Raw genomic sequence first — 72,089 nt, 5'->3', positions numbered from 1 at the left:
AAAGCTGTCAACTTTTGCCTTCTGCCTTTGGCCTAATATCCACAAGTTAGTATCTTTTGAAGAGACTGTCTTCCTTCTAATCTTCCTAGACCCCACCTGCTCTTCTATTGGCTACTAAGCAGAGCAGGCAGCTTCAGGGGTGGACTTCTGTGTTAAAATGCCTTCAAAGTAGCTTTTCCTTCACTTTTAGCTAAAACTTGTTGCTGCAAGCTGATCACATCCCCTGGCATTTTTCTCCATCACTTTAATTTTTAACATGTGTGCTCCAAGAGTTTGAGCCAATCATACCCAAAGTGTGTCTACCACCTTTTCTTGATAAATTATGATCTGAACCTGAGGATGCCCAGAAGTGTGTTATTTAACTGAATATGATCAGGAATGAGCCCCTGTCCACATGGATAGGTACAGGACCCAGATAAAGTCCCTATGCTTCCTCTGTTGCCTTAGATACAACTCCTTTGCTCTCTCTGCCTGCACAGCTATAAGTCTTTCATGTCTTGACTGTGCTTGTTTGGGCCCTGCACCTCCAAGGGGCAACCTGTTTTGTTTGGTTTCACTTCCAGTCCCAGATTTACCCTCTGCAACTTCTCCCATGTTGACTCCTAAAGGCATTCATCCCTATCAATTCCTTTTTTCTCTAAAGCGACAATATGTTAGCCAATCATTTCATCTTTCATTTCTTTTAGTTGTTTGCTATTATTAAACCGATATACATCTCTGCAGTCAGAGCACTGACTCCAGGAGGGCTAGGAGACGACTTCATCCCTTTTAGACATGACATGTTTGCGGGAATTGTTGACAGGATGCTATGCCTGCACTAACACAGGCTCTGAGGGGTAGAAAACAGGAGAAATGCCCACAGTGATGTTCTCTCACACCTGTCTAGGTCTCTGTCTAATGCACCAATCCAGTGCCAGCTCTGACTTCTTCTGCCCACACTTCCCTCCTTTCAATCCACCAGCCACATAATCCTTTAAGTTCTGCAAGGATGATTTAATTTTGTTTTCTTTCTTGCAAGGGCAGAAAGAACTGAGCCAGAAGAAGTCTGTTACAGGCATAATAGGATTTCTGATGTAATTTTATTTTTCTCATACCTCTGCATTATGTGTGTAGTGTTGCTGTATATGAATTGGTTCCAGGTCAATGGTTGGCAAACATGTACTCCAATTCTGGAAACACATTTCACTTGCAGACTGCACCGTCTATTGAGCAACTGCATTATTTGTGTCAGAACAGATGAATAAATAATTCAGCAGGCCTACCACCAGGGAGTCTGTGTTCCTCAAGCAAGTAAGACCATTATACTCACTCTATGTGTGGTGGCTGTGGATAGAGAAAGTCCATGTATCTAAAAAGCACAGAAATAAACCACAAAGGAGGTTTTCTTACTTAAACTGGTAACTGTACACCCATATTCACAGTATCATTTTGCTCAAACATCCACAGGTAAATACAACCTATGTCCCTTAATTATGAATGGATAAACAAAATGGAACATTATTCAAGAAAGAAATCTTTTTATAGTAATTTTTATTTAATTTTTTGCACATGTCTCTCCTCTTTCCCTCTCCCTTACCCTGCCACTCCCCAGGGAGGGTAAAGCCTTCCATGAGGGATTTTCAGAGTGTGTCATATCATCCCAGGCAGGGCCTAGGTCCTCCCCCATGTGTCCAGGCTGAGAGAGCATTCCTCCATGTGAAGTGGGCTCCCAGAGTTCATTTGTATGCCTGGAATAAATAGTGATCTACTCTCCAAGATCCCATATATTGCCGAGGTCTCCTCTCTGACACCCAGGTTCGGGGGTGGGGGAGGTCTGGATCAGTCCCATGATGGCCTCTCAGTCATCAGTCTGAGGTACATGTGTTCCCCCTTGTTTAGGTCAGCTGCCTCTGTGGGTTTCACCAGCTAGGTCTTGATTCCTTTGCTCATTACTCCTCTTTGCAACTGGGTTCCAGGAGTTCAGTTCAGTATTTAGCTATGGGTGTCTGCCTCTGCTTCTATCAGCCACTGGATGAGGGTTCTAGGATGGCATATAAGGCAGTCATTAATCAATCTCATTATCAGGGAAGGTCATTTAAGGCAGCCTTAGTGCCAGTTGATATCATTCTTGTAGATCTCTGAAAATCCCACTAGTGCCAGATCTCTCCTCAAACCTATAATGGCTCCCTCTATTATGGTATCTCTCATCCTGCTCTTCTCTATTCTTACCCTGATTCAACCTTCCTGCTCCCCTGTGTCCTCCTCTCCCCTCCTCTTCTCGACCTCTATTTCTCCCATCTCCCTCTCCTCTCCCCTCCCTGCTGCTCCCAATCCAGTTAGGAGATATCATCCCATTCCCCTTCTCCAGGTTACCATGCATATCTCTCTTAGGGTCCTCCCTGCTTCCCAGACTCTCTGGCAGTGGGATTGTAGGTTGGCAATCCCCTGCTCCATGTATAAAATCCACATATGAGTGAGTACATACCATGTTTATCTTTTTGTGACTGGGTTACCTCACTCAGGATAGTTTCTTCTAGTGCCATCCATTTGCTTGCAAATTTCAAGATTCAATTTTTTTTCTGCTGAGTAGTACTTCATTTTGTAGATGTACCACATTTTCTCTATACACTCTTCAGTTGAGGGGCATCTAGGTTGCTTCCAGATTCTGGCTATTACAAATAATGCTGCTAAGAACATAGTTGAGCAGATTCGCTATTATATGAGTGTACATCTTTTAGGTATATGCCTAAGAGTGGAATTGCTGGATCTTGAGGTAGACTGATTTCCATTTTCCTGAGGAATCTCCATACTGATCTCCAAAGTGGCTGCACAAATTGGCATTCCCACCAGCAGTGGAGGAATGTTCCCTTCTCCACATCCTCTCCAGCATAAACTGTCATTAGTGTTTTTGATTTTAGCCATTCTGATGGGAGTGAGATGGTATCTCAGAGTTGTTTTGATTTGCATTTTCCTGATGGCTAAGTATGTTAAGCATTTTCTCAAGTGTCTCTCAGCCTCTTCTATTTTAGACTCCTCTATTGAGAATTCTCTATTTACTTCTGTAGTCAACTTTTTTATTGGATCCTTTGGTGTTTTGGAGATTTGCCTCTTGAGTTCTTTGTAAATTTTGGAGATCAGCCCTCTGTCAAATGTGGAGTTGGTGAATATCTTTTCCCATTCTCTGGACTGCCTTTTTGTCTTGTTGACTGTGTTCTTTGCCTTGCAGAAGTTATCAGTTTCAGGAGATCCCATTTATTAATTGTCGATCTCAGTGTCTGTGCTACTGGTGTTATGTTCACACACTACAGCACATAGGAGACTTGAAGACATTTTACCAAGTAAAACAAGCCAGTCACAAAAGGATACACTATGATTTCATTTATGTACTGTACTTAGGGTAATCAAATTCAGAAAAACAGAAAAGAAAATAGTGGTACACAGTGTAGTCCAGAGACCACGGAAAGAAATGAATGGGGAATTACTGTTGAATGGGTCTAAAGTTTCCACTGAAAAGGATTTTTAAAAACACACTGGAGAAGGTAGTGATAATAGCTGCACAATGTAGTGCAATTAATGCTACAATTAATGCACACTTAATATGGGTAAGGTGGTTTATGTTATTTATATCTTACTGCAAGTAAAGGTTTAGGAGGGTCCTGATCAATAACAATAACATTTCTTTCCTCCTCAAAATATATCTAAAGATGGCACAAGAAGCATACAGAACACTATACATACATACAGAACATACAGAACACCAAACAGATTGGAGCAGAAAATAAAGTCCCCTCGCAACATAATAATCAAAACATATACAACAAGGAAAGAATATTTAAAAGCTTCAGGGCAAAAATACAAAGTAGCATATAAAGGCAGACCTATTAGAATCGCATGCAACTTCTCAATGAAGACTCTAAACGTCAGAAGGTCCTAGAGAGATGTGCTCCAGACCCTAAGACACCATGGATGCCAGCACAGAACTATACCAAGCAAAACTTTCAATCACCATAGATGGGGAAAAAACCAAGATATTCTACGATAAAGTCAAATTTAAACAATATTTCTCTACAAACTCAACCCTATAGAAGAAAAATTCCAACCGAAGGAGGTTAAGTACATCCATGAAAACACAGGAAATAATTACCTCACACCAGCAGTACCAAAAAAAGGGAAGCACACACACACACACACACACACACACACACACACACACACACACACACACAAATAAACAGCAACAAAGTAACCTAACCCAGGAATTAACAATCATTAGTCATTGATATCTCTCAACATCAGTGGTCTCTGTTCCCTAATAAAAAGACAAAGACTAACAGAATGGATAAGAAACAGGATTCATTATCTGCTACAATAAACAAGAAACACATCTCAACATCAAAGATAGTTATTACCTCAGAGAAAAGGGTTGAAAAAAGTTTTTCCAAGCAAATGGAACTAGGAAGCAATCTGGTGTAGTCATTCTAATGTCTAACAAAATAGATTTCAAACCAAAATTAATTAAAAGAAATGGGGAAGGACACTTCACACTCACAAAAGGAAAATTCCACCAAGATGATCTTTCAGTTCTTAACAAGTAAGTCCCAAATGCAAGGGCACCCACATTTGTTTAAAAAAAAGATATTACTGTTTAAATCACACATTGACCCTCACACATTGATAGTGAGAGACTTCAATACCCCTATCCCACTCTCACCAACAGATAGTCATCCAGACAAAAACTGAACAGACAAATACTGGAGCTAACAGGCATTATGAACCAAATTGAAATAACAGGTATCTACATAACATTTGACCCAAACAGAAAATAATATTTTCTTCTTCTTCTCAGTACCTCGAGGAAATTTTTCCAAAACTGACCACATATTTGGTCACAAAGCAAGTCTCAACAGATACAAGAAATTTTAAATAATCCCCTGCATCCTATCAGACTACCAGAGATTAAAGCTGGATTTTTTCTGTTTAATTGCATAATCTTTTTTAAGTTTTTTATTCACTTTACATGTCAACAACAGTTCCACTCCCCCCTTCTCCTGCTACCCCCACCTTGCCCCTACCACGTCCCCCATCCACTCCTCAGAAAGGGTAAGGCCTCTCATGGGGTATGGTAATATATTGTTTATGATCTAATATAGCTTGCCTGGAAATCAGAATGCAAAACTAGCCACAGCCATAGAGTTGGACAGTGGTGGTACACACCTTTAATCCCAGGACTCAGGAGACAGGGGCAGATGGATCTCTATGAGTTCAAGGCCATCCAGGGCTACATGAGAGTGAAATCAATCTAAAAGAGAAACAGAGATCATGCCTTTAATCCCAGCACTAGAGAGGTATGTAAGATAGGAACAGGGTCTCAATCCAGGCACTCGGTCTCCAGTCAAGCTGAGTGAATCTGAGGAGCAGTCTCAGTCTGAGCAGCAGTCGGTTAGGAGCAATTTGAGATTCCATGGATCACCCCTTCAGTCTGAGCACTGGTAGAGGTGAGAACTCTCTGTTGGCTTGGCTTCTTCACTTCTCTGATATCTCCAGCTTGAACCTCAATATCTGTTTCTGGGTTCATATTATCCATGCTACATATTGGTGCCCAACATAAAGGGGATCCTGAAAAGAAAAATTGTGGTTAATTGTCAAGTCCTGGGAGAACGAGAACAATGAAAGAGATATCTTGCTGGAGGGAGTTATTATGGAGTTAGAGAGAAACCTGGTGCTAGGGAAATTCCCTAGAATCCACAAAGACGACAGCAGATAAAGCTGGATTTTAATAATATAAACAGGAAGTTTACAGACTCATGGAAACTGAACAACTCTCTGCTGAATGAAAAGTGGGTCAAGACAGAAACAAAGGAAGAAATTAATGATTTCCTAGAATTAAATTAAAATGAATACACAGCACATCCAAATTTATGGGACACAATAAAAGCTGTGCTAAGAGCAAATTTCATAGCACTGAGTGCTTACATTAAAAAAATGAAGAGGAGATCTCATACTAGCAACTTAACAGCATACCTGAAAACTCTAGAACAAAAAGAAGCCAGCTCACAAAAGAGGAGTGCATGGCAGGAAATAATAAAGCTGAGGGCTGAAATCAATAAAATACAAAGAGAACAATGCAAAGAATCAGTGAAACAATGAGTTATTTGAAAAAATCAACACGATATGCGAATTCTTATCCAAACTAACTAAAAGGCAGAGAGAATGATCCAAATTAATAAAAGCAGAAATGAAAAGGGACATTACAACAGGCACCAAGGAAATCCAAAGAATCATAAGGACATCTTTAAAAACCTGTATTCCACCAAATTGGAAAATCTAAAAGAAATGGATAATTTTCTAAATAGATGCCACCTACCAAAGTTAAATCAAGACCAGATAAACAATTTAAATAGACCTATAACCTCCTAACACAAGCAGTCATTAAAAGACTCCCAACCATAAAAAGTCCAGGGCCAGATGGTTTTAGATTAGAATCCTACCAGACTTTCAAAGAAGAAAAAACACCAACCAATACTCCTCACGTTATTCCACAAAACAGAAACAGAAGGAACATTGCCAAATCCATTTTATGAGGCCACAGTCACTCTGATACCTAACCCGCACAAACATTCTACAAAGAGAATTACAGGACCCATGTGCTCCCACCAGAGGCAAGGGTGTCATATAATCCTGAGCTGTGGCTGGGGCCATGGATAGGTCCAAGGCTTCTATCACCATCAAAGGCATTGAGGATGCTTAGGATCTGGGTCCAGACCTGGGGTCACGTGGGGGCTCAAGGGTCATGTTGCTGTTGGGGATATGGTGTCATCCAGGTATGGGTTTCCTTTTTTTCTTCATATGCTGAATCTACAGAGATGAAATATACTGAGATAGAAGGGAATAAAGAGGTTGGGAGGACAGGTAATGCTTGTAAAGGTACAACATAAATAATATATATGTGTGTGTGAAAACATAAGCAAATCCATTATCTTGTGAGCTAACTAAAAAATTCATAAAGAAAATAAACAAAAAAGTTTAAATGGGAATGACCCAGATTACATTACAATCTATGAGCTAACAAAGTTCATGTGACCTGAAAATAAATAGCATTTCAAGTCAACTCTTGAAGAAACAAGAGTCTATGTCTCAGATTAACTGTACTGTGTTGAGGTGAGAAAAAATAATTCTCCTTACTTTATAGAAGGTCAAGACATAAACTTACAACCCCCACATATGAACTAAGTGACAAGGCACAGTTAGGGTCGTGCTTGTATATGTACTTTCCCTTAGTCACCTGGATATTTAGATGGGGAAAGTTTTAGCCAGGTAGGTTTTCAGATTACATTGACAGGAAGGATGGAGATTTTTGTTGCAGCTGTGTATTTGCTGAGAGTACAAAGTGAGGTATAAAAAGATCTTCATCATCATATCTCCTCTACAATGATAGAGAAGATCGTGTATTTTTAGCTGTCTACTGCAGTTCTTTTTTTTCATATTACTCTCAGTAATGTACCTACATATTAGATTTCAGAAAGCTTAGCTACACAAAGTTCATTAGCCTCACATAGGTTTGCAGGCTGATTGATGCTTTTTTCTCTGTAGAAATAAGAATAACCCTAAAATTATCCAGTAATTAGTCTGCAGTTCCACGCTTAGAAGAGTAAGCCAGATTGACAAACTAAGCCACACCAGGACAAAGACTCAGTTTTGAGACTGCTTCGTCTCCTCTCTCCTTGGTTACTACTAAATGGAAACTTGATTAATTCCAATTGTGATGTGTTTAGGGAAGAGTTGTCCACTTTGGCTCTTAAGTGCTCTCCTTCTTGGAAACTGGTATCCGTAGATAGTATATTTCTATACTATGTTAACAATCTGAGATGTGGCAGCATTTTCTTCTGATCATCTCCCATCTTCTTTAGGGTCTTCTCATCCTGCCTGAGATTGTGGTGAACTTTCTGCATGTCTTTATCTCTCATTGAGCTACTGTATGCCTTTTCTCATAGAAAAATTTAATGCTTTTTCACATACCTCTTTATACCACAAAATTCCTTGAGTTGTCTTTAGACACACAGGTGTAAAACCATGAATCCAGCATTCTCTGATCCACTGTTTTCAAGTCACTATAATGTAGTGAGCTTCAGGCAACCTCACCTTTCTCTTCCAGAGAAAAGGGGTAAGACAAAGAATGAGCCCACCAATGGACTAGGGAAGGTGGCACTCAACCCTATCCCCTTCCCTTTTCTTGGACTAAGATCCACTGCAAAGGAAAAACAAATATAACAAAACACTGAAACTCTCTCTCCTTGTTTCCATCTTCATTTGAACTAATTACTTTTTGTCACAACAGTAAAACAATTTAGATGAAAAGATTTACTTTGCCTTAATTTCAACTGTTTTAATCCACGGTCTTCTGGCTCCATTAATTCAGACCTAAACTGAGCAAAACATCAAGTCAGTAGAAAAAGATCAAAAAGGCAGCTATTCCTGTGGTGATCAGCCAGCAAGTGGGGTCAGAATTAGATACACCTTTCATGATGTCATCAACTAACCATTGATGAAGCTAGTTGTCACTGAAGCAATCACCTTTTACCAGTGCTACCATTTGGGGACCCAGCTTTCAATACATGGGCCTATTGGGGAGATACTTCAGTTCCATACAATAGTACTAGTCTGTCCTTAATCCCTATATATCATTTGTAATGTCTGCTATAAAAGTCCTTATCTGTTAATTCTATTATCTCATCTATTGTTTCTATGATTGGCTCTACTAGTGGAATTTTCATCTGCTATAGGTCACTTTATGCTTGATTTTCTTTTATGAATGTTGGGCATGGTAAAGTATACTGTGGAGTGTCTTTTATATGATCCTTTAAAAAGAGTTATGTCCTGGCAGGCAATTAATTTACTTGAAGACTAACTTGTTCAATCTGAAACTTTGAAGCTTTGTTAATAGGTTGTAGGAGACTACAGTGGTGTACTTATACCTTCTACTTAGGACTAAAACTAAGGAGGTGGACTTTGGAAGTTCACTAACAAATTGCCTGTATAGCAGTAAGATCTTTCTCCATTATGCAGACAAAATTCAAACACCCCAAAACCTATGAAACTTTGAGAGTCAACACCCCTATAATTGTTCTTTCCCTGGTCATTGATCTTTTCTGAGCTGTACATTCTCTTCCTAGATAATCACAGTTTGGTATTGAGTCAAATACCTAAAGGACACTTGTGTAAATTTCTGCAGCTACCTAATTGGCTATCTTCTTTTTGGTCTTCTGCCCTACAAGTTCTAGTTGGTAAAGTCTCTCACCTCATCAAAGTGCCATACTGTGATGGCTATTCTTCATGCTTACTTCACTACATCTAGAATTCACTAAAGCTCAAGCAGTGGATACCTCTTTGAGGGATTCTTCTTAATTAAGTCATTCGAAGTAGGAAAAACCGCCTTTAATCTGGATCTTTTGAGGTAGGAAGATCCACCTTTAATCTGGGCTATTCCTTCTGGTGGATCCTATATAAAGGACATGGAAGAAAGAGGCTCTTTGCTCTTCATCTACTTGCCCTCATTCTGACTGGCAAGTCCATTTCGTCACTGGCATTAGAACCTACTTCTTCAGGATTCCAACCTATACTAAAGATCAGTGGAGATGTCCAGCCTTGAAGACCAAACTGGATTCTTGGACCTTCTATTGATAGAAAGCCACTGTTGGACTGGCAGACCCACAGTCTGTAAGGCACACTACTAAATCCTAGATAGACGGGTAGATAGATGGATGGACGGATGGACAGACAGATATAAAGGACATAGGGAGATTCCTCCTATTATCTCTGTTCATCTAGATTACCTGACTAATATACATGCTGTCTGTGTTACGCCTTTCTATACCATGGTCTAAGAATTCCTAACACTAGGAATAGTGCCCAACAGCAGACCATTTGCCTAACATCAGTGACCAGGGTTTGTTTTGTCTTAATGTTTTCTTTTTGTCGTGTTGTGTATAGAACTGTTTGTTTTGCTGTGGGGCAAATGATGTGCTTGAGGGGGGAGGTGTGTACTGTGTCTTTGTTACTTTTCTAATGCTGTGATAAAACATCATGACCAAGACAACTTAAGAAAGAAAGCATTTAATTTGGACTCATAGTTCTAAAGGAGTAAGTCCATGACCATCATGGAAGGGAGCATGGCAGCAGGCAGGTAGGAACTGCACTGGAGAAGTAGCTGAGAGTTTACATCTGATCCACAAGCATAAGGCAAAGAGACAGCTACTAGGAATGAAATGGGCTATTGAAACTTCCAAGCATGCCCCCAGTAACACACCTCCTCCAGCTAGGCCACACCTCCTAATCAATGCAAAACAGTTCCACCAACTTGGGGGCAAACCTTCAAAGACATGTGCATATGGGTACCATTCTCACTCAAAGTATCACAGTCTACTCCCTGGCCCCCATAGGTTTAAGATCATATAATAATACAAAATGTGCTTAGTACAATTTCAAAAGTTCCCATAGTATTTCAGTCTCAAGTCTGTTTAAAAATACAAAGTCTCTTCTAAGACTCAAATCTCTTAACTATAAACCCCTGTAAAAGCAAAAAGCAAACTACATACTTCCAATATACAATGGCACAGAATATACCCTACAATCCCAAAAGGGAGGAATGGGGCACAATGAGGAGAAACTAGACCAAAGCAAGACTGAAGCCCAACAGGGCAAACTCCAAATCCTGTAGTTGTACATCTGATGTCAAAGGACTTAAATGACTCCACCCTTCCAGCTTTGCTGACTGCAAAACACTGATCTCTTTTGGGATGGTTCCACTTCCTGCCTTCAGCTCTCCTCAGCAGATATCGCACAGTGGGGCATCTCCACTTTATGCGGACTCCAACACAATCTAGGGTCCCTTTTACAGTTTCGTGCAATGGCCTTTCCAGGCCTCCAATGTGAGGATTTCCCTGCTCTATGTCTGTCCTCGGTGACTTTTCTTAACTTCAGAGGAATATTCCACAACCCCTTACTCTTATATCTGTCGTTACTATAAAGCCAAAATCATGTGGCTGATGTCTGTTTCCTTGGGGTAAAACCTGAACCTCCTTGAATTATATTTGCATAGGACTTATTTGTTGCTTTGCTTTGTTGTATTAATGCTCCTTTAATTCCTTAGGTATTTTCTTTGTACAGTTGGAAGGTTAGCTGAGTAGAGTCTTTCCCTAAGGGCATCATTCTCTCTATTCCATTCTGAATCAAGTCTCTCCTGATCTCTCTCAGCACAAGCCTTAACTCCAACATTAATATCCAGATGCTCCTTTTCTCTTTTAGCTGTACATTTCGCAATTCTTTTTGCACCACTTGCTCCTTTTCATTATAGAACTGCATGGAAGTGATTACTAAAAACCAAGTGACAGGCTCAATATTAGGCTCTTGAAATTTCCTTGCTAAGGAAATTATTCCAAAACTTTTCAATTTATCTTCAGGCAGATTCTTAGCACAAGGCAAGAAGCAGCCACAATCTTTACCAAAATATCACAAAAATAGTATCTAGCTCAGTTGCTAACATTGCTCCCATTTGAAACCTCTTGATCCAGGCCTCCCCAGTCCTCCTAGATCTCAGAATTATGATCGTCCATGCTCCTACTAGAATGGTCCACTAAGCCTCACTTGCAGTATTCAACTGCTTTCCTCTTGTCTAAAGTGCCAAAGCGTTTTTCAATTCTCCCTCAAACAGCATGATCAGGCCTGTCACAGTTGCAAACCCATTCCCTGTTCCAACTTCTGCCCTTTTTCTTTTCTATTTCTGTGACAAACATCATGAGCAAGATAATAAAAGAAAATATTTAATTTGGGGCTCATGGCTCCAGAGGGTTAGAGTCCATGACCATCATGGCAAGGAGCAGGGCAGCAGGCAGACAGGCATGGTTCTGGAGAAGTAGCTGAGAACTTACATCTGATCCACATGAATGAGGCATGGAGAGGGATGAGAAAGGGGGAGAGAAACAGAAAGAGGAGGAGGGAGGGAGAAGAGAGTGCTAACTGGGAATTCCATGGACTTTTGAAACCTCAAAGGCGGACCAGTGACACACCTCCTCCAACAAAGTCACACCTCCTAATCCTTCCCAAGCAGTTCCACCAACTGGGGAACACGTATTCAAATACATGAGACCGTGGGGGCCATTCTCAGTCAACCCACTACAGCCTGGTACTAGATGCTCAGTCCAGCTGAAAATGGAAGTCACAGCTTTTAATTTTCTTATTTACAGTATTTCTGTCAAATATCAAAACTAAGGATTACACTTCTATGTTGAGTTTCTGACTCAGGAAAGGATTGTAATAGAAACATTTGGACAGGAAAAGATCTATCAATAACTCATAAGTCATATGGCCACACCTTATGCATCCTTTCCACTGCTATATAAACTAGGTTGTAGGTCAAGTTACCACTGCAGTGACAACTCATAAGTCATATGGCCACACCTTATGCATCATTTCCACTGCTATATAAACTAGGTTGTAGGTCAAGTTACCACTGCAGTGACTACAATGCAAATATGTGATGTCAAAGGGCAAGGCCAAAAGACTGCTTTTACAAGACAGGGCAAATGAAAACTTACTAGAAAAGAGTAAGAAGATGGTTATATCAGTTACATTCTCTCTAGAATAGCATTATAAAAGCAGCTTAGAGAAGGAAACATTCTTTGGCTTATGATCCTAGAGGACAGCATTTATCATGACAGGGAAAGCATGGCAAGAGACAGTGGAAGGTTGACAGCAGGAGCAGGAAACCAGCTGATGACATTCTCATCCAGACACAGGGATCAGAGCGATAACAGGAAAGGGGGGCAATAAATATTCAAATCCCTCACCCAGCAGTGGCATATTTTTCCAGCAAGGTTCTACCTCTTTTATTCTGTGAAGTAGACCAAATTTTAAAAATCTACTGATTTATATACCCAGGATGAAAAAAAACATTAGGAATGACAATTTATACTATACTTTTTCAACAGAAATATTTCTATGATTTGTTCACCACTGAATGCTGAGTCTAGAGGTATATGGAATAAGTTTGTTGTGATAAGAATTAGAATAAATTAATTATGACCCTTGTATTCATGATAGTTAGCATGATAATAGTGAATCTGAATAATGTCTGGATCATCTAGTAGTAAAAAAATCACATGATAGATTTTTATTACTGTTTGAGAAAGCAGTTGAAATGTGGTCACATATGGAAAAGAAACAGTTAACAGTAAACTTCTAGGCTGCTCTAAATAGGAGTGATGTTGGCAAGTTCATCAAATGAAGTTTGGACTCAACATGCTATATAAAATGGGAATTGCTGAACATTGGTATTATTTTTCAGAAACCATCCTGAAAAATAAGGAATATTCTTAAATTTTAGATCTTGCAAGTAGCAAAATAAAACCAGTACAAACTGATAAAACCTTCAAATACACTTAATGCAATTTTAAAACAAAGACTAAAATCTACACAATATTATAATTCTGTTATAAGTAATAAGCAATGATTCAACCCAATGTGATATTGAGTATGGACAAGGGTGGCCCACAGTAAGTCAAATATAGCAGGATTCCCAGCCATTTCTTATCTCCTCAGACATTCTTCATATAGCATAGTGTTCATACATTCCAACATCATTGGGACACACTGCTCCAAGAAGCTCTGAAATAGAACACACATGGGATGACTCCCATGAAGTCTACACATGTGGTCATACATACTCTGGATACTTCTGGGGAGTCTGCAGATAAGATTAACATTAAACAGTGAGTTTTTAGAAAAGCAGATTGTCCTCCACATGTGCGCTGGCCTCATCTAGTCCGCTGGAGGCCTGAATAGAACACAAGGCCAACTTCCCAAACGAGAAGGGAATACTTCTCTGGAGTACAGCAGGCATCTTCATTGGTCTTTAGCCCGCCACCAACTTAACTATGTTGTCTTTGAAGTCTTTATAATCACACTGGCTAATTCCTACTTTTAAATGTGCCTGTATACATTCTCCATGTTCTGATGGACCTTAACACAACAGAGATGCAACTATCTTTCCTATAAGCTCACAGCACCAAAAAGAAACTATGTAGAGGCACAAATACAGTGACATCAACAATTGTTAATACAAAATATAAGACAAAAAGCAAATGTAAAATCAGAAACCTCTAATAGAATATGGTAGTAAAAGGGCTTTCCCTCTACTTAAAGTTGCTTTTTCTATACAGAATAACTGAGAATAGTTGAACAGAATAAAACTCTTTTTTCCCGAGACAGGGTTTCTCTGTGTAACTTTGGACCTAGTCTGGCACTCACTCTGTAGACCAGGCTGACCTTGAACTCACAGAGATCCGCCTGCCTCTGCCATCCAAGTGCTGGGATTAAAGGCATGCGCCACCACTTCCCAGCTAGAAAAAACCCTTTAAAGAAAAGCTTAAAAAAACAATTCATGCTACATGCTTCTGAAGCTTCTAGGTGCCGTACTCCTTGCACCTAATCAAAGAGCACTTTTAGTCCACCAACAATATAGACCAGTGTTATGCCTTTGTCTGTTGGTAAATTTCCAGATGGGACCCTTGGTTTGCCATAACTACTTCTGAAGCCAAGAGATGATACCACTGCCCAGAATAGTTTACTTTTCGGTCTCTGTGTTAACTGGGGCTTGCTCAGCCATATAAAGGGTAGATACCTCTATTTTGTTCTAAATAAATATAATATATACATGTGGATATTGTATATAGTCATCCATTCATTCAAACATTTATTTCACATGTGGCATGTACTATGTATGTGTACTGGGCTAATTATTGAGCACAAAATCATGAAAAGAACAGAGAAATGTCATTTGTGGTTCTTAAATTTTTAGTAGGAAGGACAGATAATCAAGAAAATAATTATCAAGGGTGTTATGGGGGAAATAGATGGAGTGTTAAAGAAGTGTATCAATTATGCTAAGGTACATAAACAAAAGAAAAGAAGGTTAAATGAAGGAAGAAAATTCCTGAAAATTTAGCAATGAAAGCTATGAGGAATGAAAAACACAGGATCATTTAAAATCAATAGAAAATCCAAGTGCTGCCTTGTAATGATGACTGATAGGAAAGGACCAAAAGTTAAGGCATATCGACAGAAGCCAGGACATGAAGCCCTTAACTTGGAAACAAGATTGCCTTCTAAGGAAGTGAAGCTAGAAATGATTAAAGAATAGTGAGCAAGAGTCACTATTGTGGGGGCGAGTGAACACAGAACAGCATTTGTGTGTGGCTAGAGGGTTTGGGAAATACACAATTCCAGAACAGGCAAAGAGAATGGTCAGCATGTGATCATAACTTACACTGAAACATCATTAATAACACAGAAGGAAGCCTGACTGAAAAAGTCATCTGTTAACAAGACTAAGGAGTTCCCTAAAGCTTATAAACCTCTCTAGGCATCACTCAATGCACAGAAGACCAGAGAGGGAAAATAATAACGAAGGGGCATTACTGAGTTGAATTCTTAATTATATTCCCATCACTGATTCAGTCAGGGCAGTTACGCTTACATCTGTTTTGTATTCTGGGCTTCCATTGTTGAGAAAACTACCTTGGAAAGCAGTTTTTAAATGTGCGCATCAGCAGTTATGTATATATGTTATGCACAATATGTGCATTATACATGGAAACAGAGGAAGCAGAGTATCTGGTCACCTTAGCAGGGATGCCCTCCCAGAAGAAATGGATGCATAAGTAACAGTAACTACTGGAGCTTTTCATTGCCATAGTATGGCAAATAGCATTTGCTTTTTTTCCTTTTGTATTTATTTCTTTGTCTTTGCTTTTATCCCAGGCTCACTGGCAAACTTTTTGTCTGTACATGAGAGAATATATTTAAACTAAAAATGCACTTCTGATCCACACAGCAATGATATCTTACCATGAATACATTGTTAGTGAGCTATCTAGATGGGTGTCCAGTCAGTTTGGTTAGTCTATACCAAGTAAGTATGAATTGTTGACCAAAACTTCAATTTTATGCTTAGGCTGGATGAAATTACATAAATTTAAAATTAAGGCTCTGTGCTCAGAATGTGCCTTATAGAATCCCACACTGAAGTTTCCAACAGTAACTAGCCAATCTCTCCCTATAATTTCTGTGGCTGGTACCTTTCCTGAAATATATCTAAAGGAACCAGAAAATCTCACTCACTTAAAGAAGCTAGTAACTGTGGGAACCCACTTACCAGCACTATAACACAACAGAAAAATAGCTTCATATGATTTCATAGGAAAAAGTGCAGCAGCTTCAATAGAGTATTATGTAAGACTTACACAGTTCACTTCTTCATAGAGTATATAATATTAAGGTGTAGATATCAAAGTTCATCATATACAACACCTTGGGTTTTGAGTGACGAGAGACATAGGTTATTACATGACTTGCCCAAAATATAGCTAAGACTCCTAGGCTAAAGTTATTCCCATTGCGATAAATGCCTACTTCATAGTATTAGTTTTTAAAACTCTTATTAATCTTTTGGGAAACACTTAAACTTCATATTTTTGTCTTATATGATGAAATATAAACTTTAAAGTTCTATTTCCTAATAAATAAGAAGATATATTTAGCCACTATGAAGTTTTCTCATCTCTTATGAACAACAAGTAGACGATTCTAGCCCATAACACAGTATCTTTTATAACAAAAGTCATTATGTCCATATATTCCAATCACTAACAGTGAAAGCCAAGTTCATACGATGATCTATCCCTGAATGGTCATACTGCTCCTATCACACCTTTATCCTTCCACTCTTCACATGTATCAAATGCTTCCTTCTTTAGAACCTCTGGTCTGGATATTTCTTTTACTTTTTCCTCTCAGATAAGTTAAATGACTAACTCCTCATCTCCTATGAGTCTTGACTTAAACATCTTCTCAGTGAGACCTTCCATAACTCTCCCATTGAAGATGAATACACCAGGGCCTCTTCCTACACTGTTGCCCTTGATTTAGTTAATTTTCAATAGGATGTAAGACCAATACACTGTGTAATTTACTTATGTTTATTGGTTACTATGTCCCCCTCCAGAATATAAGCTTCAAGAAGGCAGAAATGTTGGTGTGTCTCTCTTATTATTATGTCCTTAACATTTAAAATAGTACCTAATCCCACGCAAATATTTGTTGAATGAATAGACTGATGTAGTTCACAGTTTGAAACTCTGTGTCTAAGGACAATCAAAGGTCACATCTAAATGAGTGTTGAATCCTCTCCCTGAATATAGTGCATCTTCAAGTAAGTTCCACTGACAAGAGTGATATACTAAACAGTTAATATGCTTCTAATTACTGACATTTTATTTTGGTGCTGCCACCAATAAAATACAAAAATTACTATTTGGTAACTAAAAGATGATCAGTCATTCTGATCTTAGAACAATGTGTAATTTGAATTTAAAATGATCCCCAAAGCAATCAAGAATGTCCTGAAAACAAATTCTATTTATCGTTTACTTTCCATTTCTCTTACTTAATAGCATCACATGTTCATTGATAAAGTATTCTAAAACATTGTCACAAAATATGAACTTAAGAATCTATTATGAGATCTCTGTGAGTTCGAGGCAGCCTGGTCTACAGAGCGAGTTCCAGGACAGCCTCCAAAGCAATAAAGAAAAACCCTGTCACTAAAAACAAAAAACAACAACAGCAAAAAAAGAATATATTGTGAGTGTGTGTGTGTGTGTGTGTGTGTGTGTGTGTATTTATGAACAGTCACGTTCAAGTTCATTTTAAAACAGCACACTAACCTAAGGTGACCCATATCAGTAGTGAACATCTTTCAACTTTTCCCAATAATTATGATGGAGTTAGTCAGATGAACTTTCATCTTATTTTCTAGTCCTTTGTGTAAATAAATAAAAAACATGGAAGAAATACTGTCAGAGACGAGGTCTTCAGGTGGTCACTCCAAACAGTCAAGAATTGTACATCTCCAAGAGTACCACATATATCATAGAAGGATTATGTTATAAAAGGCTACTGACAGTTACATCATATGGCCAAGCATTGTACATCTCTGGAGTGCATACACTAGCCTCACCAGGAGTGATACATACATCACCTATTAAGTCGTAATATAAATATGGTAATATTCTGCTCCTTTACCTTGGAGCTACACATATTCTGGATCTGTTCAGAATGACTCAGCCTAGATTAAAACAAAAACCAGTGAATATTACTGTAGGAGGGAAAAACCAACAACTAAAACTTCAAAAGTACTAAGTAATGATGAACAGTAGAGTGTTAATTTATTTGCATTAAAACAATATCCTCACCAAAATGTTCACCAGTCACTAAAAGATGGAGGCAATGTTAAAGACAAGTGTCCTAAAATAAGTCATAGATCTCCATCCCTGAATCTGTATTTACTTGCTGTGCTTTTTTGGACAAGAACACACAGTTTGATACTATAGTGATCTTATAGCACCCTCCCGTGGATTAAACTGATAAAACTTCCTTTCTTGAAGAGGAGTATTGTCCTGGCATAGGAAAAAGTTTAGAATCCCTTCAAATAATGACTATTGGAATGAATGAAGATGTACCAGCTACTAGCTAATAATGGAAACAAGTGTTTGGGACAAATAAATATATATATATTCATATATACTATACAAAATGAAGAAGTCTCACATGATACGCAGCTATGGCAGATTAAAGTGGTTGAGAAACCTATCATATGGCATATGCAAGTTTTAGACCCAGCAAAGTTAGTCTGTGTCCACAGGACTGAGCAGTCAGTGACTCAAACTCTATGAGGGGAGGAGAAGATGAAACTAGATGTCCCAGTCCAAGCACTGAAGCAAGGGAAAGACACGGGTTCCTTTCCCCTCTGCCTCATTTCCTTTTCAAGCTCTCAGTGGATTGGATGACACCATCATAGCAGCCCCCAGAGCAGGTACACTGCCGTGAAAAAAATGGCTCCGTGGTGTCTGTTCTTCCCTTCCTCCCCAGAAGTCCTGATCACCAAAGAACTTCTAACTGTCTCCATGATTTTTCCTTTCTGAGGTTATCATTAGGTGGGATAATTCAGTATGTTGTCTTTTCAATTTGCTTCTTTCATTCATTAATATGTATATAAGTCTTCTTGACTGCTTTTCAGGGTTAGTGACTAATTTCTCCTTAATGCTGAATAGTAAATATCCTATTGTTTCATGATACAAGAGCTTACCCACCCACCAATGGATTTTTTTTACAAATATGATTAAAACTGCTATATATAACCATGTATAGAGTTTTGTGTGTTTAAGTTTTCAGGTGCCAAGGTAAGCTCAATGTAATCACTGGGTTTTTTATGGCAATGTTTTGTTTTTTTGGGAAAGCACTAGAATGTTCCTCAAGTGCCTGAACTATTTAGGATTCAAACCAACAAGTGAAGAATTCTGTTGCTTCAGAGTATCACACTGATATTGCCAATGTTCTGGAATATGTTCTAATAAGCTTGCAGTGGTACCTCTCTGTAGTTTTAATTTGCATTTCCCTGATACCATATGATATAGTTCATAATGTTATAGCACATACATGTTTTCATATTGAATTTGTCATCTGTTTATCTTCTTGATGGTAGACACATTGTTAATATCTGGCTTATTGCAAAAATCATTTTATTGGCTTTCTTATTATTTTAAGGATTCTTTGTATATTCTTTTTGTTAAAAATATTTTCTGTATGTATATGGATTATCTTTTATTCTTTGAATGCAATTTTTTGTAAGTCAGAAATTTTTAAATTTTTATGTGCATTAATGTTTGTGTTTATATGTGAGCACTGAATGTGTGCCTGATGACCTTGAAAATCAGGAAAGAGCATTGGGTTCCCCTGGAACTGAGTTGCAGGTGATTGTGAGTACTGAGAACAGAACCTGGGGTTCTCTGAGAGAGCAATAAGAGCTCTTAACTCCAGTCCCAGAAAAAAATCAATTTCAGTAAAGTCTAGTTTGTCACAATTGTCTCCATCGATCATGTCTTTAGTGTGATGTCTAAAACCAATAGGGTCTGTGTTTTTGCCTGTATTATCTTCTTGGACTTCCACAATGTTGTGATCCATGGTCCATTTTAACTTATTTGTAAAGGGTAAATCTAGATGTAGAATTATTTTTTAAATTGCATGTTCTCTTATTGCAGTACAATTTGTTGAAAAGATCATCTTTACCCACTGGTTATCTTCACTATTGTCAAAGATCAGATGTTGTTATTTATAGAATTGTATTTCTGGGCTCATTAGTCAGTGGCACTTAACTGTCTGTTCTGATACCTATGGAACACTGTCTTGCTAATTATACTTTTCTAGTAAATCTGAAGTTCTCCATCCGTGCTCCTCATTTTTTTCTTGAAAAAAATCTTACTATCAAAAATAAGTGAATTAGTGGTTTGTGACTAAAGAATTCTTTTTGTCTGTTTTGAGACAATGGCTCTCTGTGTAGTCTAGACTAGTCTTGAGCCAACATTCTTGCTGCCTTGGCCTCCATTTCTGGGAATTTAGGTGTGCACCAACCACCATGTCTGACTTGAAACTAAGAGTTGATTAGTTCCAGTTAGTAGTCTCTGTCAGTTCTTCTGCTCTTTGAAAAAGGAAGAAAGAGGTATGGGAAGGTTAATAAATGTTTGAGTCAAAATACTAACTTTAAAATTTGCATTGTCTAAGTATGTATGTGGTTGCCAGCATTTTACCATTGCATGCAATTCAGAGGGTTAGCTGAAACCATGTTCTTTCATGATATATGTTTCAAAACATATGAAAAAGCATGTTATATGACAGTTTGACTTCAATAAGGGATATCCAAATTGTTGACTCAGTAATCTTCTGGGTGAGCCTATGAAGATATTTTCAGATGAGAATGCTATTTAAGTGGACTCAAAACAGGAGATAGCTTCCCAGTTTAGGTTGGTGTCAGTATCATAAGACAATAGAATATTATTATTATTCAGCATTAAGGAGAAATTAGTCACTAACCCATGACAAGCAGTTGAGGAAACTTACATACACATTATTAATGAGTGAAAGAAGCAAATTTGAAAACACTACATACTGAATTATCCCAACTAATGCTAACCTCAAAAAGTAAAAATCATGGAGACAGTCAGAAGTTCTTTGGTGATCAGGACTTCTGGGAAAGGGGATGTTATGATAAACTGTGAGGGGAACCTTAGTGGATTCCATGGCAGGTGACGGTGATGAAGGAAGGTGGGGGACAAACATGCCAGGCAGACAGAGTTTAATGAGAAGTTTTATTAGAAAGGGGTGGCAGGGAAGGAAAGAGACACAGAGACAGAGAGGACAGAAGAGAAGAGACAGGAAAAATCCTGTCTGCCCCAGGGGAACAGCAGGAAAGAGAGAGGGAAAGAGAAGGAAAGAGAGAGGGGAAGAGAGGGCTGAAAGAGAGCATAAGTGGGTGGGAGTCTTTCTTTTAAAGGGTCCTTTGCACCTGGACCGACCAGGGCACTGCCTGAGTGAATTCTACCAGGTGACAGGGGCAGGCCAGCATAATGCCTGAATCCTTTCAGGAGGGAAGAGTAGACAGACCACAGAGCATTTTTAGGGCAGTGAAACTGCTCTATGGACAACAATAATGTGGAACATGTATCATATATATTTGTCTGTATCAGGAAATATGGATTCTTTGGTAAACTATGGAGTATCTGTAATACTATATGTCAGTGTAGGTTCATTGGTTACAACTAATGTCCCATTCTGGTGGGGCATTTTAATAATGAGGAAGACTATGCATGTGTAATACTAGGAAAATGAATGTATCTTCTATTCATATTTTCTGTGAAGCTAAAATTATTCCAAAATGAATGCCTTTTTATTTGAAATTGTTTTCTTTAATACAAAACATTTTATAACCTATGTTGGTATTTTATGCTTGAAAAGAAAACATTTCTTAACTCACCTCCAAACAGTTAAACGCATGATGTCTTCATCTCGAGGCTCTGTCTATTCTGATGCTCCCTGTATCTTTATCTGCATGGAACTTGGAAGTATTGGCCATCTTCTCCCAGGGCTGTGGTTTGTCTCTATTTCCTACAGCCAGTGTCCACTCTCTGCTATGGCTTTCACCTCCCCATATCCTGTCTTTCTTTGTTTCACTTCTCTAATATCTAGTGTTGCCTACTACATACATGGGCAGAGTGGAGGTGCTGTTAGTAAATGTGTCACCAGCTTCCTAATGGGTGTTCCCTGTGACCTCACATCTCTGAGAGCGTTTCCTCTTGGAGATCTTCCAGCATCTCACACCCATCACCTCTGTGTTCAGAATACAACTGACTACAAGCATCCTATTAATAAGGCCATCATCACAGAGTTGTCATAGATAAACAAAAACCATGAATATACAAACATACAAAAAGAAGGGTGGCATATATGTAGGCCTATCCAGTGTACTAAAACACATTAACATTTTGTGTTAAAATTCAACATTAATTCTCTGAGACTGAGAGTGTAACACAGCTAGCAGAGTGCTTGCTGGAATTCACAGTCATACATGGGTTTAATACCCAGTACTGCATAAACTGCCCACAGTGGCTCACACCTGTAAGACCAACACTCAGAAGGGGGAAGCAGGAAGATCTAAGTTCAGAGAGTTACCCTCCACTACTCAGTTCAGGGCTAGCCTGAGCTACATGACACTCTGGCTCAAGGAACCAAAAGAAATATATGAACAAGTAATGTCTACTCTTTTTAAGGTGGGAAAGCTAATTATAAAAAGCAGCTGAAATGAAAAGCAGAGATGGCCCAAGTAACGGCTAGAATATTATTCGGTGCCTCCCTTCCCTAATATACACCTTCCTTAACCCCAGATGGGAACAAGGTCTTGTTGGCAGTCTGCAATGGGACCAAGAGCCAGAATCTGTCTATATACATACTACTTCTTGTGAAGTAAAAAATTACTTGTACATCCTTCATAAATAACACCGAAGCTGTACATATCATTTTGGGAAACTCGGGGAAATCAAAAAAAAAAAAACTTGTATCAAAATACACGTGTTATTGCTCAATGTGGTTACCTCGATTCACCTAAATTTCTGTGTTCTTTGCTAAATAAATCATGAACTTAATCTTTTTCTCTTTTCCCTTCGTTCCCTCTTCCCCTTTCTTTCTCCACACAGAGGGAAAGGGCCCCTTCTCACTCATCTGTAGCCTTCTGAAATGATGTTTATACAGTGAGGATGTCTGTTAATGGAAATACCCCTGCCTATTTAATTTCACACTGGTCTCCGCGGTGCGTCTTGACGTTTCACATTTGAACTTCTGTAATTATAGCCTCCTGTTTACATTGCACTTGCTTATCTCCTGCTTTTCTGACTTCCCGTTTGCCTGGAGAAGAGGGACCCCAGCGGGACCCCAGCAGACACCTCAGCACCCCACATTCGCTTACCACCGTGTTACAGTTTTATGTCTGTATTCTTATGTCTATTCCACCATTACACTGAGCCGCGCTGAGCCAGAAGTATTGTCATCTTTAGAGTCTAGGGTGTTTGTGGGTTTGTTGTTGTTGTTGTTGTTGGTTTTACGAGACAGGGTTTCTCTGTATTGTTTTGGAGCTGTAGGTCCAGCCCGGCCTCGAACTCAGAGATATCCGCCTGCCTCTGCCTCCCGAGTGCTGGGATTAAAGGCATGCGCCACCACCGCCCGCCGAGTCTAGGGTGTTTGTTAAAGGATATACATCATATGTGTTTGCTGAGAAATGAAATTTGAAATCACAATAAAAGTAGTCCTAGAAACCAGACATTGGAAATCTCTTTGGGATAATACTCAGCATTTTCAACTTCCTTCACTTTGGTTCCCTGCATTGCTCCCCTACCACAGTTTATTAAATTGTTCATATTTCTTAGAGTTTCTTGAGGGTTTTGGTTTGTTGTTGTTGTTGTTGTGTTTGTTTTTGTTTTGTTTTAATTCAACCCAGCGATAGAGTCCTTGGCTGCCATGCTGAAAACCCTGACACTAATTCTCTCACTCCCTCTTAGCCCCTTAGTCCGGTCAAATATCCAGCGTTCCGTCCCTTTCTAAATCAGGTACTTGACACAGAAGAATGAATTCAAAACGCCTGTAACTGTAAAAGGCCTGGCCCTCTATGGTGGGTGTGGGCTTTTGGTGAGGAACGAATTAGTCTCTGGTGCCTGGCGTTACACTGATTGCGAGGCCAGCATAAGCAGAGGCAGCAAGCCCCGCCGGAGTTAAAGTTCTTCTGTCTTTCTGCGTACAACGGGCGCAGAGCGTGCGCGTGGCACTTTAAAGCGACCCTGGCTTGTGTCTGACAGCGGGGACGCGGGGGCACAACTCCGGCTGCCAAGCCCCCTGGCTTTCTCAGCCCTTCGGTCCACCAGGCACCGTTCCTGGGGCGGCGATGGCACCGAGGGGAGCATCGATTACCCGGACAGTCCCCCGAGGGACCACGCTGCGCCCCGCCCGCCAGCAGACAGAGCTAAGGGTCCGCAGGCGGAGGCGCAGGGTTGGATGCACACCGCAGCCCCGAGCTCGAGCCGTGCGGACCTAGGAAGCGCGTCACGACGTACGAGCTTAATAAACGCCAGCGCTCCCACAAGTCACACCTCAAGCCCCACCCCGCCTTCAGCGCCAGACACGCTTCGCGCTTCCTGCGGCTTTCCGTAGTCCCGCTGGGTCTCTCGCGAGACCGAGGCAGCCCGCCGCCGAGAGCGCTTCCGGGAGGTTACCGTGGCTGGCGGGTCCGAGTGCCTCGGCCTGCGGAATCGCGGGCTCGGGAGCCGGGTCCTGGCGGGCTCGCCATGGACCGCGATTTGCTGCGGCAGTCGCTGGGCTGTCACGGTCCGGCGCTGCTGTCGCTGCTGCGGAGCGAGCAGCAAGACAACCCGCACTTCCGGAGCCTGCTGGGCACGGCGGCTGAGCCAGCCCGCGGCGCGGCGCCTCCGCAGGGAGCTGCCAGGTACGGGGACGTCACCTGGGCCGGGCCGTGGCGCTGGGCCGGCTGGAGAGCACCGGCTCCTGGCAGAGAGACCGGGGTGCTCCTTCTGAACTGCTGGCGTAGCTTTCAAAGCTTCCCCGCCCCCATTTCCAAGTGGCGAAACTTCTTCCAGAGCTCAGTGGATAAAGTCACTTGCCATCAAGCTTCCTGACCTGAGTTCGAGTCCCAGGACTCACGTGGTAGGAGCGGGTTCCCCAGAGTTGTCCTACACTAAATGAATACCCATTGAAAAGCGAACATAATAAAAATAAATAAAACTCTCTCCAGAGACACAGCCCGGATGGAACCTGGGGAGGGTTGGGTGATGAAAAAGCACCGTCACGAGGTCGGATGTCCGAGAACTTTGCTCCTAGAATGCTGGTAATCGCTCGCCTTTCCTTTCCAGGAAAGAGAAGAGAGTTGACAACGTTGAAATACAAAAATTCATCTCCAAGAAAGCAGATTTGCTTTTTGCACTGTCTTGGAAATCAGATGCACCTACACCCTCTGAAGTGCACGACGACAATGACAGTAAGTCTGGGAAGCTTTCAAGACTGGTGGCTTGGCGTTTAGCAGTACATCAAAGGGGAGGGAGGTCGAGATTGTTGTGATGATTTTAATTCCTTTTTCAGATCATTATGCGGTCATGCCACCTTTAGAACAGTTCATGGAGATCCCAAGCATGGACCGAAGAGAGCTGTTTTTCCGAGATATTGAACGTGGTGACATAGTGATTGGAAGAATCAGCTCTATCCGGGAGTTCGGTTTTTTCATGGTGCTGATCTGTTTAGGAAGTGGCATCATGAGAGACATATCTCATTTAGAAATCACAGTAAGTTACTCAGTAGTCATCCCCTGCAACAGTTATGTGCTTATTCAGTTCCGCTTACATTGACCTGTCGGGGTACCTTTGCGGATTAGCTATAAACTGAAGGAAACATAGTGGCTCTTCTTACAAAAGCATTGGAGAGTTGGGCATTGGTAGTGCAGGCTTTTAACCCTGGTACTCAGAGGCAGAAGTGGGCAGGTCTCTGTGAGTTCAAGGCCAGCCTGTCTAAAAAAAAAAAACAAGTACTAGAGTGTTAAATTTCCTCCATTTTTGTTTTTTTAGGGTTTGGGGGACTGTGGTTGCAGGTCAGTTCCTTTTTAAAGCCATAGATCTATTAGTTGGTAAGATGATATCCATTGGTATTCTGAACATATGTCTTCTGGTTAAACAGATGCTTAATAATTGGGCATTAGATGTTTGCATATGAGTAAAACCTTCCTATCACATATTCACCATAAACATACAACATTCTTCCACTTAATGAACTAGTTGACCTCGATTTGGAATATTTCCCTTTAAAACAACTGATACTGTTTTGTCTCACCATCTGAAAAGGAAGAACTACAAATCTTAAGAATTCACATTTCATTTAGCAAATACGAATGTCTGTTTTGTTATAAATTGTAACTACAAGGAACTGACGTGTCTGTTAACAGATGCAGAAAGCCATCAAAAAGTGAAGCTGTGCCCATATGGGATTGAAAGACCCTGTCCTTAGTGAAATAAGCCAAACACAGAAAGACAAATTCCACATTTTCATGCTATGTATAAAAGCCAAAAAGTTGATACCAAACGAGAGTAGAATAGTGGTGAGCAGAGTCAGAAGGGCTGAGAGGGTAGGAAGAAGCTAGATTACTAATGGCCAAAGTACAGAGCAAGTAGAGGGAACGTGTTCTGTACACACTAGTGTGACTGGAGTCCATAGCTAGAAAGTTTGAAGACTCTGAACAAAATTGTTATTTCTGTTGCTAGGATAATTTACATTGTATATGTATATTGAATGGTCACCCTATAAATATTGTATCATTATGCATTCATTAAAAAGAAAATGGTGTTAGACTTTAGTGTTATTACACATTCATAATGAATAGCTAAGATTAAAAAAAAAAAGAGCTACTGTTCTTGTCAAAGAGTGAAATATTTGGTGGTTTCAAATACTTCTCATTGCAGGCTCTCTGTCCCTTAAGAGATGTGCCTTCTCACAGTAACCATGGAGATCCTTTATCATATTACCAAACTGGTGACATAATTCGAGGTGATCAGTTTCAACATACTAATTAAAAATTTTCACATTAATGTTGAAAGCATAATGACGGTAATGTTTGAAAAGCTTATTTTTGTTCTTACTTTTTTATTGTTTGATCCTCTTTGTTTTTGAAGCTGGAATCAAGGATATTGACAGGTATCATGAGAAGCTTGCCGTATCTCTGTACAGCTCATCTCTTCCACCCCAGATGTCTGGCATTAAACTAGGTGTGATTACTTCTGAAGAGCTACCTTTGTACTACAGGTATTTATCTTTTATATACTCCTAACAAAGTAGAGCTATAATGTTTTTATTGTAAAGTGGGTTTTCATTTTCATAACCTTTAGATTACTTTAGGCTTGGTGTACAAAAATGATATTAGTATTTAAAGCTCACATAGTAACGTCTTCCTTTAGTAGAAGCAGATGTGCTAATTATTGTACTCATGTGTTTGTGTTTCTGATTTTCCCCTGCTAAGGAGGAGTGTTGAACTAAATAGTAATTCTTTGGAGTCCTATGAAAATATCATGCAGAGTTCTCTGGGATTTGTTAATCCAGGAGTAGTTGAATTCCTTCTGGAGAAACTAGGAATAGATGAATCTCATCCACCATCTTTAATGAGAGGCCTACAAAGGTAAAAGTAGATCTGGATTCTCTTGAAGTGGGCAGGGGAATGGATTAGCTCAAAAACTGAGTAGCTGAAGAACAGGAATATGGCAAAGGTTGAATGAAGTGCGCAATCGTATTTGCTCCTGGTCTGAACTAAGCATTGATAGGGATGTGCCATCTGACCAAGTAGAAAAGGGTATAGAAACTTTGTGCATATGCTTAGGAAAAATACTATTTGACAGTAATATCCATACCTGACAATTACAACGATTTTACTGTACAAATGGAATACAAATTTCCTGCATGACATTTCACTGTTGAGTACCTACCAGAGATAGAATGAACTATACTTACATTTTTTGACTCTCATTTTCTTTCACAGCAAAAATTTCTCCGAAGATGATTTTGCTTTGGCTTTAAGAAAGAAGCAGTCAGCATCTTGGGCTTTAAAATGGTATGAGGTTGTTTTGTCTAACAGGGGCGGTTATCCAGCATGAAAGTTTTAGTTAGGCATGCATTCTTCCATCATCACTAAGACTAGAATGTGTTTACAAATGAATGAAAACTTCTTTGACTTTATCTGTATTATATTAGACGTAACATTGGAATCTTAACAGACTTAAGTTTTATTTAGAATTGTTTTCAGAAAGAATTAGTGTCCTTTTTTTTTTTTTTTTTTTTTTGGTTTTTCGAGACAGGGTTTCTCTGTGGCTTTGGAGGCTGTCCTGGAACTAGCTCTTGTAGACCAGGCTGGTCTCGAACTCACAGAGATCCGCCTGCCTCTGCCTCCCAAGTGCTGGGATTAAAGGCGTGTGCCACCAACGCCCAGCTGAATTAGTGTCTTGATATCTGAATTTTCATAAATGTTTGCTATGACAATCCAAGTATATTAAGAGTAATTTGAAAACTAAGTATTTATCCAGCTTTAAAGGTATTTTCTTTTAATAGTCATGCGTACTAACATTTTATTTGTAGATGCTCTGGGAAGTATCCCTGACATCTTATAAATGTGTTTTCAGTGTGAAGATTGGGGTCGATTACTTCAAGGTGGGGCGACATGTGGATGCTATGAATGAGTACAATAAAGCTCTGGAGATAGACAAGCAGAATGTGGAAGCTCTGGTGGCTCGTGGAGCATTGTAAGTGAATTGGGGATTTTAAGGAATATTTTTAAGAATGAAAAATGTCTTTAAGTAGGTCACAAGATTAAATTGCTCTAATTTTGTTTAATGTCTCTAGATATGCAACAAAAGGAAGTCTGAACAAAGCAATAGAAGATTTTGAGCTGGCATTAGAAAACTGCCCAACTCACAGGAATGCAAGAAAATATCTCTGCCAGACCCTCGTAGAAAGGGGAGGGCAGTACGTATGGGGTTTCATTTAATAGTAAAAGTCTGATTGCAACCAACTCCCATAATGCCCTGAGATGTATACCACAAAGCAGCTTCTTACTATATAATTCAAAGTACTCTTTGCTTCAGTTTTGTGTGGCAGGTGGCCTCTTGGTCCCTTTTTTCCGCCTTATTACTGAGGGTGTGTATGTGTGTGTGTGTGTATACGTACGTACTTTAGTACCTCGGGTTAATTGCTCTGAATGTATATTTTTGCTACACAGAAGTGTAAATTGAAAAGTATTAGATAATTGTTCTATTCCAGAGTGTATACCAGAAGGTTTTGCTCTAATTAAGGATTTAATTTTTTAATCATTTTATTAATTACGTGATTTCTAGTAAATTGTGATTAGATTCTGCTGTTATAATCAGATTATAGCACTGCTCTGTCTGGTAAACCCTGCAAATTCAGATTAAATGGTGGAGTTAGAAGTATTTGGCAGTGTTGCCACTCAACTTGCTGGCCTGAACCAGGGAGAGTAGAGCCTAAAAAACGAGGCATGCTAAAGTCTCATGCAATAGCCAGCTTTATTTGGAGCATCAGACAGGGGTAAGCAGGGTTGTGTGAGTAGGGTGTGTACAGTCACAAGGGCAACCCATGTGTAAAAACATTTTTCACTAAAAAAATTAAGAAGCAATGTGAAATCTGAAGTAAACCCACTACTATGTACTACTTCTGGGAAGGGCATGAAAGCATATGCCAGTAACAAATCCTTGTTACAGAGGAACAGAGGTAATAAGACTCTTGTCTTGTTTACTTGGAGTTGTCTCACAAACACTCAGAAGTCTCACACAGCTTCATTTATGGACTGTGTTCCAGCAAGCAGTAGTCAGCTTTAATAACTAAAAAGTATAAGGCATAGAATGCTATAATATCAGTGCTTTCTGCACTACTGGGCATGGAACCCAGGGTATCTCAAATGTGCCAGGCAAGTGCTATAACAATGAACTACATCTCTCGTCCTCTCTGCCATTAGTGAAGAAAGGTTCATCTCTTCTATATCATAAATCTTCTGCCTGGCCGTTCTTGCTTGGATGAGCATTCCATCCAAGTATCTGTAGAATAAGAATGCCCACAAATTCTAAATTAATGAGATTTCAGTTAGTGACTGGAGAACCTTTTTTGTTGTTACGAAGTAACTTTTTTACTAGTACCACTGAAAAGAGGTTGTCTTATTCCTGGTATTGGTATCTTTGAGCTGAGTGAATGGCTACATTAACCAATTATCCAAGCCACAAGTATTAGTCATGATTTTACTTGTCCTTCAGCTACTAACATCTAGTCTACTGACATAAAAATAATCCCATTTGTTTTGCAGTAAAGATTTTTTTCCTTCTGTTCCCTAGAAATATTTTGTAAATTCCTATCACTACAATATATCCAAACTTCCTTTTTCTGCTTAGCCCTGGCTGACCTGGAACTTACTTAATTGACCAGATTAGCCTCAAACTCATAGTAACTTTCCCCTCAAACTCATAGTAACTTGCCTCACAAGTGCTGGGATAACACCCACCCAAACATTCTAATTGTGATTTTTCACAGCGTAGACTTGTAGATTATATGATAACAATGATTGTAGGTTATAGTGATGTCTACAACCCTGTGTGTATGCTATTTCCAAAGAATTCTAATGGATTGCCAATGAAAATTTCTCCATAGAAGGAAAACTTCATAACTACTTTTAAAAAGCCATCTTATGTAAGTTGTTTTTACTAAGCAAGCACATGAATGAATAATTAGAAAATAATTGGCTAAAGATACTTTCCTCTGATGGCTTATATGTATACTTGGATAAATTTGCTTTTACAAATGTTGAATCTTCTTAATAGGTTAGAAGAAGAAGAAAAGTTTTTAAATGCTGAAAGTTACTATAAGAAAGCTCTGACTTTGGATGAGACATTTAAAGATGCAGAGGATGCTTTGCAGAAACTTCATAAACATATGCAGGTGATTCTTTATTTCCTCTTTGAAATTTAATGGCATTTAAAATTAATGCCAAAATGTCATTTTCTTTTCAGAAAAACTAGGTTACCTAGATGAACTATTAGGAAAATGAATAGCTTTTCCTAATTAGGTTTGACATTGCATTGCTTGTACTCAAAAGTAAAAATACCCTGTAAGAATGCCTAAATTCAGTGTGTGATTTTGATTGTTCCCCTTTGTAGAGAGCTTACCTGGTGATTATAAGATTATGAGTATTGCTAGTATAATTGAGCTAATTGTGCAAACCTTTGTAGACTTTTTTTTTTACTTGTCCTTTCCTGTAATACTGATGATGATGTTTTCTCATGCATTTTCTTCTGAATTGGACCATTGCTGCTGTGTCTGTGACATCTGGTGCTGCTCATCCCCATCCACAAACTGGAAAATGATTTCTTATGTAATCATGCATCCAACTGGGCTGTGCTATTTTTAAAATGGTTTGTATTTGAACATGGTGATTTTTTCCCTTCATTCACCTCTGTGGAATGTCCTTATTTGAATTTTATTTGTAAAATTTGTGTCCTGTTTAAAATTTCAATTTTTAAAAATAATTTTTCATCTTTTTTATCTTACCTGCATTCTGGGTCATTGGTACTACTGCAATGGCTTCCCTGTTTTTCTTGGGATACCAACTGCAATATGGTCCTCAATACTGTTCTGGCCATTCAAATGATTAATGCCAAACGTGTGTCATTAATTTTTTTATTTGGAAAAAAATAACTTGTTTAATACTGGCTATATGGTGATTTGATTATACTAAATTGGGCTTCTGGTTGGGGGGGTGGTCTTTTAAATACTGTTTGTGCATATTCTGCTATTTTTATTTTTAACGTGTGGTTTTTTCCGATATCTGGGTTCTAAAAGAAATCTTTGGAATTAAGAGAAAAACAAGCTGAAAAGGAAGAAAAGCAGAAAACAAAGAAAATAGAAACAAGTGCAGAAAAGTTGCGTAAGCTCTTAAAAGAGGAGAAAAGGTAAACTATAATATTCAGTATTTTTTAAACTTAAAAGCAACTACTGAGTTGAAACCAAAGTGCCATATGGAGGTAAAGTAAGTAATTTTAAAAAAAGTTTCCCAAGTGATAATTCTTAGCAAGCATATGTTCCATGTGTTTGTCTGTAAAAGAAATTAAGCAGAGTCTAAACTTAGAATTCTTTTTAAAAATTAGGATTAAAATATAGAATAAGTAATTTAACTGTTTCTGGGGGATAGGCTTTTAGAAGAGGAGCTGTGATTTCTTAGATACTGGTGGTTTGTTATGATGTAAGTTTGGAAGAATAGTGGCATCTAGTATGTAGAGAACATAGGCCTACTTAAACATCCTACAGTGTACAGGACAGTCGGCTCCTACCTTCAGTAAAGATCCATTTGGTCCTAAAACGTCAGTGGTGCTGTGGGGGATATGTGAAGAAACTGGAGGTCCTGGATAGAGAAATCAGTTGCCTCTTGCATGTCCAGCAAGATAAGTAATCTTAAAAGTCACTGGTCTTTCAGAAGTAGTGGGTTTGCCTGCAGTGACACCTGTCTCCATAGGCGCTCTCAAAAGTCATGCTCCATGGTAAAAGGTAATTGAGTATTGTTATTATGCAGTATTGAGATTGTTATTATGTCTCAGTGACAGCTTGTAGAACATCTTCAAGTGATACAAAATAAGATCAAATCTTGAGGGATATTTGACTAGCATTTTTGTAATTCCCATGGCTGATGAGCTAACTATTGTTTTTAAGGCTGAAGAAGAAAAGAAGAAAATCGTCATCATCCTCTTCAAGTGTTTCTTCTGCTGATGAATCCGTTTCATCTTCCTCATCCTCTTCCTCTTCTAGTCATAAACGTCATAAGAAAAGTAAGAGGAATCGTTCAGAGTCTTCTCGCAGTTCAAAGAGGCACTGGTCTAAGACATCTTCAAGTCACATAGATCAGAATAGGAAAGATGATTGCTACCCAGTTCCAACTAATACTTCAGCATCTTTCCTTAATCAAAAACAAGAAGTGGAGAAACTGTTGGAAAAGCAGGATAGGTTACAGTGTCCAAGCACACAGGTGAAAGAGAAAGAGAGATGCCTTCTCACATCTTCAGCTGAAGTGCCAGATGACTTGGGAGGTAGGTCTGAAGACACAAGAGATTTTTACAATAGCTCTAAAACCCAGACAGGTAGTAGCAAAACCGAAAAGCCATATAAATCAGAAAGATATTTCTCCAGTAGGAGAAATTCCTTGGATTCCTTCTGTAGAAATTCAGAAGACAAGATGAAAGCATCTAGTTCTAGGAGATTTGAAAAGGACACGGAGGGAAGAAAAGATCACTCTAGAAGGTGGGAGCCAGGTTCTGTGAAGTATTCTACTTCACCAGCAAGTTCGGACTACTCTTGGAAGTCACTTGAAAAACACAAAAAATACACTTCCTCTGGATCACGTGACAGTAGGCCTGAGCAAAGGTACCCGTTAAATACAAGTCAGGGAGAGCACGCATATGAAAAGGAGGACAGCTCTGGGGAGGGTAACAAGACCGAGGCTCCAGAAGAGACACCGAATAGCAAAGAGCAACCAGAAAACAGAGTTAAGAAAAATATACCTCAAAATTTACTCAATATATTTAATCAGATAGCTGAATTTGAGAAAGAAAAGGGAAATAAGCCAAAAAAATGATCTGCTTAGGAAATCCTCACTGAATTTCAGAAGTTTGGGGATGCTTTAGTCTCAACAAGCGGTTCTGGGTCTAACGTAGTTTATAGCAGATTACAAGACATTTCTCAGATTTGTTTCAGCTATCAGCCCTTTTGTCATAGTCAGTGCTTTGAGTATGTGGGTATTTGCAGATGTAGCTCTTACCTGACAATTGAAACTCTTCACCTAAAGGTATTTTCAGAGGGCTTTGTTTCTTCATTGTACAATGGCTTGTGAGAATCCTGGGCCTATCATATTTCACTGTTGGAGAGCAATATGTTTGCGTTGAACAGTTGGATTGTTTTATCAGAAAAATACTTTATTCTCTTGTTAAAAAGCCCTTAGCTTGGGTGGGGGGATATTATATAATTGAATGTTTCTTAGGTACTATTTTAAGTCATTTGTTTTAGGCATTAAAACTTTTGCAACATTTCATTTTTAAGTGATAAATTATGATTTGATTTACCTCTAACGCCTGATATAAATGGTTTGCAAACATTGTTTTCTTCCCAGCTTAACAAATACCTTAAGAATAAGACCATGAAAGTTGGTTAATCAGAGCCTGTTTTACTTATGCCTCCATTATTATATTTACTTAGTGGTTATGTTCATAAGAAAAATTTTAACTTTAAATACTGACAAAACCGGTAGGGAATTACAGACAAGACTATATGAGAACAGAAAATAACTTAGTGAAAATAGCAACAGAGAGGCACCCTGTAAATCTGATTTTTCTTCTGTCTTAATATTGCACGTGCTTGGGAAGTCAGTAGGCATGTTTCTGAACAGCGGAGGACTGGCTTACAATTTACTCTTCTGCTGCTCTGTTACCTTCTCTTTTTTATTGAGATGCCTTTCTCTGAATCGTGGTGAATGACAGAATCAATTCCAGGCCTCTGAGATGGCTTAGTGGGTAAAAGACTACCCAAGCTGATGACGTGAGTACAGTCCCCAAACGCCAAGGCCTAGGGAGAGAACTGACTCCAAAGGCCTGTCCTCTGACAGCCACACACAAACATAGTAGCTACCTATACACACAAACAACTAACAAAGGAATCATCTTGGACTTTCAGAGAACCTCTCTGAAAATTAAATAGTAGACTCTTGGAGATATTAGTAGGTATCGTAGCTTTTGCACTTATGCTCTTCAATTAGGATTCTAGAAAGTGCAAATGGCACTGAGCATTTAATCTCCTGGTCATTAGACGGGATCTACTGCAGACATGCATGAGAGAGATGAGGGAGTAGTAGAAAAAGACTCATTGCATGTTTATACAGATAAAATACTAAAACTTTAGTAATGATATGTACTATCTGCACCAAATTATAGTGGTGGGAAACTACTGTACAAACAGTACAATAGGAAAAAGAAGCCTTGATTAAGAACAACTAATAATAGCCAGGCATTGGTGGAGCATACCTTTAATCTCAGTACTCCAGGAGGCAGAGGCAAGCAGATCTCTGTGAGTTCGAGACCAGCCTGGTCTACAGAGTGAGTTCCAGGACAACCTCCAAAACAATACAGAAAAACCCTGTCTGGAAAAACCAAGAAAAAAAAGAACAACTAATAATAACAGCAGAAATTAGATCATCACTTCAATATTAGTTTCTGTACCAAGGAAGTCATTATTATTACTATTATTATTGTGAACATGTGTGCCACATATGTAGAGATTGGAGGACAACTTGAGGGAGTCAATTCTCTTCTATCTTATGGGTTCCAGGAGTGAAACTTGCTTTTATGTTACTTCAATAAACCTGTGATACATTTAATCATCCCTGTATTACAATAAGAAAAAGTGTAGGAAAGCAAACCTCTTAGTAAGAAACAAAACTCTTGCCTTCGTAGAATAAAAAGTTTAATGTTTTAAGTTCCAGGTAACTTACAAACTTACATGACCAAGAGTCACAACATTGTTAAACATAATGATGATAGGATTAATCAGTTTTGTATCTTAAACATCATGCATTTTGGCAGAATTTCAACTAAAAAGTATGCACAATTTTCTTTGCCATTTTAGTTATTAGACTTAACTATGCCTTCCCATTTCTGAATTAAAAATGATTATCATTAGAAACAGATTTACTACCACTACTGCCTTTTCAGAAGTAACTGAGGAGTGGTTCTAAGACAATCACTGTTGAAATGAATATTTTTCCCAAGGTTTAAAGTCAATGCTCCTTTATCTACCTGAATGCTAATGTGTTTAAAATCTAGCTTTATAGTAGCATTTCACACTCTAGTCCAAAAAGTTCAAAGTGCTGCAAATGTAGTATTAGCTGAAAAAACTGATTTTAAATATGCAATATCAACCTCCATTTTAAATTTAGTATGTTCATTTATTTTCAAGGTCAGGGTAGAGACATTCTTAGCAATGCAAGTTGTACTTTATGAAAATATATAGATATAAGTGTGTATATACACATACATTGTTTTTCTAACTGAGGGAGTGGTAATGATGGTATTTTTTCGTTACAAATTATAACCAAAAAAAAAAAAAAAGACCTTTAACAGGTGTGTGTTACCCCCGTGGGAAAAAAATTGGGGGAATATGGTTGTTGTTTTGTTTTTGTTTTTAATTTTAAAAAGTGGTGATTTAGAGTAAATGAAAATATTGAGGTGTGCAATGAATCTTTTAGAAAGTATTCCTGAAAAAAATCTTATTTCATAAGTGTTATTTCATAAAGCATCTAAACTACAGACATCAGTGTTCCCTTAAAAAAAAAAAAGCTGATTTCCCTCTGCTTTATTACATGTGGTCTGGCTAAAGTTCTGCAGTTTCCTTCTCTGTGAATAAAACAGGAGGAAAACAAAACAAGAAAAATCTTCGTTCTTTTCTCAAACAGTTTTTGTAGCCACTGTGCAGAACTTTTGTCTGGTCTGCAGTACTTCAATGCTATTTTAGTAGGCATATATCATTAATAAATGGGACCCCAGAAAAAGGAAGACTTAACCTTAAGTTAATGAGATTTTCACCTGTGTTCAAAATTTATACAAGAGATTAAAAGTTTTTATTTGCTGGGCTTTTTTCCTTTAGGAGTACTTGAATTACTGTCATTACTGTCTGACTTAGAACTTTTGCTTCCTGCCGGAGACCCTGGGAAGCTGATCTGTAATACTTTCACTGAAATTGGAGGAGAAACAGGAGAACTTGGGCCCTCGAGTGACCTAGAACAAAAAAAAAGATTTACTATAAATTTAATACAAAATGTACTTAAAATAGACCTTATTGGCAAAAAAAAAAGTCGTAATTCCATAAGTAAAGAACTAGAAAATCCCTTAGTGTTTATTAAATTTAAACATATGACCCAATTCTTTCAAAAGAAGAAATGAACACAGTTTAATAGTTGAATACTTGTTTCTGTGAGCACATTATTTTCAACTGTAACCAGTTAGTTTGTAAAATGAGAAGAGAGGAGCAGGTACTTCGAACAGTCATCACAATGTTAGTCTTAAGTCATGTAGCTGAAGAGAAATATGGAGTGTGTTGGTAGGAAAAATGTTAGTCTTAAGTCATGTAGCTGAAGAGAAATATGGAGTGTGTTGGTAGGAAAAGTGGTGAGATCGTTTGGAAGACAGCCATTCAGTCCTAAGATAAAATGTTTTTTAAAAAGTACAGAAAATTTTAATATGTAATAGTAAAGATATTGAGTGGCTTAAAATATTTATGTAGAAGCATAAATATTTTTTTAAACTTAAAACACTGTCTTTGAGGATCCATTTTTCATTTTTAATGAAAGTTTTACAGACTAATAAAAACTAGAAAATAGCTGTCAACAGTAGGAGATTAGAAATCGTAAAATTAGCTTCATCATTAATAAACCTGTCAACAAAGATCTAGTACCCATGACTTATCCCTACTGACAGATTTCTGGATTGCATTAAGCTCAGTAAGACACCATAAATAAAAACTGGTTACATAGAATTTCACAGGAGCAGCTGTAATTACAAAACTTTGTACCTTTTACAGTTTAAAAAGAGTTAAAGTTTCCTAGAGTTGGAGTTCGCTCAAAATGTTAGCTATATCACCTCAATTTTCACCCAACCTTGTTCCCCTAAAATAGCTTGCTAGTTACAAGGAATGTGCCTGCAAAGTTGACAGGAGTGTTACCATAAAGTGAGGTTGCTAATGTGAGGAGAATGGGTAGCATGCTGGGCAGTAACAGCTGTGAGACTTGACGCCACCTTAGTAGCCTTGCCCTTACCTGATTGACAACAGTGAAGACTGTGAGGAGGTTCTGGAGCTCCGGCCTTTAACTGTAGGCAGTTCTAACCCATTCTGGAAGAATATTGTAATTATTAGTTCTGCCACATTTTAGAAGAAAACTAATTAGATACACAGACAAACTATATTATACTCTATTACCTGCTCAAAATACGTTTGAAGAATGACGTGGACTTCAGCGTTTTCCATGGCACTAACTAACATTTGGTCAATTTCCCTATGAAACTCTTTAATCTCACGGAGTTCAATGTCTTGTTCTTCTAGTGTTTCTTCATTTGTTTCATTCAAAATGCGGATTTCTCTTCTGAGTCTTCCACACTGTCAATAATAACAGTCAACTATTACATACACCTCCTTTCCACCAAGTTCAGGGAAGAGGGGTTGAGTGCATTTGGTACATGAAAAAGTGAATGCTAGGGCCAGCGCTAAGAAATGTCAGCACCTGCTTAGTCACGCGCTCTAATTTCGGCTGCTGCTCCTCAGTCTCTTTGCGGAGTTGAAGTGAGTAAGTTTGTTTCTCTGATAATTTCTCTTTGACATTATTTGCTAAGTGTTCTATAACTTCAAAAGTATTTTCCATGCTCTGTAGAAAATAAAATATCAACATATTTATGGTCAGAATAAAAACATGACTTTTTTGCCAATTACCAGCTGTTTCTTCAATTTAATTACTTTTGTTTGTTTATATATGTACTATGTTTACTGTATTAATGGATAAGTATAGTGATGCTGTGAGTTAGTTTTGAATATAATTCCACTGGGAACTTTATTTGGCATTTGAAAAAAAAAACAGTTGCTTAAAATTACCCAGCTTTCAAAGATTGACAACACGTGTCACCTGTTCCCTTAGTGTTAAGGTCTACTTAACAAAGCACATTCTTCTGTCTCTCAGGTTTGCTCTAGTACCTACTTCCACTAGACTTTTTGTCTAAACTTTATGTCTAAAATCTTAAGGTGCAGCCGGGCGTTGGTACCGGCACATGCCTTTAATCCCAGCACTCGGGAGGTAAAAACAGGCAGATATCTCTGAGTTCGAGGCTAGCCTGGTCTACAGAGCGAGTTCCAGGAAGCCCCCAAAACAATACAGAGAAACCCTGTCTCAAAAAACTAAAATAAATAAATAAATAAGGTGCTCTTTAAGGATTTCAGTGAGGGTTACTAAGTAATGGTTAGTGGATAAGTCATAATTGTCTAGCTATGGTTGATAACTAATAAAGTTATTGGCACCCAGCAATAGGATTTTAACTGTTTTACTCAATGTTTCCTTCACTTGTTTCTCTCTAAATGAGGTTTATGTTTTTTGTGGTCTGTTTCCCTAAAGATGCTCTTCATACATTAAGTAGTGATAACGGTAGTTGACCTTTACTTAGGGCTAATTACTACGAAACCTATAGAATTCACCTGGATGTCTTCTTGAAGTTCTCTGATTTGCCTTTGTTTGTATCTGTATTTCTCATCTGCAGACCTCTTTTGTTCTTCTAGTTGAATTTTTATTCCATACTCATCACCTACAAGAGAATTTTAATTTCCAATATAATACGTAGAAAACCACTTTAAAGTAACAAAATAAACCATTAACTGTTTTTTGTTATAAAAGGTTATGTGTCTTAGATACATGTGAAAAACACAGTATAGACATGTAGTAGACAGTTTTTATTTACTGGGCATATAGCAGCAATATATTTTTCAAATTCAAAACTAATTCCTAAAGAAGAGATATGCCATATACCAATAAACCGATCAGGGAGGTGCATAATTGACTTTTTTTAGGTTCAATCATGACACATTATTATTCTCCATTAATCATAATGGTTCTCCTGTATATTCATTTAACTGTAGTCTTCATCACATTTGTTGTGATGACTGCTACCTACTTGATGGAGTCACTTTTTTGAAAGATTGCTTATAATTGTTGTTGCAGCTGTTCAGTACTTGCAAGGTATTTTGCAGAGCATAGATTTCTTTTTCAGCTTTGTTGATCTTAGCATCCAAGCTGTCACCTTCCCTTTGAAGTTCTTCCTTTTCTTGAGCAGCCTATAAAATACAGAACAGTGCTGAAGTTATTTAGCTTCGGTGTTGCATTGAAGCAGAGAACAGTTAATTCACAGCAATTGCTACTTATCATAGGGCCTGCATATGCTTACCTTGCATTTACTTCTTGCACTCAGCTTCAAACACAAGACCAAATTCTTAGTCATCAAGATACAGCATATATAGGGATACAAACCCATGGTGGAAATGTAGCCACTGCTTACATAAAACACCAGGAAGAAGGGTGGGAGGTAGGGAATAGCTAAGCAGCTACCAGATCTCTAGGAACATAAGTGGGGTGACTCAACAAAGGTTGAAGCTAAAGTAAATCAGAAGAATATTTTGCTCAGAGAGATTTGGGGACTAGATTCTTACTTGATTCAGATAACAGTGACCAGAGTATATCCAGGAAAACAATGTGGGTATATTTTCTAGTATATTTTATTACAGTATAAAAGATAACTTTGGAGCTTGAGAGATGGCTCAGCCGTTAAGAGCACTTGCTGCTTTTCCAGAGACCCAAGTCTGGTTCCCAATACTCATGTAGGACAGCCCACAACCACCTGTAACTCCAGTTCAAAGAGATCTGACATCTCTGGCCTCCAGGTACCTGCACTCACATGTAGAGAGACACACACCTTCACATAAAGAAAAACATTGTTTTTTGATTTTTGAAGATAACTACAAATGATGATAGTACTTAAAATAAATGTAGCTAGGAAACAAATGCTGTAAATTGCTTTTAAAATCCTAATTTCTTACGTGGTATACTTTTACAAAACTAACTCTCTTCTCTGATGGACTCCCTTAAAATTCTCTACAATTCTAAAGACTGGGGTTGACAGAATAGCATCATTATATATTAAAGGCTGCTTGCTATAAAGCCCCCCTTTTTTAGTCAAAATTTTAGTCAGTCGTTAAACATGTTTTAAATCAAGTCGATGAGAAAGCTGTTGTCACCCAACATTTTTTCATTATTATGTGTATATGTCTGCATATAACGCATGTTCCTGAGGTTAGGAGTGTCCCACAAATTGGAGTTACAAGCAGTTGTAAGCTGCCAGATGTAGGAATTAAACTCTAGTCCTTAACAAGAATAATACATGATCTTAACCACTGAGCCATTTCTCCAGCTCCCAATCGTTACATTTTGATTCCATTTTTATTATGTTTAAAAACATGAGGTACACTTATTTTTGTAACAAATATTGCTTGTCACCTGTCATTGTGGCAAAATACTTGGCATAAAAAAACGTAAACCTGTATTTTTGCTCAGTATCAAAGACTTCTATCCCTTTATTTTGTCCTGTTTCTGGGCTGTGGTAAAACAGGACTTGGGGTGGGGGGTGTTTAAGCCCTAGCTGCTCACTTCCTGCTAGCCAGAAAGCAAAGGAGCAAAAGAAACCTTCCAAGGCATGCCTCCAGTAGCCTGCTTCCTCCGCCTGGGCCCTGCTACCTCCCAGTAATTCCACTAACGAGGTTAGTATCCTCAGGAGCCACTTAGTTCCCAAAAATCTACCAACTAGCAACCGAACCTTTCTCACAGCTACATAAGAAACCTACAAAGTTGATACATGAGATGTGATTACCCCTAATTTAACCCGTGTACATGTATGGAAACATCAAGCTAGCCTAGGAATGCATGTAATTTGTATGTGTCGAGTATGGCCAAAACAAAACGGTAAAAGATTCATTGCTGTTTCAATTGAATAAAATAGTGTGGCAAGAGAACGCTGGGATGAGAGACATTGTATGTGACAGTTGAACTTTAATGACATCCCTTCTTTAAACTCAGTTCATTCTAATTCCTGACTTCATTCTAGGTGTGCCTTTATATCCTAAAATGCTTGTTCCCTCTATTGGTTGATTGGTGGGAGGGGGGAGAGAGAGAAAAACAATTTTTTACTTGGGGTTAGAAAGTTGGTATTTTGAAGCATAGCTTCTTAGTATCACAGTTTTTAAAAAATACCTTCATTGGATAATATCACTCAAATTTGATCAGAATGAGTCTGCTGGCTTGTAAATACTGAGGATCTTGGGAATAAAATATGAAGGATGCTAGCTAGCTCTTTGCTATGTTTTCCAGTTTTGCTTTTAAGCAGAAATAGACATGAAAGTTGAAAACCTGGTATACCCCACACATAGGCCAAAGGCTACTGCAGGACCAATACCAGGAGCTACTGTGGCCATGAAAGAGATGTACTGTTGTCCCAACACCTAGTAACTTAGTGTGACCTCATTGAGAGGTCAGGCCTTTGCAGATGTCAAGATGAGGTCCCTATGATGGGCCTCAGTCCAACAGAACCCCCAAAACAATATACTACTTTTCTCCACTTCTGGCCATGAGTAATTTCTGATAAAAGCTATACTAACTTTATTTACAGAGAAATCATTGCATATGTGAGATGTGAAGTGTGAATGTGTGTGTTTCACTCAGTCATAAATGCACATCAGGTAAATGTTACCTTTATTACATAATAGGCCTGTGTTTTCTCCTCTTCTCCTTCAGGGGGCAGCATAACAACAGTAAGAATCTCGTATCTGTTCTTAAGCTTGTCAATTTTACTTAGTCGCTCATGAAACTCAGCACTAAAATGAAAAGAAAATTTTAAATTAGTGTTTTTACTGAAAAGCTTTGAACTTGTATTACTACTATACTGCACTCAAGCAGGTTAAAGTGCTTCTGTTTTAATAATTCAGTGTGAAGGTCTCCAATGTTACTTGTAACAAAGACGAAGGCTGTTTTCATTCGTGACTCAGGAGAAGGTATGCACTTCAGTGTAAATGGCTTCCACGTCTCATGAAGGCAAAAAGGGGCTCAGGCAGATACTACACAAACAGGTTTGTGTTACAGTTCAGGAACCTTAGATATTTTCAAGTGGGAAATAAGCAAACACCTAATTTTGCTCTAGAGGGAAACTGACCTCTTCATTTGCTATTCAGACAGGGTTAGTACCTCTCTTACAGGGCATAAAAATGAAATTAAATAGTTCATGGCATCAACATTGGTGTCAGATTTTTAAATGTTACTGTTTCCTTTTGCTTCAGTAAACCTTTATGAGCTGTTTGCTGGAGTTATAATATAGTAATGGTAATGTCTGCATGGTAGGATGGAGACTGACTCACTCCTTGCTATAACCTAACATTCATTCTTGTGTGATCATAACGTACTTTCTCATCAGCCAAACTGAGCAGAAAAGTTCATCTTCCCAACTTTCCTTTCTTTTCTTTTTTGTTTGTTTGTTTGTTTGGTTTGTTGTTGTTGTTGTTTTTGGAGATAGGGTTTCTCTGTGGCTTTGGGAGCTGTCCTGGAACTAGCTCTTGTAGACCAGGCTGGTCTTGAACTCACAGAGATCCGCCTGACTCTGGCTCCCAAGTGCTGGGATTAAAGGTGTACCCCACCACCACCCAGCCCAACTTTGTAAAGAAGAAAAAAGCCAGGGATGGTGGCAAACAGTCCTGGTTCTTGGACAGCTGATACAGGACTGAGGCCAAGCTATGTATGAATACCAGTCTCAATAAGATAAATTTTTTAAAGGAAGGAAAGAAGCAGGAAAGACAGAAAACAAAGGATTTGGAGGGAATCTTTTTATGAATTCATGAAAGAATGGATGGCAAGAAGAATAAACATACTCCTGAAGCGTTGCTACAGCAGCAAGAGCTGTTTTCTGCAAAGAAGGAAACATAATTTATAAAAACTGAATCAAATAGAAATTCAAAGTACATTTTTGAAATGATAAGTAAATCGATGTTTGAATATTCCCCATTAAAAAATTCAGGCCCTCAACACCTTCACCAATGAGATGTTGAAAATCTTATAAAGAGAAAAACTCTGCATTTGCATACTTAGCCAGAATAGAGAAAGGTAAGGAACACAAAAATCATTTTAGGAAAGCATACACACTGTAAAAACAGGAGCAAAGAGAGCCAAGGATCATTTGCATACAAATTTAAAATTCATAAAATACTATCAAAATCCAGAGTGTACAAAGGACTAGTTGACTTATCCAGAGTATAAGGTTGGCTTAACTTTGATAAACTTATCATTGTAATTATATTAACAAAGGAAATATGTGATGTCAATAAATGCAGAAAGGTACATAAAGATGTTAACATATAGTTAAATAAAATTGAGGCAAAATTTGATCAAAAAGTAAGCATAGCTTATTTGAACATGGTAAAGGGTATCTCCAGACAGGACTGAGGCCAATAGGTTAGCTGGTCTAGCACATGAAGCCCTCGTTTCAATTCCCAGCACTGCAAAAAATTGATAATTAGACTACAGAAGCCCTTAAATTATAAAATAAGGAAACCCTTTGAAGTCAGGCAAAAGACAAAAGTATCTGTAATTACCATTTTTCACTATTGAAGTACCAAATTCAGTAAAGAAAAAAGCTTCAATGCTAGAAAGCAAAACTACTACTCAAAAAATTATATGAATTGAATACCCAGAAAATTAATGTGTACTGTTAAAATTACAACTTTAGTGAGAATACTGAATACTTAATACATGGAAATTACATAATATTTTCATATGCCAATAACTGATCAAAAATGTCATGCTTTAAAAGGAAGTAACATTAGCAAAAAATAACCCATGGCCAACAATAATCTCATAAATGATAGTAAAATGACCTACATAAAAATTGCTTCAGTAAGCTTAACTGTTAGAGCTAGATAAGGGAAACTTTCCTGGACCATTTTTAGAAATTACACAAAACTCAATTCCAAGGGTCAGGATAGTTAAATTGGCAAAGGGCATGCCTTTTGAGCATAAGGACCCAAGCTTGACTCTAGAACCCATGTAAAAGTGTCGAGTGCCGAGACAGGAACCAGAGCCCCCAGCACTGAAGATGACAACCAGCTCACTGGCCAATCCAGACCAGCGTAATTGGTGAGCTCTGGGCCAGTGAAAGACCCTGTCTCATAGGATATCCCCGAAGATGACACCTGAGAGGATGTCCTCTGGCCTCCACATGCAGGGATATACACATGCACTTGCAAATACATACACATGAATATGCATGTATTAAGAAATAAATCCAAGTGGACTACTCGTCTTGGTAGGCATATGTATCAAGGGTACAGCATTAACTTAAAGGAAACAACCGGGACCTCTGGCTCAGTGTAATCTTGGTCTTACATTGAAGTCAAAAGCCTTTCAGACGAGTTAGAGAAAGATGGGCATGCGGGTGGTGTCCGGGAACAGGTGGCTCTCCCGACACCACTCTGACATTGTTTTACAAAGTCGTTAGCGGAGAAAAAACCTGATAATTACCTCACAGTTTGCCGCTGCTGGTCAACATATCTGATCTGGGAGGCAAGCATGGCTTTGTGCACCTTAATTTCTTCAGCTCGTTCTTCCATTGCTGTATGCAGCTGCTGTTTCCTTTTCTCCAGGGAAAGGACTTCCTCGGCTTTGCTGTAAAGCATTTCTCGAGTGCGTTTAACCTCAAGCTTTAAAAGATTGTCCTCGATCATCAAATCCTACCAAAATAACAAAATTTTCATTTATTGAAATAATTATTTCTATGCCAAAACCAAGGTATATTTCTTTTTATTGTAATAAAAGTCAAACTTGAAAACACATTTCCCAATTAGACCACTGACTAAGACATTAGTGAGGAAAGAGGCAGAATGGAGAGCTGTTCCTTAATTCAAACTTAAGTTCAGGCTTTGCTAGAGTAAACAGTTATTCCTATCATCAAAACATAATATTCAAGAAAAACAGGTCCTGCAAACAAACAGTTTTATACTCCAAAATAGCTAGCACAAAATAATGCAGAAATACATCTGTAACATAAAATCATTCTGTCATGTGTAGAGTATTGCACAAGTCAACAAATTGATGGACTTTCCAATGAAACAATACAGCGCAAACAGCCCAGTGTAAAGCAGGCTGCTTCTCAAACACAGCTTTCAGGTTGCAAGAGATGAGATCCCCACGTTTCACAATCCCAGAAAGATACTCCTGATGAATGAGGAAAGCCATTGCAAGAGATGGAACCGTGCAGCCCAGTAGAAAGAGCAAACACTTAACTGACTTAGCACAAGCTTCTAAACATAACATTAGAGTAAGAACCCTTGAAACTTAATGTTAAATGATTCATGTCAAAAACACTCAAAATTTAAAGACAAGCAGAAAAAATATTGGCAATACTAAAGAGTTACTTTTACATAACAAAATAATTTATAAAATATAAATCCCTTAATGGAAGAAAATTATGGAGCATGATGTAATGTTTAGATATGTTTTAAACTTTAAATAAATGTCATTAAAATGTTACCAAGTAAAACAAGAAAACACTGAGATTCCATATCTGTACATCAAGTTGGAAACATGATTCAGCCACGGCGATGGTAAAATAAATAGAATGTTACACATGGCCGGTGGAAGATTATTAATAGAACCATCTAGAGAACAATTTTGCTTTAAAATAGTTTCAAGTCTCAGACATACTCATTTTTAGGTTAATTACACAGCTGGAATTACTCCAATCCACTAACAGTGACAACACACTTGACCACAGCATTTATGCATGTTATCAGAACATCAGAAACAAACAGCCCCAGATCATAAGATACTTAGATTATGCTAAACTCACGAACTGTCCCCATAGGAAGTGCTGGAGAATTACTTTACTCAAAGAGTTGATGTAGGAAACATGTATATCAAACATTTGTAAATACGACATAATAAAGGCAATTTTCTTTCTAAAAATAGGAAATATATACACATTAGCACTTAATCCTGGATACCGTGGTTATCATGGCTGATTTTCTCCTTAATTACTTCCTTGTTTTACTCTTCCTGTGGAAGCATGTGACTTATCAACTATGCGTGCAGACTCAGCACACCTGTTTTGTGGCTCTAGCTTTGGTCAGTTCCTTCTCCGATCTGTCAACAAAAAGGTGCAGTTCATTTATTTTATTCAGGAGAGACTGTTTCTCGTCATTATTTTTGCCGTTTGACTTCTTAAGGAAGTAGAGGTCATTCTGTAAAAAGAAGGGAAGGTATATATGTTTTAAACAATGGAATGAACTGCAGACAGTAACAGATCTGACTTGCACAAAGTCACCTTTCAACACAACAGCTAGGAATTTCAACCTCTCCTGGTGTCATTTGAAGATTTGAAGTATCTGCATGTATTCACACAGAAACATTGTAATTTTTGTCATTTGGCATGTTTGAGGGTTAGTCTGAGAACACTGAGAACTATCATGTGGGGCTCCAAAGCTGCACAGAGAAACCCAGTCTCAAAAAAAAAAAAAAAAAAAAAAAAAAAAAGGAAGTATCATGGATCATATACAGTTCCAAATTCAGCCCAGTTTTCAGTGAGGTCATTATTCAGGAGAGGAAAGAATCCTGCTAATATCTCACAACAGGGCACCAAGTGCCAGGTGGTAAAAACACTGCAGATCTGGAGCGCACAGGACCCTTGGGTACCAGTATGACTCTGGCTGGGCCCAGGTGGCCCATACACCATGGCAACACACACACACACATACACACACAAACACACACACACACACACACACACACCATAAATAATAAAATAGATAAAAACGTTAACATTGTTTCAACTTGAGGTTGGTTTCCCCTTCTGGAAGGTAAGACTGGAGCAGAGTGGGACTTCACTCATGCACAGAGACTGTCAGCTTGACCACTGCAGAGCTGGTTTAGCCAGCTGTAACTTGGGGTTTCCTTACGTTTCTGTGAGTTTGTGTGTGACAGAATGGGCATGTGCACCAGCCACCTTCCAGTGGCAAGAGCAGTTAGGATGGATAGGAGCATGAAGACCACTGGGGGCTCCCCACAGCTAAAAAAGACCTCCCCCCTTATCCCCTTATCTCCACACTCCTGTCCTCACGTTCTACTGTAAACGGTCGAAACAGCACCATGTGTAGAGAGTACTCAGCATAAATTGTTTCTAGGTTTCCCTTGTCAGCTGGTGAGAAAACTATGCTCAAGAAAGTTAAAATAGCAGCAGCCATGTAACCTGATCCCAAAGTCGATGCTATTTTCCAGCAAGCCAAGGTACCACTTGAAAACATGAACTCCAATCAAAAGCTTCTTATTTAAATGTCTTGCATTCAAGTAACTTGAAGCAATTCTACTTGTGGCCACTAGAGGCCACTCATCACCAGCCTTTCCAACTTTGCCAGTGCTCACCAGCTGAGGTTCCATCTCCCCTTCCCCACCATTTAAACTTCAACAGAGATAACCAAATCGATAAGATGAAGTGTTCTCCCTTGGAACTAGTTTTTTTCAAACATAACTGTAAGGTTTCATGAGAATGAATTACAAAAAAAAAAGGGGGGAGTTTCTCAATATCCTAAACAGTATACTCTAAGAATGCTTTGAAGCCAAATGGATCCAGTTTCAAATCCTTCCTCTCCATGCACGCACTGTGTAACCCTGAACAAGTGTCTTTGCCTGTAGTAAGGGTAATCATCTTCTTTACGAGGCATTTCTAAGAGTTAAGTGAAACAATGCAGTAGAGCACAACAGCTCTATAGAGTAAACACTCAAGCGAGGGATGTGACATTGAGAGCTTAGAAAGATAAGCTTTTGTCATGTGTATGGGTAGCTAGGAAATCACTCTGACCACCCAGCAGGATATGGAAGGCACGTAAAAAAGATGAGTTACGTGAAGCTTCTTTATCTGTGCCTCCAAAAGGGAAAGTGTGGATTTTTTCTCATCCAGTGTCTTCTTAAGTTCAAGGATTTTTGCTTCAAGGGCTTGCTTCTCCTCTGAATTAATTTCTCCTTTTAGTCGTGACATTCTGCGTTCCACTTGCTGAATGTAAAAATCCTGTTAATGGTTTTTTAAAAAGAGGTTAGTGAGTGTATCCAGACAACAAGAGCTCTCTGTACATATAGACACAGCACATATGCTCTTAACTGTGGTCTGGGCACCATTGTTATTAAAGTTAACTCTGTCCTTCAGAAAATTAGGATAAAACCCTTTCTAGGCTGAGGGAAGCAACACCACCGCTCAACGGTCAGGATGCAGGACAGCAATGCAAACATCAGGAACAAACATGGTGGTCAGGGAGCTTAGGAAATCCCGGGATCTGTATGTGTGAGGATCCCTGAAGGACAGTTTTCAAAGGGTACCAAAAAAACCTGTAACAATACCACAGATAGCTCAATGTATAATGAATTATTTTTAATTTTAGCATCTATGATATTGTGATAATGCAAAACTAATGACTTTTTCAGATTAAGAAATTAAGATGTGTGGCCGGGCGTTGGTGGCGCACGCCTTTAATCCCAGCACTCGGGAGGCAGAGGCAGGCGAATCTCTGTGAGTTCAAGACCAGCCTGGACTACCAAGCGAGTTCCAGGACAGCCTCCAAAGCCACAGAGAAACCCTGTCTCGAAAAACCAAAAAAAAAAAAAAAAGAAATTAAGATGTGTGTGGGAGGTGTTGGGAATAAACACAGGCATGAAGGTGTGTGTAGGAAAACTGAGGAGATAAGGTGAGTGGGAGCCGCTCATGCCTGAGGACTTCTTTCGTTTTACTTGGGCTCCCATGACTCCAGATTCCTTTAAAGCACTCTCCTGCCCCCTCATGAGAGTGCCTGCCCCTTTACCTATTCCTTTAGATTAAAGGGAAAAAAAAACCAGCTTTCAAGGCTCTCTTAATGCTCTGCTGTCCTAGATGGGAGCCAACTGTCACCATGTGCTATCCATCTAGGATATCTTAGGACACTTCATTTTCTTGGAGCACTGGGTTATCTCCACCGCCACAGGCATTACAAGTCTTCACAGAAGATACTCACAGAGAAGAGTACCTACCTGACTGTACATTATTTCCTGCTGCCTCAAGGTTTCAAAATCCAGTTTGTGTAACCGGTGGTTAAGATGTTTCAGGGTGCACCGGGTCCCTTCGATCTCCGACACCAGGGCTTTCTCTTTCATTGTCTCATTCTGCAGCTCCTGGACTTTCTTAAACAGCACATCCTTCACTATGTTCAGCTGCACCTCCACTTCCTGGTGAAGAGTGTAAGAATTATAGCAGTCAGCTCAATGATAATAGCTTAAACTTCGTATCTACATGAACACTAAGATTTAGGAGCTTGCCGGGTGGTGGTGGCACACACCCTTAATCCTAACATTCAGGAGCAGGTGGATCTCTGGTCTACAAGAGCTAGTTCTGGGACAGCCTCCAAAGCCGCAGAGAAACCCTGTCTCAAAAACAACAAAAAAAAAAAAATTAAGGAGCTCAAAACCAGACTCCAGATCAGCATTTAGCCTTTGAAAACAGAAAGTCTTCCCAAACTTCCACCACTCCCCCAAATCTCTCTTCTCCAGAGCTGGTAGGGAAAGTTGTAATTTTCCATTCCTGACCTCAGAACTAGACACCCGTGAGTTCAGAGTTCACTGAACAGTCTTGAAGATATAAAGGGAGAAATCATACTGTCCAATTGGGAACTTCACTGTCAGCCACTGTCAGCATGAAAACTTAGCTGTCTTCTCTCCAATGGGTGGGGACTAATGGCAAATACTCCTTCTATGGTGTAAGCACACCCATAGTGGGCAATTTCAAGCTATTTGTACAGTTATACTACTGTCAGGGTCCATAGAGGTGGCTCCGTTTCATCTTGACTTAAGGTCAGAGAGTTCAAACTTATCCTTGCTCTTTCAAGGCTAAAGGTCTAAGATATGGCTACTGAAGGATGTTTGGCCTACAGTGTGAATGTCATAACTAGATAACATAAAACTTGATTTAAGGTTACTAGATGTCTTAATTCTAAAGGCCAAGTAACAAGAGGTTTGATCTAAGGCGTGGTTACTAAATGTTTTAAGAATTAAGGGCATGCCGGGCAGTGGTGGTGCACACCTTTAATCCCAGCACTCGGGAGGCAGAGGCAGGTGGATCTCTGTGAGTTCGAGGCCGGGCTGGACTGACAGCCTCCAAAACAATACAGAGAAACCCTGTCTCATAAAACCAAAAAAAAAAAAAAAAGAATTAAGGACATATTATGTCTCTTTGTTCCTTGTATCATGGTAAGGAAGTCTTTTGCCTCAACCCTTTTTGGTTGGGGAATATAAGAACTTTGAGCAATAAACTTAGGGTGGATCCCAGTATTCCCTGGATGCCCTCCTGACTCTCTCTTCTGTCTCTAGTCTGTTTCTTTCCTCAATCCACACTCCCCCTTTCAGATAAGGGCCAGACAAGTTGGCTGGACCCAACACACTACCATAGAGATAGCATACAGAAGCAACCCAACGTATAAATGACATATGTAAGAGATGTCATCTTAACCTTGAGTAAGCACACAGCTAATCATAAAGTATAATTCACAAATGATGGATTTGAATATAATGTGTTTAGTCAGAAGTCTACATACAATTTGGTTTTGATAGTTGCTGTATTTAGCAGTGAACTTAACATTCCTGAAAATGTAACTGCCAGCTCTTGAGAACTAGTGGGAACCAGCCCCCAGCAAACCTCTGGCCCAGCCCTTCACTGAGGCTGTACATTCCTTGGTCTCCCTTTGTGCTGGCCTCTAGGAAAGAGAAGCAAGTCTCAGGTCCTGTTGCTCCTCTGAGAGGACCTACCTTGACCTCGAGGCTTCATGACAAAAACATTCTGTTTCCCTTTGACCTACCAAACCCAGACCAACTGCAAGTTACCCTTTTAAATACTGAAATAACTTTCACTCATAACCACATTCCCCCTTTGTAGCTAATGAGCCTCAAAGTGAAACAAAAGAAGCACGTGACCAATGTGAACCAATCTTCATAAATCCAGAACCAGCCAATAACTGATGTTGTATTTCTCCTGCAATTGTCACTTCTCACTGAACTCAAGACTTTCTCAAGGATTGTTCAGGAGAATTTGAAAGCGTGGACTGAATGGTGGCAATGTCTATTAAGCTTTTCCAAAACAAACAAAAATGGAGATGAGAACAGCCCTCTAACATATCAAGGATACATCTGCAACAATAACCTTGTTTTCAAGTTCATCTATTTTTCTTTGTTAAATATGAGTTTAAAAATGTCTTTGGTAGCTGTTCTCCATGTGTGCTATGTCCAATCCTATTTATATTTCTAAGAAAGTCTAGGTATCTCACTAATATCATTTTCCTTCAACATAAGCATTTAGCATTACTCAGCTAGCAATGTATTCAGATACCTATCATGTATCTTCAAATGCTGTTTATTTATTTATTCGATTTTATACATTTATAAAATAAATTGTAGTCATTTCACACAGATTGCCTTATGCCCCCTCCCTTTCCCACCAACACCTGTCTTCTCAACAAGTCTACCTCCTTTCATGACTTCTTATTTGTTTGTTTTGACACAAGGACTCACTATGAAGTTGTGGCAGTCCTGTGAGTATATAGACCAGGCTGTCCTTGAACTCACAGAGATCTACCTGCTTCTGACTCCCAAATGCTGGTATTAAAGGCATGTGCCACTACACCCAGCCTACCGTGATTTCTTCATGTGGAGGTCTACTGAGTTTAATCAGAGTCACTTGCCTGAGTATGAGTGAAAAGATATTCAGTTGAGCTCCTGCAATGAGCATTAATTACCAATAGTTTTTCTGGGAGGGGTAGGCCTCATGGGTCCTACCTTCATTCACGACGAAATGCTGATGGGCCCAATCTGTGCAAGTCTTGTACAGATAACTGCAGCTACAGTGAACTCATTTCATCTGATTTGTTTTTAAATGTCACAACTTTTAGTATGCTCTGTGATCAAAAGATCTATTTCATGCACTTTCAGTCTTTCAAGGATTTGTTCCAAAGTTCTAATAGCTGTCCATTTATACTCAAATACCACTCAGGCCAAATGGCTTTGCTACTTAAGAATTCAGAACACATTGGGGAGCCAGATGTCATCAAATATAAACAATTTTATATGAGCCTCATCAAATGCTCAGAAATTGCACTGTCTTCATTATCCTTCCTCCTCTGTCTGCAAAATACAGAAAAATCAGGAAGCAGGGCTGCCATGTCAGAAATTCTGGTGCCATTTTCAAGATTCCAGAGAGAAATGTCAAGGCAACCTGCTCCAGTTTCCTTAAAGTTGGCTTTACTCTCACTAGCACACCAGAGACTGGTGGAAGAAGAGGCCAATATAACTGATGAAATGCTACATTCCACAGGCCACTTCTCAAAAATGCTGCCAGACTGTAAGAGGTTAAAACAATGATGAAATAACTGGCAATGGGCCAAAGTATGGGGAGGGGAGAATTTGATCACAAATACACACCACAAGATGACAAGGCATAATAGGCTGTCATACAAGGACACTTGTTAAGATTTGTTCTGCAGCACACTCACAGACATAGGTGGGGGGCATGGGCACAATAGGCACTGGAAAGGAATGGGCTATAGGTTCTAGTATGGGGCGGCCCTTAGAAACAGAGCCCTTTGGGACTTCACAGTCCTCTGATCCCAAGAGTCTAATTACGTCACTCCTTTGAAAACTGCTGTGGTTCTGGGACAATTCAAAGTAACACTTACCTTCACACTTTTCTCCTCCTCCTTTAGCATGTCTTCCATACTAGTAGCCTTCTCTTCAACAGATATGGTCTTCTCAGTTATCGTCTTTAATTTATGTTTTACAATCTCATTGTGATGTTTCAGCTTTTGTAATCTAAATAGGGTTTAATAAGAAGATATAGAAAACATGTAGAAAGGATATAGAAAAGGATATTTCACACACACACACACACACACACACACACACACACAAAATAGTTGTTTCTTTCGCTGCAGACATTTTCATTACTATCATAGACTACAAAAGTATTGCTCAGAACCTCCCTGGAGGAAAAGAAAAGAAAAAAAAAGAAAGAAAATCTGGAGCCTAATAATGGAGCAACTGTACTAGGGTAGCTCAGTAGTCTGGAGTGGAGCTCAGTGAGGTGGGGAGGAGCTCAGTGAACTGGGGAGGAGCTCAGTGAGATGGGGAGGAGCTCAGTGAGATAGGGAGGAGCTCAGTGAACTGGGGAGGAGCTCAGTGAGATTGGGAGGAGCTCAGTGGACTGGGTGCCACTGAGTAGTAAAGTGTTTACCAACCACATTCAAGGCCCTAGGCTTCATCCCTAGCACCAGAAAAAAAATGTAGCAGTTACAATCTTGCATGTATTTACAAAAATAATTGTAACCATTAATAATTTTCTAAATATAGATCATAAACATATATACATATATATTTACATATATTTACATGGGTTTTCTTACTTTGATTCTTCATCATGGGTGTCCTTCTTCACTTTGGATATGTTTTTCCTCACAGCTTCTAAATCACTGGAAGTTCTATTGAGAGTGGCTTTTAAAGTATCCAACTATCAGTAGACAGAAAAATTACATATTCATATTCAATAAATTAATTTCATTCCTGAAAACTATTCTCCCTGCTTCTAATTCTAAGCTAATAGCACCCATTAAAATAACAACTTTTTATAATTAACACATATTTGTGAATCTTCTTGATTCCCACATCAAATTTTAAATTACTTTTTGTTTCATAGCATGAGAAAATAGTAAATATCCCCATACATAAGTTGAAAGTACATGTAGAAACATCTAATCACTAACTTGCTCAGGGGGAATATGTCACATGACTTTGGATGAATTGATATGAATAGACAACATGTCAGAACATCCAGACAAGTAAGTGCAGCTGGGTGTAGAAGAGCCTCCAGATTCGACACATCTTCCTCCTCACTGTAACCATCCTCCCTGACACACACTCACACATCCTCCCTGACACACACTCACACATCCTCCCTGACACACACTCACACCGTCCTCCATGACACACACTCACACATCCTCCATGACACACACTCACACCGTCATCCCTGACACACTCACACATCATCCTCCATGACACACACTCACACCATCCTCCCTGACACACACTCACACCGTCCTCCCTGACACACTCACACCATCCTCCCTGACACACACTCACACATCCTCCATGACACACACTGACACCATCTTCCAGTGACACACATTTGACTGTTAATCTAAATTGCTTCAAACACAAAAATCTAAGATGTACTCAGGAGAGGGATCACTTGCATATAAAACAGTAGTTCAATAACTAGTTTTCTGGGGAACTCCATGCTGACACCCAAAGTGATAATGTAAGTCTCCCTTCTCACCAGCAGTGAATAAATTCTTCCATCACATAAAAAGATAAAACAACCCTAAAACTCATGAGGGACTACAAAATAAGTAAGTAAGCGACCCAGATCAATCTTGAGCAAGAAAGATAAAGTTGAGTAATTACACTTTCTACTTTCCAGCTACAGCAAGCAGAACAGTATGATACTAGCCCACAGACAGACACATGAACCAACAGAACAGAGCAGAGGCCAGAATCAAAGCCACCCCCTTGAATATATCAGGTGACTTCCTACAAGTCCCCAACAGTGAAAGGTAGCCCTGTCTAGGAACATGCAAGATAATGACATCTATTATTTAATATAAATAATAATTAATACATATAAAGAATAATACACTGTTTCTCGTATTGTAGACAGAATCAATTTAGTATGGACTACAGCCTCAGGGCGAGATCTGCTACTTTAGAACTGCTAGAAAAACAGACAGAGGATATCTGTGCCAAAAGTGTGGGTCACACAAGCAAAATCACCACCTCACTCCTCTGCCAGCTCAGGACACCAACGCAATACACCGGCAACCTGCAGAACACTTCCAAACCACATAGCTGATAAAGGGCTCATCTCCAAAATACACAGGCAGCCCATGTCACCCAATGGCAGTGAAAGCATAACAATTTTAAGTGAACAAGAGTCCTGAACAGGCACTTTTCTGAAGAAAGCATCAACAGACCACAGGTATATAAAGACAGTGGACACCTGGTCTACAGAGCAAGTTCCAGGACAGGCTCCAAAGCAATACAGAGAAACACTGACTCAGGGAAAAAACAAAACAAAACAAAAAAGACAGTGAGCACCACTGAGTCTCAGGGAGCACAGGTCAACATGGATCGGCACATCAAGTCAGAGCTGAGGCTAGGAGTTGCATTTGCCACACAAAGGCAGTGTCAGTCATCACAAAAAAAAAAAATGTGTGGGAGTTCCTCAGCATATTAGAAACAGCTACCAGATGCTCCAGGAAACCCACTCCTAAGTACATATATAAACTATGTTAAAGACATTTCTAGACTCCACATTCTTTGCAATATTCTTAATAGTAGCCAGGACAGGCAAACAACCTATGTGTTCCTAAAATGATGAATAGATAAAGAAAATGTAATGATACCATGTGGGGTCAGGCTGAATATTATTCAACCTTTAAACCTTTAAAAAGGAAAGAAATCCTGCCATTTGCAACAGTGACAAACTCTGGATGTGTGCTAAATAAAATCAGACACAAAAAGGCAAATATCATGCTAAAATGGAAACCACTGCAATAATCAACAACGGGTGGGTGAATTATGATGTATAGCCACACTATAGAATAGCATTCTACATGAGGGGATAATGGGGGGGCTGGGGGGCACGGGAGGAGGGGAGGGAAAGGGAGAGGGACCTGGAGCTGACTTGTGAAGCAACCTTGTTTCTAATCTAAATTTAAACTGAAAAATAAATAAAAAAGAATAGCATTCTACAGAGAAAGGATGAGGTTTTGAAAACGTTCCTAAAGAAGACAGACATGAACAACATACTGCAAAATTCCATTCTATGAGAGACACAGATTAGGCCAATCTATAGTGACAGGAAGTAGATGAGCCATGCCAGTGTCGGGCTGAGAGAAGGGAGAATGAAGAGTGACCAATGACCTAGAGCTTTAGGGGGGTAGTAAAAACACTCTACAGTTAGCTAGCAGGGACTATCCCCACAATCACACAGATGTCCTAAAAGCCACTCATTTGTAATATGTGACACATGGGTGCATCTTTGGGAATGAGACCCCAGTGAGTTAGGAAGAAAATGACTGGGTCTGTCCACTTGCCTGCAGTGGTTAAAGCTGTCAGCAGTGACATCTACTATAGCAGAAATTACTTTCTTTACACACTTAGGTGATTATCTCATTGGCAGGAAAAAAACACTATCAGAGAGGAAAGTGCAACATATTATATAATAACATGGTTTATAGCACTCTGCTTTTGATCTAAGTAGCGGTAGCTTTAGATTGCAGAGACTCAGAAGAGAAATGTTCTGAAGGTCCTTTTATTGCTGAGGTGGATCATTAACTTGCACTATGCAATAGTCTAGCTGTTAGGGAACCTGCAAAAGAAGCCTGGGACAGGAGTCTTGCTCTCTGTGTCAAGGCCACTCATCACCTACTCCTATGGTCAGACTGAAATATTGTCCCTTAACAAAGTGGGAAACAACTTCAGCAGGTCACTGGCAGAAGCTGACAGCCAATGTCATAGATGCCTAACACTGGAAAGACATTCCCGGCTGTCTCCTGGAACACTACAGCAACACTCCCCATATGTGCCCAGGCATGGCGATCCCAGTGTGGAGCGTTAGGAGTATCTGGCATTATGCCCTCACATGCTAGATCTGGAAGGAGTGCCCAGTATGGATCCCTGCACAGGACCTGGGGTTTAAAGCACTCCCTGTGGCCTCGCCATCCACGGGCTCAAACAAAGTACCCTAGAGTCCCACTATAGGGATATGAGTGCACTGTGGTGGTGCATGCCTTTATTCCCATTACATCTCTGATTTCCTGGTCAGCTTGGTCTATATAGCAAATTTTAGGCCAGGCAGACCATAGTGAAATCTTGTCAAAATAGAAAGGAAAACAAAAAACAAAAAGAAAGGAAAAATACAGGAGCGCATGAACCAGTGGGCCACTCCCTAATTAAACAAGCCTTTGCCACCGGCTGAGCAATCTGCTATGAACAGTGTTTGGTGTTTGGGTGACATACCTCGTCCTTCAGCTGACTTCTGCTAGTTTCATGTCGCTGGTATTCCATCCTGAACTTTAAAGCTTTACGCTCGGCAACAGAAATTTTTCTCTCATATTCTACATTATTCCCAACCTCGTTTTCCAGAAACTTGATCTTTTCTTTGACCAAACTTTCTTTTTCTCTTGTTTCCTGCTTTATCCTTGCTAATGTCTAGGATTGAAACAAATGCATGCAATTAAATATTTAATACATAGCAACTAAAGTACAAAGGAATTTAGTTTTCATTTAAATATTTAATACATAGCAACTAAAGTACAAAGGAATTTAGTTTTCATTCTTATATTCGGTACTTTTTCAATCAAAAAATTCCTTTAAAAATACTTTTTGCTGTTGTGAGGAGTGTTTTGTTGTTTGGAGACAGGGTCTCATTGTGACCCTGGGTGGCTGGGAACTCTCTATAAAGAGCAGGCTCACCTCTGCCTACATGTTCTCTTTAACAACTAACACTCTTAAAATGCAGCATCCTATGTCACTATTGTGCTAGGGCAACCAAAAGACTACCAGAATCTGAGTTTAAATGTTTCAAATGTTCTCTTGAAAGCCTTCGTCACATTGGCTTTTCTGCCCCTTAGGTAGGTAATTTAATACCAACAGCAAAATTCATGTTTTACTCATGTTTGTTAACAGTTATGACTAAGTGGTACCCTGAATTTAACAAGTGTGTTGTTTGGTAGCAAGATACAAACTAGAGAAAGGGAAGAAGAGAAGAGAACCCTAAACAACACTCTGTGCTCTATGCAAATATTGACCAGATCTGTGATCGTGGACCTAGTTGGTTCATGTAAGTAAACAGTTAGGACTTGAAGTTGGGAAGTAATAGGAACTCAAGAGATAGACACTGGTAGCAGTTTCAAGAATGAAGAATAGACATGATGTGGTATGTGACTGTGGTCACTTTTCTGTAGAAATGACACTTGATTTCAATAGATCGTCAGAGGAAACTCTGGCTCCAACTCTTGGGGACTGTTGCTGTAAAACAGGAATGGTTCTCTTCAATTCTTCATAGAGAGGTGAAGTTCTTCTGTCAGTAAAACAGACATCCCAAGCAAACCACATCCATCTCTCAAAAGTCCAAACTCCCACTCACCTCTGCTCTTTGCCCCTTCATGGAATAGATCAAGAATGGACTTAACACCTCTCCCTGTCTGCTCGATTTCCTCCTTAATTTATTCTGTTCAACTTCCGATCTTTCTACTCTTTCCACCAATGTTCCTTAATGATTTGCCCAAAACTGTCACCTAAATGCCCCTAGAAGTGATGGTCCCGGGCCTGAATTACTACCACACCATCCCTATCCCTCTTTGAGCTTTGAATTATCATTGGTGCCATGCTTCAAAACTCGATCACCCTGGGCAGCCAAGCTTCTCCTCTGTATCCACTTCCTTGCCTGCATTATCTACCATGGCAATTTCCACACCTAGAACACAATGGCAAACAGCAACACATGAAACCCAAGTTCCTACAGACAGCCATGTTCGGGATTGCTAGAAGGAAGTCACAATCCTCAAGGATCATAATACTATAAGCAAAAATTCTCCATAGAGTTCTATTTGCCAGAACACTGAATCTTACTGAAAAGTGACTTTCATGTAGCAGTATAATATACATTTTATTTTTTTATTGTTGTTGATGGTGGTGGTTGTTTGTGTTTGGTTTTTTTTTTTTTTTTTTGAGACAGGGTTTCTCTATGAAGCCCTGATGTCCTGGAACTCACTCTGTAGGCCAGACTGGTCTCGAACTCAGAGATTCACCTGCCTTTACCTCCCAAGTCCTGGAATTAGAAGTGTGTACCACTACGCCTGGCTATGATGTACATTTTAAATTGATGTGTTAAATGGGAAACAGTAGAGCTCAGCATTGCAGGGCTGAGCTAGCTCACCAGGGCAAAGTTATCTATCTCCTGATCCCGCCTCTGCATCTGCTCAATGGTGCTCTCCCACTGCTGGATAAGCTCTTGTCGTTCGAGGTGAATCTTCCGGAAGTCCTGTGCAGCTTTATCTAATTCTAACTGTCAGACAGATAGAAGATTACACTTTTATTAATATAATGCTTTTGCAAATATATTACCTTCAAAATTGAGAAGACTTGGTAAACCAACCTGTGCACTTAATGTCTCCGTTTGTTCAGTGTCCAGAAGCTTCCTTTTCTCATTACACTCCAAAGTCAGTCTTTCTAACTGCAAGGTCAATGCCTGTGGTGTGGGTACATGGAAAATATTTATAACTACCAGTTATTTCAGTCTTAAAGCTGGCACATAGCATATCTAGCATTCTTTATCATTACACCTGATGTGATCACTATATAAATAATATAAAGTAATATGCATTTTCCTTATTGTCTAGCCCCAAGGGTTAATTTACTGTTTAAATAGACCCCCATAAAAATTCACTTGTTTCTGAGATGGTTTTTATCACAAATTAGAAAGAAAAAGACAAATATGACCTGCCATTTGAAAATATTTAAAATAATGCATTTGGTATTTAATGTGCTAGAGAATAATAACATGATTGTGACACTAACTTCATTATCACCAGTAGAGAGTATGAGTAGATTTTACATAATATTACAATAACTTATCAATTGCAATGTTATCGCAAATGGATGTCATAAAGTGGGTTAATCAGCAGCCAACTGTGTGTCTCATAGCACAGCTTGCTGTTGTATGGATATGTGTATACTATTTGGTGTTCCACACTGCTTAATATCCTCATTAGTTATCTTTGGTACTTCAAATTGAAGTATTGCCTTCAGAGGAATTATCCAGAGATGCTCAAAAAATGAAACGGCAATGCGATTTATTCTTTAAAAGACATTCCTGGGGCACGCGCGCGTGTGTGTATGTGTGTGTGTGTGTGTGTGTGTGTGTTATGATTATGAGTTTTTAGGCCATGACAGAGATGTAGAGACTAGAAGACAATTAAGTGGGGTCTACTTTTGTCCATCTTCAAATAGTGATTAAGATGAGTACAGCACAGACATTTCCAACTGAGACATCTCACTGACTGATGACCAAATAAGATTACTTGAAACATTACATCAGTAAAATATTGCTTCCTTTTTAGAATGTAAACATATTTTCATCCAAAGATAGAGAAAAACAGGACAATTTGAATAATAAATCATATTTTCAGATGAAAGTATTAATACAATATTAATACAGTAGAACTTACATATAATATTCAAATTAAAACAAAATATCCAAAATTAATTAATAATTCTAGTATGACTAGAATTTCCTATCCTAAAATGCTTTAGCGAGTCCTGTGAAGTCCTAACCCAGGTCCCTAGTGGGTCATGGGGCTTCAGAGGATTAAAAACACAGAGTAGTAACATGCTGTAGGATGTGACTGAGGTCGTTTTTCTAGGGGCATGACCCTTGATCTCCATAGGTTCTCAGAGGCAAGCCTGATGCAGACTTTAAAATCAGGAACCACAGCTTCATGTTTTAAAAGTTGACTCAGAGAAAAGCAGTTCTAGGATTTCTAGCGTCTCACCCTGATTTTGTTATCGTCTTGCTGTGCGTACTTCTGAAGGGTGAGAGAGTCGCTGTCTTTGTGAGCAGACTCCTCTAGCCAGGCCTCCAGCGCTTGCTGGTCCCAGTTCATCTGACATTTCAAGCCATCCAGCTTTTGAGTAGCTTTAAATATGCCATTCTAAGTTCCAAGGAATGGGACAGAAAAGGCAGTGACAAAACATTATTTATTATGCAGCCTAACATAAACCATGGCATTTATCAGCAAACAAATGAAGAAACCCCATCTCTGCCTTCCACATGGCCTAGTGCGCTCAATTCTATCGCTGCCGTGCTTGCATTTTCATTCTCCAGTTGTAAAACAGAACATGTGCATGGTCAAAACCAAGTGGTTAAGCCACAGCTCTTGTGAAAGAGCTTGAAGGTTGTTCTCTTACAGAGCACTCACTAGATTCCCCCACCAAAGTCACCCCAAATGTGTGGGAGTGAGGGAGTCAGTCCATAGCTTGCTTGGGATGCTTGCTAAAACCCATAACAAGTGCCCTCACTCCATTTCCCTCTTATATAGAGATTTGGAAGCATTCCTAATTGAGGTAAATATAGTGTAGGGGTAAATTACTTCTGTAAATGTTGTTGCTTAAAGAATGTATAATCACAAAAGAAAGCATAGACTGTATAAGTAAACTCAGTAAATGTTATTTATACTGCATATACAAACATTATATTACAAAATTAAAATATGCATGTGAATGTACATGCATGTTATTGATTAATGACTGATGTGGAAGGATCCAGGACACTGGGAGGTATAAGAATGGTAGCTGGCCTGGCATTGGTGGCACATGCCTTTAATTCCAGCACTCGGGAGGCAGAGGCAGGCAGATCTCTGTAAGTTCGAGACCAGCCTAGTCTACAGAGCAAGTTCTAGGACAGCCTTCAAAGCAATACAGAGAAACTCTGTCTCTAAAAAACAGACAAACAAAAAGAATGGTAGCTGATTGTGAGTCTGAAAGCAAGCCAGCCTGGGGTGTTGCTCCATGTGTGGTAAACCATCTTTAGGGACATCAGTCCACGACACCAATCTGTGACATCCATGGCAACCACCACTGCTCTGGCTTGAGTTCTTGCTCTGACTTCTCTAAATCATTAAGAGGCATCAGTGTATGTGGACCAAATAAGTCCTCTTCCCAAGCTGTTTGTGGTCAGTGTTTTGTCACAGCGACAGAGATGCTAACCAAGACAGGTCCCAAAGTTGACAAATGAGTATGGAAGATAAAAGTTTTAGGTGAAATTTAAATCCCAAAGTGATATGTCTGTTAACAGTGCCACCTGCACCTGTAAGCAGGCCTCCTGCACCCCAGGCTGCAGGACACAATTCCTGGAGGAAATCATAATAAGCAGCTAAAGAATAATAGCAGGCCTGTGGTGGTGCCACACGTCTTTAGTCCCTGCACTTGGGAGACAGAGACAGGTGGATCTTTGAATTCGAGGACAACCTGGTCTGTAGAGTGAGTTCCAGGACAGCCAAGGCTGTTACACAGAGAAACCCTGTCTTGAAAAACAAAAACAAAATTAGTAGAAATGTAGCACTTGATCATTCATTCAAACCACAGTTCTGTGTCTTTTCATTGTAAAAAAAAAAAAAAGTAAGTAAATCTCAGAAAACCTTGGCACTCCCTTGGCACAGAAGCAGTACTACAGCAAGTTCTACCCACTTCCTTATCGCTCTTGCGCTCCCGGATGGTCACCATCTCCTTCTCCAGTTGTTGGATCTCATCCTTGACCCGTCCCAGCTCTCTTTCAGCAATGGCCTTAAAGTGTTCTTCACTTTCGATTTCATACTCCCTTGCTTTGTAAAGAGCCTGAAGAGCAACGCACAAAATACAAGCGCTTTACATTTCTATATCATAAAATATAATAAGCCTCTACGTGATACAGCCCACCCCAACGGACGACTGTTAACTCTACCAGGGCAGAGGCTCCCACACTTTAGCCTGTGGCTACCCAGCAGTTGTCACTCACCCCCCTTGAGGAGGTTAACCATACACTTCCTAGAAGACTACCGCCACAAGGTCAGATGTTATATGGCACAAACAAAAGAAAGAAAACCTGTAAGGTGAGAGATGGAAGCTAAAACTGATCCCTTACCAAAAAAGTAAGAAATACTGGTTATAAATAATTGAGAAAAGAGTGTTTATATTGAACCAATCACATGTTATACATAACAGATAATTTGAGATATTATTTAGATTTGAGATAATTATGTACATCTCACACAACACTATCGATATGTGTTAATATTTCTGTACCTGTGTAAATGAAAATTCTTGATTCACATTTTTAAGGTGAGAAGTCATAGAATTAATCCGATCTTCATAGTCACGAAGCTGATCTTGCAAGTTTGATTTTTCCTTCTGTAGTTTTGATAACTGTAAGTAATAAATGCCATGATTAAAAAGCAAACTAAATCTTCATTTACTTTGTAGCATAGTCACAGTTGAGATGCTGTAACAAAAATGCCATAGACCTGATGCCTTAAACAACAGAAATGTATCTGTCACTATTCTGAAAGCTAAGAATTACAAGATCCCACTCTTGCCCATCTCGGCTCCAAGATGACAAAAAAAAAAAAAAAAAGACGAAATGACGGGCGTGCCAAAACAGGCTGTGGCTACGAGCGCCTGGTGCGTGCCCAAAGACAAGGCCATTAAGAAGTTCATCATTCGGAACATTGTAGAGGCTGCTGCTGTCAGGGACATATCTGAAGCAAGTGTCTTCGACACTTATGTACTCCCAAACTCTGTGTCAAGCTGCATTACTGTGTGAGCTGTGCTATTCATAGCAAAGTAGTGAGGAATTGATCGAGAAGCCCAGAAGGAACGAACACCCCCACCACGATTTAGACCTGATGGTGCTGCACCACGACCTCCACCAAAGCCCATGTAAAGAGATGGCTTCATGAAGACACCTTGGAAAAATAAAACGGGACTTTATGTAGAAAAAAATTACAAGATTCCTAATAAGACCCTTCTTACTTTGCATACAAATGTCTTCTTGCTATGAATGACAGAGGCATTAGCTCTGTCTCTTTTCACTTCTTGTAAGAACACATGAGAGTTCCACCTTTGAATGGTCTGAATGAGAATGACCTCTATAGACTCATATGTTTGAATATTTGGTCCCCTGTTGGTGGAACTGTTTGGGAAGGATTAGGAGGTGTGGTCTTGGAGGAGGTATCACTAGGGGTGGACTTGAGACTTTAAAAGACTCTTGTCATTTCTATGTGCTTTCTGTCTCCTGCTTACAGTTTTGAGATATGAGCTCTCAGCTGTTCCTGCTGCCATCAACTCTCTCTCTCTCATGAAACCTCTAACCCTAATTAAATACTTGCTTTAATAAGTTGCCTTGATCGTGGTGCTTTATCACAGCAACAGAAAAGTAACTCATACAAACATCCCAGCAGAGACTCTTACTCCCAAAAATCATCACACTGGGAATTCTGACATCAAATGAAAAGTTTTAGAAGGATACAAACATCCAGTACATGTCATCATTTGGTTTCTTTAAATGTCCACAGGAACTTCTTAAAAATCTACTGATCTTTTAGATATAAAAAAATCCAGAGATAACTGTGGGACAATTAATACTGAGGCCCACATGACAGACTCTTCCTGGAGTTTCCAGTGCCAGCAGGTCTCAGCGGGCATGCACTTCTCACACAGCAGGAAACTCTATCCCATGACTAATGAAGAGCTGTCTTCTTATCTTAGGTTTGTACCACTCTGATAAGCATCATGACCAAAAGCAATTGAAGAGGAAATGGTTTGTCTCATCTTACACTTCCAGATAACAGTCTATCACTGATGAAGTTGGAGCAGGGACTCAAGTGGGGAAGGTAACCTGGAGTTAGGAACTGAAGCAGAGGCCATGGAGGGATGCTGCTTACTGGCTTACTCCACACAGCTCAGGACCACCTAACACGGATGAGACTTTCCACTGTGGCCATGGCCCCCCTGCATTGATCATCAAGAAAATGCCACACAGCCTTGCCTACAAGCCAGTCTGGTGGAGATATTTTCTCAGTTGAGGGTTCCTTCTCTCAGATGATTTGAGCTTGTGTTAACATGGAAAAAAAAAAGTCAACACACTTGGTAGACATGATTAGAAAAATAAAGGTGCCAGAAAATGTTTGTTCTGCAAGCATACACATTAAAACACAGGCGTAGTGACAAGCTGTTATAATCCCAACACTGAGGAAACAGAGACGGGAGGATTTCTCAGACTCACTGTTTTACCATCTTGACCTAATCTGGGAGCCCCACATCCCAGTAAGAGACCCTGCATCAAAAAGTAAGGTGGAGGGAGCCTGAGGAATGATACCCAAGGTTGGCCTCTGGCCTCTGCACACATGTACACAATTCACTCACACCCACCACCGCACACTCCCAACACATGCAACATTCAGAAGTTCCCGTTCTTCTCAGCAGATCCACTCAGGGATTTCCATCCTCATTATTCACGGGGCAGAAGATGATCTCTTCTACTGTGTCGGTTTGCACACATCACCCGCTCTTGGGCTCTCTTCGCCACACACTATGGTTTGTTTTGTTTTGGTTTGGTTTGGGTTTTAACATGAGGCAGAAACTGTAGGTGTTCTAGTTGGTGCAAGTTTGTCCTACAGTACGAGATACTGTCCTCCTGGGATACTTTGATCCTCACTTTGAAACTCTCCACTCTGCACACGTCTGTGAAATGTTCCCCCTTGAAAGCAGCTCTGGCATCACAGACACACTAAAGCCCACAAGAACCGTCTTGTGTGCGCACATGTGTACGTAGTGGTTGCTAGGCAAACACCAGCAATCCGTTTGCAGTCCTTAGTTGGATGAGAGAAGGCTGCTAGCTGGCATCTGAAACAGTTGGAGGAATGAGCTTCAGGGTTTCATGGCCCTGAATAGAAATTGTTGCTCCGATAAAACTTTCAAATGTGTAGCAACTGATAGGAGCAGCAGGGAAAGTGATGAGGCTCGGCATCAGACCTAAGGAATGAGGCCAGGATGCGGGAGGCAAAGATGAGTTGGGCAGCATGGCACCCAGACCTCCTGGCGCGGTCCGTCCCGCCTCCGTTCCCTCCGCCCCCCGATTCCCACTGGATACCCACCTGGCCCTGCATCCTAGTCGGTCCTCACCTAGTCTTCTGTCCTCCCACTGGTCCTCATCTGGCTCTCCTGTCGATGCTCAACCAGCCCCCATCCTCCCCCCGACCCCCGCTCGGCTCGCCGTTGCTCAGTTGGTTCTCTCCTGTCTGTCCCTTAACTCCCACCCTATCCTCCTCACCTGGTCCTCCAGCATCTTGTTTTCCTGGTTGGCCACAGGGATGGCGAACCCATCTTCCCAATGTAGCTCTGACAGAAACTCGCTGCTCATGATGCATGAGCTCGAAGGGAGCGCAGACAGACGCCCTGAAAACCTTCCCTAGAGTGTGTAGCCTGAGCCTGCAGAGCCTACTCGAGTGTACTCCGCGGCCCTAGCAACAGCCAAGCTCCCTTAGTTACCAAACAGGAAGCACTCAGACTGGTAGGCGGAACTTCCTTTGAGAATTCTCCCCGTTCTTTCTGAAGCCACAGAGAAGTTGCTTCCCCAGGACTGTGAGGCACAGCTTTACTTGCAAAGACAGGGGCATTCCCAGGACTTCCAGGACGAGTAAATCTGCCCCAGAGGATCGCAAATTCGGGGAATGGAAGACACGGGGTTCCTGGGATGCCAGGATGGAGGACCACAAGATTGCGAGAGACTATAGTACCCAAAAGGAACTTCGAATTTATTCTTGACCCATATGTGAGGGACCATGGTCCAGGAACACAGATCCAGCCTGCCCCAAATAGCGTGTTCTAGAATGGGGTTTCCTTGTGGATCTATTGCTGAGACAGAGGCTCGTCTGCTGTTTCTCATCAGTTATCCCTGAGAAGAGCCTCATAGCATTTAGCATGCCTTAACTGGAGGGGTGAGTGTCAGGCAACAGTCCTCTGCTGAACCTCATTTTTCTGTCTTCAGGGTTGAGAGCCTTTTGAAGGCAGGCACCTCCTCGAGGCTCTGCAGACCCACAGAGCTGTCACTTCTGGGACTTGCTTCTGAGGCCCCAAACCTCTGGCTGTCTGGTCATGTTAACTTAATTTTCTTTTCTCTTGTTGTGAGTGAGGACACATTTCAGAGGTTTTCTTTTTAGACTCTTGAAGTGTCAGGCTTTAGAGCCTAACAGGCGAAAGAGGTCTTTAAATACAACCCAGTCTTGTACTTTATGTCTGAAACCCTGGGTGATCACTTGGTCCTTTTCTTCTTTAAAAAGGACAGTTGACCTTTTTTTTTATATATATAGTAAATCCTACATGGGTCTGTTTGTGTAGGTGGTGTTTATGCAAATACTTACATTTAAAGACTAGTTAGTGACAGTTAACTTGTACACACAATTCTGACCAGCAATGTGACACCTTACTGACCATGTGGATCTTTCTCCTGTTGGACTACTTTGGGGCCTATCAGCATTTCTTTGAATCTCTGATGCAATGGGAAGCCTTGTGTCAGACTCCAACCACCATTGTCTTTGCTGTACAATGTCTTGGCCATTTGTTGCCGTTCTAGCTGTCAGTTACTGTCTGTCAGTCCCATGTTGCAATCTGGAGACAAAAATTAACAAAATATTTTGTTAGTCTTACCAGCTGTACAAGGAAAGACCAGAAAAACAAACAACTTACCAGACATTAAACCATTTATAAGTATTCAGCATTTACACTTATCTATATCCATGTAATAAATTCGTATGTGTGTATAATTTCGTATTTACCACAGATACATGGTATAAGGAAAAGAATTCTGGCTTTTGAAAAGTTTTCAGAGCAGGTGACATACCCGGGGCTTCTCATATGTTAGGGAGGCCTCTACTACCACCAGTAAATCATATTTGACGGTAGATAACACCATAGTGAGTCCTAACTTAGCTAATACTGCTATTTGCTAAATTTAACTTTATATTTTCTTCCTTTTATTACTACTTTAGAATTTCATACAGTATATTTCGATCCCAATCACCCATAGCTCCTCCATTTCTTATTGCTATTATCTAAGATAGGCATTCACTATGGCTGAACTCACAATGATCTTGTCTCAACCTCCAGGCACTGGGATTACAGTTGTGCACAGCGATGCAGGCCAGTGCTATGACTTTGAACCCATAATTAACTTTTTTGAACTGTCCTTACTTATTCCGGATAATGTGTATGTTTTGTTGGCAAGCATAGTTAAACAGGCAGCACTCTGGAAGCCTCTGTCATGCAGGGACCAGCACTGAGGATCTAGCTGACCTCACAGCTTGTTGGGAATGCTGTTTCCCAACCACTTTATTCACCTCTATACATCTGTACTTCTTTGAGATGTGAATCTTTGAGCTGTGGCAGCCAGGGACTTGAACTAAGTGTGATTTTAGGGAGAACCCCCTATTTACCATCTCATGCCTATGCATAATTGGGCATACATATGACTAAAATCATGTATCATAGGAAGGAACATGAACACTGAGCAAGGGATTACATCATCCAAACCTGCCAGTCAAAACATCCAAACTATACCCCTAGTCACTGAATTCCTTCTCTTAACCCCATTAAATATCACCAAAGCAATAATCAGGCCCTGAGTGTCCTCACTCATGTGGCCTGCAGTCTTGACTGTCACCTTGCTTTGGATGAAGTCATCTTGCTGAAACTCTGTGCCTTGATGTCAACCCTTTGAGTAAGAGGCTGAGAACCTGCACCAAGCTGACCCATGTTACCATCCTCTGCTTACATGTTTGTCAAGACATCCAGGAGGTGAGAAAACATTCTTTCCTGTCTCACTGCACATTTCCTCACTGCTAGTTTTGTCAGAGAGCTGTCAGTCCATTTAATTGTGCCATGTCCTTTAAAGGGAGTTATTTTTACCTTTATGTGTTGTTTTGTGTCCTGAGAAGGAACTGCGTGACAAAAACATATGACCATTTCACTAATACCCTAAAAATAAACTATGTGCTGTTCTTGTCACATGCCTAATTCTAACATGTGTGCCTGTATGTAATGTGTGTGTCAGTGTGTACATGATATGGAATGCATGCAGAAGCCAGAGAACAGCCTTCAGAAGTGAGGCCTGTCCTTCCACTGTGGGATCCACGGATCAAACTCAGGTTGGGAAGTTTGCACAGCCAGAACCTTTACTCCCTGTGATGTTTAAAAAACAAAGCATATATACACATATATACATATATATATTGCTTTTTGTTGTTGTTTGTTTTGTTTTATTTTTGAGACAAATTCTATCTGTTATACAGCTTCAGCTGTTCTGGAACTCAATATGTAGACCAAACTGGTCTAGAACTCACGAAATCCACCACTGCCTCTGCCTCCTAAGTGCTGGGATTAAAGGCATGTGTCATGTCATACACCTTTGTATTTATGTACATATGTCACCTACAGAGGTCAAAGACAACTTTCAGAAGTTCCTCCAGGTGAGTCCTAGAGCTGGAACTCAGGTCATCAGGCTTAGCAGCAAGCACTCTTGGCCACTGAGACATCTTGGACAGCCCCTGACTTGTCTGTGGTGGTTTGAGTAAGAATGGCCTCCTTTGAATGCTTAGTCACCAGGAAGTGGAACTCTTTGATAGGATTAGGAGGACTAGATGTGGCCTTCTGGAGAAAGTGTGTCATTGAGGGTGGGTTTTGAGGTTTTCAAAAACCCACACCCAGCCCAGTGTTTCGTTTTGTTCCTCCCTCTCAGCCTGTGGATCAGGAATAAAACTCTCATCTGCTACTCCAACACTATCTCTGCCACCATGCTCCCTCCCATGATGATAATGGACTGACCCTCTGAAACTGTAAACCGGCCCCAATTAAATGCTTTATTTTGTGAGAACTGCTTTGGTTGTGGTGTCTTTTCACAGCAACAGCCCAGTGACTGCGGCACTGTCTTCAGACGCGGGTGTCCCAAGAACTTCCACTGGAAGACAATTGAAGAGCTGATGATTTTATGTTGTCTCACCACACAGAAATGCCCATTTCCCCACTTATTCGGATCTTCTTTTATAGAATTCTTAATAGAGTTGCACTTGGGCAAACAGAAAATTTGTCCACAGCAGAATTAGAAAACCACGCTGAGATTACGCCTGAGGATGAGGTGTGCACAGAATTATACATTAGCTCACGTGTGCCCTGTGCCCCCGAGGCAGTGAGGCCTGTTTCAGGATGGAAGATGAAACAGACGCCAGTGGGAGGGAGAATGTCAGGAGGCCCGTGACTGCTGTGCTCCGTGTGTTTAGTGGCTCTTGTCCAGTGACTAGCACTCTGTGAAATGTGTCCTTCACAGGCTTTATCAGTGTTTCCTTGGGCACATTAATGTGGGTTCCAAGCTTTTCTCACAGAGAACAACCTCACATGTAGAGAAGCTGCAGGGTCTCTGGTGGCATTGTTGAAATTGTCCCAGTGTTCCAGCCATTGTCTCTGGTACCTGTTAACATATTAACACTTGCCAAATTAATAAATACATTTTTGATATATGTATTCTTATGATGAAAATTTGCTATAGTTCTATTTAAAGAAAACATTTTTGATGCAGAAAAACAATTAAAAAGGCTTCTCTAATTACTGATTTTCTTTCCAGTACTGAGGATCAAACTCAGGGCCTTGAACAAGGGGGATAAGTGCCCCAGTCCTAATTACAGACTTTCTAATATCTTTTTCTGAAATAGTCACAAGATTTATTTTTCCACTGTCAGTCACTGCCTTGCAGAAGTACTGTGTAACTAAATGAAAATAGTCCATGTATGTTTATGTGTAGTGATGAAATTAAACCAGATGCTTTGTGTGTGTGTATCACTGTGGTGTGTGTGTATGTATGTATGCATGGATATGTATAAACATGTGTGTATTGCATATATATGTACACATTTATATGTGTGCCTCTAGATATGTGTATACATGGGTGTGCATGGATCTGTGTATATATATATATGCAATGTGTGTGTATATATATGTATATGCGTGTGTATGTGTGTCTGTGTGTATACATGTGTGTTTGTATAGTCAGTTGCATAGGTGTGTGACTAAACAACAGCAACAGTTTTCCCCGACTGTTTCCTAAAGCCAGTAACAGAAAGGCTGTTGATATGGAAGTATTTCCAGCATTAGCAGACTGGAGTTTGAAGCCCTGAGTAATCCAGTTCTCTTCAAAGCTGTGCTGCTTCGAACTCCACTGCAGTGGAAGTGTATGCTCTGCAGGCCTCACCGGTTTGCTGGGATCCAGCAGATGGTGCTGCATGTCTGTATATGGAAAGCACCACAAATCCACAAATGCCTTTTCCTTTTCTCTTATCTTTTTTTTTTTTTTTTTTGGTTCACTCGAGAGCTTCATGAAGGTCTCTTAGTACAATGAAGACCATTATTCCCAACATCTGAGCCAAACATCTGGATGTGGCCTTGGAGGTGAACTGGAGAAGTCCTTCCCCCAAATAAGTATGAACCAAAAAGCTACCTAGCGGTCTGCTACCATCCACTCTTAGATTCCATATTACAAACACCCAAGTGTGGGAGGCATAGTCCCTCTTATTTTGCCAGATACCACAGCTGACATTGCCATGAAGCAGCCAGAGTCATGGTAATAATTAACAACAAAATGTAAACTGAAGATTGCAACTTGTTGATCAATCTTTTACAAAGATAGCATACCCTTTGACGTTGGTGCTATGTAAAAATTTATAAACAT

General features: G+C 39.7%; 2 protein-coding genes across 4 annotated transcripts; one reads left to right on the top strand and one right to left on the bottom strand.

Annotated features, from left to right (window-relative positions):
- The first annotated feature begins 24,647 nt into the window (after positions 1 to 24,647).
- Ttc14 (tetratricopeptide repeat domain 14) lies at positions 24,648 to 38,525 on the top strand. Of its 3 annotated transcripts, none has more exons than XM_005069714.4 (12): positions 24,650 to 24,910; positions 25,335 to 25,459; positions 25,561 to 25,760; positions 26,928 to 27,012; positions 27,138 to 27,267; positions 27,482 to 27,637; positions 27,995 to 28,066; positions 28,632 to 28,751; positions 28,852 to 28,974; positions 30,834 to 30,951; positions 31,852 to 31,961; positions 32,716 to 38,525. In XM_005069714.4, the coding sequence occupies exons 1-12, from the start codon at positions 24,753 to 24,755 to the stop codon at positions 33,632 to 33,634; spliced, it is 2,316 nt and encodes a 771-aa protein (XP_005069771.1). In that variant the 5' UTR covers positions 24,650 to 24,752; the 3' UTR covers positions 33,635 to 38,525. The 3 variants fall into 3 exon arrangements, 2 of the variants coding, with proteins under 2 accessions (XP_005069771.1, XP_040610441.1); XM_040754507.1 differs by lacking the exon at positions 24,650 to 24,910 and adding an exon at positions 24,946 to 25,128; XR_005880402.1 differs by lacking the exon at positions 32,716 to 38,525 and having other exon boundaries at positions 24,648 to 24,910; positions 30,834 to 31,424; positions 31,852 to 31,978.
- Positions 35,495 to 66,844, bottom strand: Ccdc39 (coiled-coil domain containing 39). Its single transcript, XM_005069713.4, has 20 exons — positions 66,648 to 66,844; positions 63,623 to 63,742; positions 63,029 to 63,175; positions 61,336 to 61,494; positions 59,940 to 60,032; positions 59,721 to 59,849; positions 57,800 to 57,991; positions 54,124 to 54,227; positions 53,401 to 53,533; positions 49,715 to 49,909; positions 48,561 to 48,725; positions 46,768 to 46,905; positions 45,188 to 45,396; positions 42,375 to 42,498; positions 39,753 to 39,912; positions 39,280 to 39,386; positions 38,321 to 38,461; positions 38,020 to 38,196; positions 37,859 to 37,932; positions 35,495 to 36,821 (listed from the first exon to the last, which is right to left on the bottom strand). Exons 1-20 carry the CDS (start codon positions 66,735 to 66,737, stop codon positions 36,665 to 36,667), a joined length of 2,814 nt encoding a protein of 937 aa, XP_005069770.1. The 5' UTR covers positions 66,738 to 66,844; the 3' UTR covers positions 35,495 to 36,664.
- Between the last annotated feature and the right edge of the window lie 5,245 nt (positions 66,845 to 72,089).

The sequence above is a fragment of the Mesocricetus auratus genome, unplaced genomic scaffold, assembly GCF_017639785.1.
Source record: "Mesocricetus auratus isolate SY011 unplaced genomic scaffold, BCM_Maur_2.0 Super-Scaffold_100011, whole genome shotgun sequence".
In the NCBI taxonomy this organism is placed as follows: domain Eukaryota; kingdom Metazoa; phylum Chordata; class Mammalia; order Rodentia; family Cricetidae; genus Mesocricetus; species Mesocricetus auratus.
Note: the sequence above shows the minus strand (reverse complement) of the source record. Positions and strands in the feature narration are given on the sequence as shown.

Excerpts from the sequence above, each read along its gene's own strand:
- Ccdc39 (XM_005069713.4), bottom strand. The coding sequence starts at position 66,737 with ATGAGCAGCGAGTTTCTGTCAGAGCTACATTGGGAAGATGGGTTCGCC. Across the intron at positions 57,992-59,720 it reads AGATAGATAACTTTGCCCTG|ACATTAGCAAGGATAAAGCA; the intron begins GTGAGCTAGCTC and ends TTTCAATCCTAG. Across the intron at positions 53,534-54,123 it reads ACCCATGATGAAGAATCAAA|ATTACAAAAGCTGAAACATC; the intron begins GTAAGAAAACCC and ends AACCCTATTTAG.
- Ttc14 (XM_005069714.4), top strand. The coding sequence starts at position 24,753 with ATGGACCGCGATTTGCTGCGGCAGTCGCTGGGCTGTCACGGTCCGGCG. Across the intron at positions 25,761-26,927 it reads TATCTCATTTAGAAATCACA|GCTCTCTGTCCCTTAAGAGA; the intron begins GTAAGTTACTCA and ends TTCTCATTGCAG. Across the intron at positions 27,268-27,481 it reads GAGCTACCTTTGTACTACAG|GAGGAGTGTTGAACTAAATA; the intron begins GTATTTATCTTT and ends TCCCCTGCTAAG.